The 72,089-nt window shown below is 39.9% G+C and overlaps 4 protein-coding genes and 1 pseudogene across 4 annotated transcripts; all 5 read left to right on the forward strand.

Annotated features, from left to right (window-relative positions):
• The first annotated feature begins 11,979 nt into the window (after positions 1 to 11,979).
• On the forward strand, positions 11,980 to 13,778 carry LOC139626361 (granzyme B(G,H)). Its single transcript, XM_071486683.1, has 5 exons — positions 11,980 to 12,101; positions 12,244 to 12,403; positions 12,641 to 12,773; positions 12,972 to 13,199; positions 13,306 to 13,778. The coding sequence occupies exons 1-5, from the start codon at positions 12,050 to 12,052 to the stop codon at positions 13,471 to 13,473; spliced, it is 741 nt and encodes a 246-aa protein (XP_071342784.1). The 5' UTR covers positions 11,980 to 12,049; the 3' UTR covers positions 13,474 to 13,778.
• A 1,834-nt stretch (positions 13,779 to 15,612) lies between these two features.
• On the forward strand, positions 15,613 to 17,415 carry LOC139626385 (granzyme B(G,H)-like). The gene is made up of 5 exons (XM_071486701.1): positions 15,613 to 15,670; positions 15,769 to 15,925; positions 16,164 to 16,267; positions 16,397 to 16,665; positions 16,767 to 17,415. The coding sequence occupies exons 1-5, from the start codon at positions 15,613 to 15,615 to the stop codon at positions 16,944 to 16,946; spliced, it is 768 nt and encodes a 255-aa protein (XP_071342802.1). The 3' UTR covers positions 16,947 to 17,415.
• Positions 17,416 to 24,428: 7,013 nt separating this feature from the next.
• LOC139626368 (granzyme B(G,H)-like) lies at positions 24,429 to 26,189 on the forward strand. The gene is made up of 5 exons (XM_071486690.1): positions 24,429 to 24,555; positions 24,662 to 24,797; positions 25,035 to 25,167; positions 25,370 to 25,597; positions 25,698 to 26,189. The coding sequence occupies exons 1-5, from the start codon at positions 24,498 to 24,500 to the stop codon at positions 25,878 to 25,880; spliced, it is 738 nt and encodes a 245-aa protein (XP_071342791.1). The 5' UTR covers positions 24,429 to 24,497; the 3' UTR covers positions 25,881 to 26,189.
• Positions 26,190 to 39,596: 13,407 nt separating this feature from the next.
• LOC139626927 (granzyme B(G,H)-like) lies at positions 39,597 to 41,672 on the forward strand (annotated as a pseudogene).
• Positions 41,673 to 46,304: 4,632 nt separating this feature from the next.
• On the forward strand, positions 46,305 to 48,079 carry LOC139626925 (granzyme E-like). The gene is made up of 5 exons (XM_071487483.1): positions 46,305 to 46,443; positions 46,595 to 46,754; positions 46,999 to 47,140; positions 47,315 to 47,542; positions 47,649 to 48,079. The coding sequence occupies exons 1-5, from the start codon at positions 46,386 to 46,388 to the stop codon at positions 47,835 to 47,837; spliced, it is 777 nt and encodes a 258-aa protein (XP_071343584.1). The 5' UTR covers positions 46,305 to 46,385; the 3' UTR covers positions 47,838 to 48,079.
• The last annotated feature ends 24,010 nt before the right edge of the window (positions 48,080 to 72,089 follow it).

Raw genomic sequence — 72,089 nt, forward strand, 5'->3', positions numbered from 1 at the left:
AATCACTTATTGATCACTTGTTTCAGTTACAGACAACACAAGCGGTTCATCCATATTTGGCATTAAACTGTAATTTTTCAAGAGTCATACATATACCTGCCACCCTCTAATCAAGGCTAATCTGCAGCTTTGGTGCCTTATTCATATTTATTTGCATGCTAAATGGTGAGCAATTTCAGAGGGGTCAAAACACCTTGTCACGAATGGAAAAGTAAGATTTTCTACATTAATGTGTGAAAACTAGCAGTATTATGTCATAGTATTGTTCTAGTTCTGTTATAGCTCTGTGCAACCTCAACAGCTCTGTAGTTCACCTTACATGCTTTAACACGTGCTTTGTGTTCCACAACAAAATGCCTCTGCATCTCTCCAAACACAAACCTGTTTGCAAGATATGCTGTTTTTGCAAAAATGCACGAGTCACTAATCCACTTCCTAAAGTGGCTATCACCCACATCATGGTGTGGTAGTGTTGAAATGAGATGTTGTGTGTGAGTGCGGAGATCATAGAGATGCATTTCAAGTAACTGTGGGGTCTTACTGAAAGCATTGCACCAGTGATATCTACGACAAATCTTCTTTCCATTGGCCTTGTTCACCAGTGTAATATTTTTAGTATAAATTCCAATTACTACAAAGTCATTTCTAGAGGAGAATAGAAAGTGTGATGTGGGAAATGAAATGCACTTTTTGTTCTTTTGTCCATTATGCCTTTGACTTATTCATTCTAAAGTACATGTTTTATGTCAAGATGTTGTATTGTTCTACAGAGCATTTACAGAACACTTGTGTATGCTACAAAGCTAATAGAAATGGCTATAGAGACACAATTGAATCAACAAAAAGGAGCCATTGTCACTTTCTTATTTCTTTAAAGATCTTTTAAAAAATATTATTATTATTATTATTTTATGTATTATTTTTTTTTCAGTAATGAAGTTTGGTCATAAACACAGCAAACATTTATTGAAATGGATCCTTCTTTATTTCTTAAACTTCACACACGGACTTAAGATAAGGCCATGTGTTCTCTGCCTTATCTTTATCTAATGTAGCCATTGTTAGGCCACTACCAAGTTAAAATTGCACAACACGACTGATGGCTGTGATTGGTTTTTCTCCAGTGATACAACACAGTGTGTGGTCACATTTTAGAAAATAAAGGAAAATAAATTCTGCTTACTAAAAGCTCTGCTTCAAAGGTCAAAGTAAAACATTTGTCTTTTAAGTGTAGAGCAGTAAAAGTTTTAAAAAATTACTCGAGTAAACATGCTCAAAAAATATACTTAAGTAAAGTACTTAAGTAAATGTACTCTGTTACTGTCCACCCCTGTGTCTGTGAGCAATGTTTTTATATCTGTAATGTCCAAACAGCAGGATTGTGTTCACATTTTGCTTGACGTTGAGTCACGTGCATGGAGGTGTATGGTATTTGTTCTTTCGCTCTCTTCATGTTGTTGCTTTTGCTTGTTATGTTTATAGTTGCAGTCCTGGAACCTTTTTGTGTATGACACTTTGAAATAAAATTACCTACCTGCCTAATACCACATGTATTTTGAACATGGCTGGAATAACCTACTAGATGGAATTCCACTGCAAATAGGATTTTTTGCCTCAAAGCCCAGATGCCAACCAGTACCAGTTTTTACTAATTAGACCAATATGTACTTTATGAAAACATAATGTTCACTGAAAAAATGAGTGTTGTTGTTTTAACTACATTTGACACAGTGCTGCATGCCTCTACACCCTCCTTCAAACATGTGGTAAGAATTTAATTATTATTAACTTCATTTCAATTTAGGCAGCAAAAACAATGGCTGGTCACACTGGTGCAAAATCATCTCAGTAAACATACCTGATTCAGGTCTTTTATGCACTGCTGTGTAAGTACATCATGAATACAACTGAGTTTACAGACATCGAATGAGGGGTCTACTCTGAATGACTTGTTCAGTTAGCCCTTATTGGTTGCATAAAACAATAAAGATTTGCTGTTTTGTTTTACTACACTTTACTCAACATCTGGAGTGTCATAATCTGCCCCAACCTCAGACACCTCTTGTCTTCCACATGTTCCTACATTTCATTTCAGATCTGGCAACTATAATAAGCTGCACTTGCTAAAAAACTAGGTCAGGGCAGGAGGTACCTGGCTGGAATAACCCGCATATTGCCCAGGGAATCCTCCATGTCTTCCTGACTTTCCTTTGAGTGTGAGCTAGGAGCACTGAAGTCACAGTGGAACACTTTAATGAGGTGCTGAGTGTCTTTCCAGTCTGATACCTAGAGGGCCAAAGGTCCAGCGATTGTCCGGTTCAATACATCCAAAAGTAAATGAAGGGAATAATATCCAGTCATTCTCGCCCATGTTGAAAAAAAGATCTCAAAGATTGAGAGAGATCAAAAGGGGGGACATTCTGCTTCTCAACGACTCAGGCGCAGGAAGTGGTTCATGATACAAATCTGTCCTTCCTGTAAGCTACATAGTAGATGCAAGAGCAGTTCAAACTGATGTCAGGTTTTTATGTACTAGTTTTGTTTGTTGCTACAGCTTCAGATCAAATGATAGATTACTGCAGCAGCTGCTCTGACGCTTGACCTTGATGCATTGCATTATGCATGCTCATCTTTGACTTTCTCAGTTTTACTTGTCTGAAGTGTTTGAAAGGGTAAAATGTGGAAGAATGAAAAAGAAGAAAAAATGAGCAAAACACTGAAATGACTTCAGCAAATGTGGATAATATGAAATTTCCATTTCCTCCAAGTTAAAAATGAATTTGTGTATGGATTTGCTGAATCTGTACTTATTGTTAGAAATTGCTGTTATGCATATTTTTAAAGAGGTGAATTCAAGCTGTCTCCTTCGCTCCAAATACCATCCCTCAGTCCTGACTGCTTACGATTCTTTTCCACAGATTATAGTGCTCCTGCAGCTAAAACACTCCTGCATAAATGGTACCAACTTAACTTCTTTAGTCAACATTTTGAACTGTGGAGCAGCATTCAACAGTATGAACAGTGATTCAAAATTGTATAGGGTTGCAGTTGTGTGTGTGAGTTGTAAAGATGATACTCTTTCATTTTGACACATTATCACCACTTCAAATTTTCTCCAAAGAGGTTACAGAATGATAAATTCACAGTCATTCATGATTCTTACCTCACTGCTGACCCCAGCTATAACCTGTTTTATTTCACAATTTGTTTTGCCAGATCATGAGTAGTCTGTAATATGAAGTCTGAGAGACCTTGGAAGGAATATCTTACTGGGACTGCTTCTAAAGGCCAGACGTTTGAGACATGAATCACTGTGGCAAAACAAGTTGTTGTTGATCCTGTAAGCATGTGAAACCAAAGAAGCACAAGACGACACAATGTTTCTTTCCGGAGGTTGTAGCTCTCTTACCTTGTGGATCAGTCTTCTCTGCATCGAAATAAAGGGCATGTGCAGCAGTATGTGCATTAGAACATACTCGTTTGCATGAGTCTGAATTCTTACAGTATATCTCACCCCAAAAACAAAGTGTCATGATACTGTATTCACATTTTCTTCATATTTGTGTTAGTTCATTGAGTATTTTTATTGCATACTGCACCCTGAATTTGCTCTACCCTCGTTTCCTGTTCGCCACTACACTATCAGCTATTGAATTAGGCAAAAACAAAAAAACAAAAATTCACGTAAAAGGAAATTTATCACCACAAAAGCTGAGCAGAATACTAGTTGTGACTGTCTACTACATTTTGCAAGATAACATATACAGACAGTCAATGATGATTGCTCTTATCTGCAGACTAGATCAGTAATCAGTTGTTGCAGCAAAATGTGTTCTAGAATTGTAGAAAAGTGTTTTCAGATTTCAGAGGAAGAAATTGAAAACATAGAGGCCAGAATTTAATTCCAATGGAAGTACAAGACTGAGAAGAAGTGATCTACAATCACACCTATGTATGTTTAAATGTATACTGTGAGAAAAGACAAACAGCTTCCCTTTCTTGGAAATAACTGGAAAGAGATACTTGCTGGAGCAGTGATCCTCATCACCTAAGGTGTCCCATCCCATTATCTGTCTCTCCATCAGCTGAAGGTTCTTCTTCACCATCATCAGCGTGCTCCCTCCTGTTTAGTCCTCTGTCTTTCCTCATTACTATTTGAACAGTTGTTCTAAATGGCTTTGAGTTACCAAGCCACATGGTCTCAGAGCTAGGTCAGTAAACAGCAGGTGTGACAGTGATATATAGCAGCCATTAGTGAGTGACTGAAATGTTGATGTGATGCTAATCAACTACTAAATCATAAAGGAAACGATCACCCTGGCTTTGGTGTAGAACAGTACAAAAAAGGAAAAACAAAAAACAAAAAGTTGTTCTGGCATGAAGCCAAAAAAAAAAAATTCACCGCTCAGGCATTAAATAGCTTTGACTGTCATAGGTTTCAGCAGTAGGTTATGAGGGTGAAGGTCTGGCAACATACAGAGAGTCTCATTGTAGTGTTATTGTTGTAACTCTGTTGACTATAGCGGAGACATTAGAGCACATTTGTGGGAGCACGGGTGGTCTTTGGGTGAAAATAAGCCATGTTGCATTTTCATGATCAAAACAAAGCATAAAAGAACTTGCAGAGCATGTCCTCACACAGACTCATAAAGTATAGGCACAAATGAACACACAAACACACTGATCCCCCCTCCTGTCTGATCACAGCTGTCAGGAATCATCAGATAAGATGTGCTCATCTGTTTTCTCCATTGAAAAAAAAAAAAAATCCCATTTAATGACAAACACAGACTGTCTGACTCTTCTTCCACCCCAAGGCAGGCTTCTCTAAAGATACACACTCTATTGTTCTCACTCTCATCCTCTTTATCCACCTCCCGTCTGTCCACTATATATCGAAATACCTCCAAATACCTGTCTTTTCTTCTCCTCACTGACTGCCAAATACCCAGAATACCAGTGTCCTTTTCCATCTGGTGGGACCAATCTATTCAAGGTTTCCTGTATAAAAGTGAACCTTGGGGAATTGGGCACTGAAAAGCTTGGCCTCTGTGCCTTCCGCACAGGTATTCCTGCCTTGTACAAATAGATAAAAGTAGATATTCATCACAAGTAATAAATATCTCTATAAAACTTCCCCACTTTGCAGACTATAATGAAGACGATTTAAGTAGAGTGAGTGACAGTTCAAGAGCGTGGCCTGATTCATATCTTAACTACAGATACGAAAGACACGTCTAATATGGTGCGAACCTCTAATCTCGAGTTTAACACACTACTACTTGAATTCATTCACACACATCAAATCGAAGCAGCCATGTAAGAACGAATGCAAAATGACATCTTGTGAATTTCACCTAAGCTGCTGAGAACAGAGAAGGCAGGGAGATTTATGGTTTAGAGGATGATGCAAAACATCAAAGGAGGCACCTGTCACCCAGTTCCTCTGCACACCAGTCTTTACAGTAATGATAACTTTTCCAATTCTTTTCACACTTCACTGCTAAAGAAAAAAAAACTGCTCACAACCTAACACAGTAATAGAAATGGATACTGAATTGAAATATTGTGAATACCCAATGTGACACTGTCAGACCAAACTAATTCTAACTTCCACATCTGGCACTTCAATCATTTCCCTCAGCTATAGCATACTAAAGGGGCCGTCTAAATATCGGCTTACAATTCCTATTAATTACATCTGACCCTTAGTTTGCCCTGAGTGAAAAGGGCTGATGTATTAGTCTTATGTTGTCTGCTTACAGATCTCTTCTGCACCACAGTGAAAACCTATACAGCACCATTTCAAAGGTCTGTTTTTGTTTCCACGCTGTTCGACCGATGCGTATTTCTTTCAGAGGCACTCTCTGTGGTCAGAACACGGGATCTGAGTCAAACGAACTGATGAGGAGACAAGGGTTTTCTGTATGTGTGTATGCATAACTATCTATGTGTGTGTGTATGTGTGTGAGGGTCAGTTGTCACCCTCTGTTATATCTCTCGATACCCTGAGGGGTTTTATGTCTCTGACTTTACGGACTGTAAAAAAAAAAAAAAAAATCTTTTACATATCTGTATTTTTTGATGAGGGAAAAAAATTGACGTTTTGAAACTTTTTGAACTTAATAATTGACCTCTCACTAATCTCTTCCCGTGAACAGTGAATGTCCAATCATAGCTTAGAAACTGTAATCAGGCATGGAAATGAATTACAGAATTACGAGAGCAAAAATGTAGAGAATGGATGCTCTGGTGTGCTCTGACATAAGAAATGTTAACATAACATTAGCATATCCTGCTTACTGTTTACTTACACTGGTAGCCTATAGCATTACTTCCAAGGCCAACAACTTTTAATACATTTTATATGGTCAGATTAGAGGTTATGTCAAACAAAAGCCCTGTTCATGGCCAGCTCATCCAAGCTGTGTAGTATTTCATGACTGTGTGGGAGTGGCCCTCGATGCTACTACATAGACTAACGTTAGCAGCTCTGTGCTGCTCAGTGACTGTATATAATGATCGACGACACGACAATTCCCCAAAAGTGAAGCCGGAACATTTTGATCCCCCCCTGGAGGCTGGCTGGAATATAAGTCATAAACCCCACCCTCTCCACGTTAGCAGATGGGACATGGGCCAAACTAATAAAATCAAAGAGGTCATTTTGTGTAGTTATTTTTATCTTGACATATATTCAAGTGATAAGTTTGGTTTCAGTTAGTTATTATATATTATTATACTTTTATGAAAAGGCGGTGTGACATCATGATTGACAGCTGTGTGTGTGCTTGCAATTGAGTAGTACGAGTGTTTGGGTGGGACCTTGATACCGCAGCTCGACCCACTACTGCACAGACTCTGGCTCCAAATGACATCACCAGTGCAAGATGGCACTGGCCATATCCGGGATATTTTGGCATCGTTTTTGTACAGTGGGAGGAAGTGAAGACACATCTGGACACATCGTCCAACTTTATATAGTCACTGAATGTTTTTTTTTATTTTCATGTCTTCCACATTGATCATAAACTAGTGGGGATACGGACATTTTGCCTGGGACTATTTGAAGGTGAAAGTATGTAACTATGTTGCCAAGTCAAGTGTTTGTTCTTGTTTAAAATGAATCAGCTTGAAAACAGTGCTTTTCAAGCAGCCTATGGAGTTCATATTAGCTTAATTGCTCGCTGATAAAATCTGCAAAAACAGCTGTCATTTCAGCCAATACTGATGGTCGGCAAAGAGAATTCAGAAGACTGCTTTTGTCAACCTCCGTCTGAAAACATTGACCTGCTTATTCTGTTTAAGAGTTTTGAGTGGAAACTGCCACTGTTATCACTGTAAACTGTCTATGTGCCTTGCAAAATGGAAAAGCAAAACAACACTAACTACTGGGGAGCAGGGCTTAGCGAAAAATCAGTCATCTTGTGGGGAAGGGAAATTCACTTCTTCAACTGTAGATTCTTACTCTGACTTGACTAAAATAGACCAAACATCTTCTGAGAACATGCTATTTACTATAGTAATCACAACTGGGTTCATACCATTTCCTCTTTTCCTCATGACATGAAAGCTTTTAGCTACTGGTGTCACTTTTCATGCAAAGAAATAAGGCCTAACTATTTTGTTGGAAAATCTTCATTCTTCACCAATATGAAAAAGCTGGAGAAGAAGAAAATTCCCATCCTTTTATTATACTGGTTTAAATCTGATACATCTAAATATGAATCCCATGTCTAAAGCGGATAGTCACCATATGCTTTTTGGATTGAAATGGGTCAAGCAGACCAGAAAAACACCCGTCAGGCTGACATAATTTATGTCATTCAAGGCTGAGGGAAACGATTTGTCTCTTTTTTCTCTCCGTTTTGCCGTCCACGTTACTTGTGGAGAAGCTCAGTTTTGGTGAGATGAACACGTGGCTTGCTTTGGTAATTACATATAGTCATTAACTGTCTGCCTGTTCATATTTTCATTGTTTAGGTCAATATTGTGACTGGGTGCTTACACAGCCGCACTGGCCAGCTGTGATATATGAACAAAACTGCAGTCGGGAAAGAGGTATGGACCCCTGATCTCATTTGTTTGTGGTTGAGACCCACAAGAAACCTCGAAAACCCAAGAAATGAATGGCTTCATAGTAGTGGAGCAAAGTAACAGTGAATGTGTTGGAGAAATGTTGCCTGAGAATTACAACATACTTTACAGAAAGCTGTCACACAAGATGAAGCAAGATAAATCAACTCAGGATTATAAAGGTCTGAATCATCAAGCTTTGGTGATTGCGGTAGGATCGACTATCAGATCAGAAGCCAAAGTGTGCATCACAAGTCTTTTCAGAGAAATTTATGCATGTGATTGTGACGGGAAAGTGAACTTTCTTTCTCATACGGACAAACACGGCTTACCTTCAAAGTTATATAGTCAGCTATATATGTATGAATATTTATAGTAAACTGACATCTCAATATCACAATATCAGATTGTGCCATTTAAGTCAAATATTTTTATTTTATCATATAATTTTTATTATTTATTAACATATTGAACATTATTGAAGGTAGCACTGAAACCCACACATTAGAAACCACAGTTTTGCACAGTTTCATTAAGATTAGATGAAAGTGGAGAGTGAAACAAGGCTTTGTCAGTGTGATGGAAGCTGCACTACACACAAAATACATTTACAGACAGTATGTCGAGTCATTTGAGCTCCTGGCAAAATAAAAATGACCACTCAATTCTACATCCTCCTCCAGTTTGCTGGATGTTTTCATTATGCAATGTCTGTTCCAGTTAATTTCAACAGCATATATCTAACTTTAAATGAATATAAACACTCAAAGTTTTGGAAGAAAAAAAATTCATTGAAATTGCAGGTGCACCCAAGAATGTTTCTGATCTCTGTTTGCAGAATCTCTCCAGGCTTCAACAGCCAGCTCTGTCTATCCATGTAATATAACCTTTCCAGCTGTGAAAATACTGCTTAGAAAACTTGAATGGTTTTTTTTTTTTTTTTTTTTTTTCTTACAGAGATCTGATTACAAAGCTTTAGAAGAGGTTCTTGCCTGTTACTCCAAAACTGTAATATGGCTGATAGAGGTTGGCCTTGATAAGGCATCAGCATTGAGTCAGAAAGTCATTGTATTGAACACTTTAATGGGATCAAGTATCTATTAGTTTGCACTTATTTGAACAGATTTTTAGTACTCAGTTCTGATATGACATTTCCTGATTTTATTCACAGTTACTCGGTAACAAATGAAGAAAATCATATTCATTAAGCAAAGACACAAAACAAAGTCTTATTTTCATTTAGTGCAGTAGAGTACATAAAAAAAGTTAATTTAGTGACAAAAAATATCAAAAATCTTTCTTCTGAATCAAAATGAAAATAGCAAAAGACACAGAGAAAGACATTTATGGACTTCATACGCCAAATTCTGACCTCTAACTGCATGCAGCAAAAATGTTCAAAGATGTAATTCTGCTTTCAAATGACAGTGCTGTGGTCAGCAACTTGAGTTATGGTGTAATAGCTAAACTGATAAAAGTACTAGATGAGGTCATGCATCATCAGTCTTCTCGAGGCATCATTAGGCAAGTGAAGAGCAATAGTGTCAGTGAACAAATAAAATGTGGCTTTTGGAAGTAGATCATAACCATCTCGGGAGGTCAGTGGTACTTGAGCTTTGCTGTCTGAGCAGTTCAGCTAAACTAAGAGTGAGTGTGTGTGGAGCCCATTAGGGAATGCTGTCTTACTTATGTCTGGGAATGGTCTTATTTCTCTTGACAGTAGTGACGTCTTCCCATCACAGAGGCTGAGCTACAGTCTTGGAATTCAGACTTTTCCTGTCCTTTCTTGTGGGCAGGATGTGCTCCTGTTTGGCCGCTCACACTCATTGAGCCCTAATCCTGCAGAAAGAGCATATAAACAGTACATGCTAATTGGAAAACACACACATCCACATGTGCACGAACACTGCAAACACTTTAAATATATAGTTCCCTCACCGGTTTCTACAGTTAGAGTTGTTTGAGATGGGATGTCTCATTTCTTGGTTTTATGAAAGCATTGATATATTCTCCTACTACACAATACTAGTCTCTTTTATTAAGTCAGTGGGGATATTAGTGGTCATTGAAGTGGATGGCACCACCTAAATGAAAACCTTGAGGGGACAATCTTTGTGAGAAAGTGTGATGTGAGTCCATCCATTGACCATATTTGTGCAAAAAAATATATGATTTGTAAGACAGCTCATATCAGGATAACTGTTGAGCACAGTCACTATCAGATATCATCATGTCTCAAGGGCCACAAACCTCTGTTCCCATGTGACTTTAGTAAAACCCCCAGTTCTCTCTATTGACGACAGTAATAGTAATATCAGTTTCTGTGCCTGTTGTCTTTTATTTGTAGTCATTTCCTTTCTTCGTAATAAATGTATCATTTCCACCATGATCATTTTTTTCTGTTATTACATCCTCTCTTTCCTTGTTGCTATGTCCAGTGGCTAAACCAATCAGTCCTCTCAGCCAGGTCCCCATATAAGTGACAGGCCAAGGGTGAAGACCGTGTTCTTCCCAGGGTCAAGTTCTTCTCTGCATATCCTGCTGTAATTCCCATTACTGCCCTGGACTCCAGAAGCTCACGTCCCAGAAACCTGTTTGCGCTTTCCCTTCTCATCCTCCCCCACCTCCTGTTCTTCCCTTCTTTAGCACATGAAAACTGTATTGTGCATCATTCAAAACAATTACAATAACATTTGTGCCTAAGATGTAAGAGGGACATACTTGAGTCTAGACTGAGGAAGTGATGCAACAGACATATTTGTGCTCTGGTCAGTAAGCTGCATACTTTTAGCCTCGACTACTCTGTGAAAAAAAGGGGGAACAGGTTATGGCCACTACTATTTTCAGTATGTCTTCAAAGCTTTTCATTGCAGAGCTTCAGTCACATGTTTGATCTACTGTCATTGTTCTAAGCGAACCTCCAGATTCCCTTTTCATCTCTCATTGGTTGCTAGAATGATACAGCAGTCAGTACCTCACAGGTGTATTTTCCTTTATTTTTGCCAAACTGAAACAAATAGGTCTGCAGAACCGACATACCATGAACTGACATTATGAACTGCATTTGATTCATTTTACATTTACATTTTTCTAATAAAGAAATTCTCATAGTTTGGCTTGCCACTTAAAAGAAGAAGACTGACTGGAATATTATTTTTACTGTAATACTGGTTTATGGAAATGCAGCGTGCCGACTGATCTCCTACTCCTTTTGAAGAAACGTGATGACATCGTTATTCTTTGAGTAGCAGAGGGTTCACATTTCAGTGTTCCATGAACCACACTTTCACAAATATCTTTTTTTTTTTTTTTATGCACCATCTTATGATGTGATAACATCATAATAATGTCACTTTTGGGGCTGTGTGACAGACAGGGAGGCTCCACTGAGAAAATCATGGCTTTGAACATGAAATACTAATAGAGATCTTCAAAGCTGTGAGTGTTACCACGGAGGCATCATTATTACGACCAATTTTATCTACATTGGTTGGATTTATGCTCAAGCTTGAACCATTTGACATTAAATTTGCAGAAATGTAAATCCAGGTCAGACATCTGTGCTAGAAAAGAGCGTTCAACGAACAGAAGTCTTGACATGAAAAATCAGAAAAACACAGTCACAGATCTGTTCAATGAGTAGGCTATTTGTGTCATTGTTGCATATTTTTATTTTTTACATGTTTTCATCAAAGCTCAACTATAATGTTACATTATATATTAGGTTTTTAAACCACACACACACCATATCTACTTAATAAAAAAATCTAAAATCTTGTTTGGAAATCTAACTATTGTCATACTCTGGAGGTGACAGAGGCCCCTCCTTATGAAAGTGGTTCAAAGTTATTTGCGTATGCAGATTACGCAAACACTTCCTTCTCTCTCTGACACTAGGAAGCATTTAAAGACTGAACTCGTCAGTGATGTGCACCACTGTTCTTCAGTAGCTCAGCTGGACTGTGATCTCGCCATGTTTTTCAACTTGGTCATACTGATACTTGCACTGACTCTTGGGGGTCAAGGTAAGCAGTGTTTTTAAATATACTTTTTCATCCAGGTTGTCATAGAACACACATTAGTATGCAGTACATGAGGAACTACATTTGTAAGATATATATTAACTTCATCAGGAAGATCAATGGTCATCGATTCTTTTTTTTCCAGTTCATGCAGGAGAAATCTATGGAGGCCACAAGGCTGCGCCACATAGCAGACCATACATGGTGCTTTTGGAGCGGTACATGAAGGATGGTAGTAAAGAACACTGTGGTGGTTTCCTTCTGAATGAGGATTTTGTGATGACTGCAGCCCACTGTCAAGCTGAGTAAGTTCAACACACTTTTATGTTCATGTACTGGTAATTCTGATGCCCATGATGATATTTCTTAACCCAATAACATAGATTCATGTATTGACACTGGCAGATGCATTTCATGACAGCTTTGTGAATTGTGACATAAATTAAAGTCTCTAAATATTTTTATTTTTGTGAACACAATAGTTTGACCAAGTAACTAATCTATTTACTCACATATCACTTCTTGACAATATATTTTGTCAGGTCCTACAACATCTTACTAGGACTTCATGACGTCCGTAACAGTGAAGAAATACAGCGTGTATCTGTCAAAGAAGCTTTTCCACATAAAGACTACGATGAAAATGGTTTCAAAAATGACATGATGCTTCTTAAGGTAAGAAAATCCTTAGAGATCTCAGAAGCAAAGACTGGCTTTTGTATATTTTTGTTATTTCAAGTTTTTGTTTTTTATTATCTTATTTGCAAATGCTCAGTTGAATGAACAATAGCTAAGCAGGTGAGCACTGGACAAATGTGAATTGATATTTCAGCTTCATATCTGTATTTTTTGAATCTCTCTCTGTTCCTCAAGTTGAAGACCAAGGCACAGTTCAACAAAAATGTTAGACCCATTGCTCTCGCAGCCCGAGATGATGGCTCTCTGCCAAAATCATGTATAATCTCTGGCTGGGGAAGAAGCGAGAAATATGGTGTATATATGACTCCAGTACTCATGGAAGTCAATGTAACGCTCATTGACAATGAGAAGTGTGTCAAGGATAAGTTGTACTGCTCTGAGGGAGAGACTGGACCGGGTAAGGTACGTACATTTATGAAACATAGTAAGTATAAACACACTTTGGTAACACTGATAATTACATTACTGTTGTTTAAGCAATCACAGAAAACTGTGTATGTATTTCCAGGGAGACTCTGGTGGTGCATTGGTCTGCGAGGATGGAAAGGCGTACGGGGTGGTGTCCTTCAACTACAAACCAGCATCAGGTGGACCGGTTCTACACTGCTATACTAAGATACCCGAAAACAAAAGCTGGATCAATTTAGCTATGAAAACTGCATTAAAAAATCCCTAATGTATGTAACACTTGACTGATCAGAAGTCAACATTTGAATTCATTTGCGTTTCAGATTTTTTGTCTAACACTGCAGAACTGAAGTGTTGATCATTGAAATGCTCTTAATGCCACTGATTCCAGGTCCGGACCTGCTTGCTGTACACAGACTTAATCAAAATATGCTTAACTTTGATGATACCAAGCGACTCAAGTATTAATTTGGGAAATTCAGTCAACAGAGTGAAAATATATGATACATATATTGTAGACTGTATACTGTATGTACTTCTCTCAAACATTAATTAAACCAGCAAGAAAGACAACACTGCCTCCTTGTGAACAATCTGTGTTAACGCAACAACAAATGGTTCACTGTTCACTGTTCATGAGAACAACTCAGGCTGGACACTACCAGCGTATGCTGTCACTTTCCAATTATTAAAGCACATTTTCAGATTGTTGAAGCATTAAATAAAATTCAGCATTAAATAAGGCAATTTGACTTCAGTTGACACTCCTAACGTAGACTACATTTGTTCTACATGGAGAAGGGATGGAAAAATGATCTATTCATATATGAATTGTGATTCTAATCCTATAAGAATTGGCATCAATTCACACATTTCAAAAAGCCTGAAACCTAATCAAGTCTCTGTTGTTTAAGAGACCCTGTCACTGTGTGTTTAGTGCAGGAGTGTCATTTTGTACACTGGGACAAGTTGTTGGCTGGATGAGCACAAAACTACAAATGCGCTGGGGAGTCAAGAGAGTGTCCTGGCCTGAAAAGGCAATGTCTTATAGGGTGGAAACACTGTGCCCAGGTGTTTTCAGACAAGGTGATTAAAAAGGACTGTACACTGTACTGACACTGTGACAGGCCTCTCTTCCAGATCTGATCTGCAGTAAATTAGCTGCAGCATCGTGATTGCTGTCTGTTGTAGTGAGTCCTGGTACTGACTCTGCAGAGGTGCCAGTCAAGTTTTCATGTGATTTTTTTTCTCTGGCAAAGAGCATCATTGTTGTAAACAGCAGTTTTCTGTTGGCTCCAAAGCACCTGCCATAAACTCATATTGCCATAAGATGTCTCAGTCATCAACTTTGGTTAGAGAGTTATCATGCTGAGATCTGACAGAATCAACACATCTACTGAAATCTTTCTGACTGTGGCCCATTCAAAAATTTATAATTTATTTGGTGAATAGAGGAATCAATTTAGTTTGGCTTAAAAAAAGACAGACCAAACAATTATTTTACTATAATGTGGGTTTATAACAATACAGTCTGTCAGTTCGACTTCTTTTCTCTTCAACAGAACCCTGATGACTTTTTTGTTTCTTTATTAGGTCACTGGTCACATTTCAAGGTCTAATTTTACGCGAATGATAATGAGTGAATGATTTTAGAATGATGTTTCTTTCGCAGCTGTGTGACTTCAGAGAACCAAGGCATTGAGCATGAAATGCCAAAAGAGATGTTCAAGGATGTGTGTGTAAAATAATCTTCACAAATGAACACCACCTTCATAGATTTTAAACATAAAAACATTCACCATCACAAAGCTTCCAACTTGTAATTATATTTAGCGCTCTTTTCTCCTCTGAGAAAGTTATTAATAGTTTAGTTTAAACACAGGATATCTGGAACACAACCAGAGTGACCACTGCGCTCTGATCAAGGTGTAGAAACATCTGAAAGATGATCAAGAGAAATAGGAGGCACTGGAGCTAAATTTCATGTCATAGGAAAGGGTTTAAATTCTTATGTCATTATGATATTTACTTTTTTTTTTCTTTTTAATTAATTTGAAAAACTTCAAAAAATTGTGTTTTTGCTTTGTCATTATAGGGTATTATGTGTAGGTAAATGTTTTTCTATCTTAGCATAAAGGTACAAAAATGAAAAATTTGAAAACATTTAAAGGGTCTTAAGACTTTCTTAAACCCTGTGTGAAGAATTTTGACTAGTATGAAAATATCACTTTTGTCATACTGGGGAGACAGATGCCCGTCCTCATGAAAGTGATTCAAAGCCATTCAGCACATTCAAGCTAAGCAAACACTTCCTTCTCTCTCTAATGCAAGGAAGCATTTAAAGACTGAACTTGTCAGTGATGTGTACCACTGCTCTTCAGTAGCTCAGCTGGACTGTGATCTCACCATGTTTTCCCACTGTAAACTGGTCATACTGATACTTGCACTGACTCTTGGGGGTCAAGGTAAGTTTAGGTATATATATATATATATATATATATATATGTGTGTGTGTGTGTGTGTGTGGGTGTACTTTTTAAAACATTTATATTTATTTATTTAGTTACAAGAGAAATCTATGGAGGCCACGAGGCTGTGCCACATAGCAGGCCATACATGGTGCTTTTGGAGCAGCACATGAAGGATGGCAGAACAAAACACTGTGGTGGTTTCCTTCTGAATAAGGATTTTGTGATGACTGCAGCCCACTGTCAAGCTGAGTCAGTTTAACACACTTTATGTTTATGCAATAGTTATTCTGATGCCCATGATGAGATTTCTTAACCCAACAACAACATAGACTCATGTCTTGGGACTAGCAAATATTATTCGGGACAGCTTTGTAAACAGTGAAATTAACAATACAGTCTTTTAATGTCTTTATTTTTGTGAACACAGTGCTCTGTCCAATCTATCTACTCCCATATAATGTTTTTACATTAGATTTTGTCATTTCAGTCTGTACACAGTCTTTCTAGGAGCCCACCATGGCCCTAACAGTGAAGAAATACAGCGTGTGTCTGCTGAAGAAGCATTTCCACATAAAGACTACGATCACAATGGTTACAAAATGACATAAAGCTTCTTAAGGTAAAAAAAAAATCTGCTGTTAAAAGCCAAAATTTGGATGCATGCACAAAGTAAGTGAACAGGAAATGTGAACACCGGACAAATGTGAATTGATATTTCAGCACCATATCTTTATTTTTTATTATCTCTCCCAGTTGTAAAGTTGAAGTCCAAGGCACATTTCAACAGTTATGTGAGGCCCATTGCTCTCGCAGACCAAGGTGACGGCTCTATGCCAAAATCATGTACAGTCTCCGGCTGGGGAAGAAGCAACAGAGGGAGTGGTTATATGACTCCAACACTTATGGAAGCCAATGTAACACAGATTTACCATGGGCAGTGTCCCAGGGATAAATTGTACTGCTCTGATGGAGAGACTGGACCAGCTGAGGTATGAACATTTATGAAACATAAGAAGTAAAACATACTTTGGTCAACACTGATAATTAAATTACTGTTGTTTAAATGATCAAACCGTGTATGTACTTCCAGGGAGATGGGGGTGGTCCATTGGTCTGCGAGGATGGAAAAGCGTATGGGGTGGTGTCCGTCAAGTACAGATTAGCAAATGGATCGCCTCTACAATTCTATACCAAAATACCTGAGTATAGAAACTGGATCTATTGGATTATGGAAGCCTATGTTTGTATTTCTAATATTCGAGAACTTTAGAGGTGATAATTGAAGTGCTAATATTACAACTGATCCCATATCAGTGAGACTGCCACACCAAAGTGTCAACTTAAGAAATTCACATAAAAGAATACAAATATATGAACATGATTTAGTAGTAATAAGAAAGTAAGTTGTGTTTTTACCACAGCAGCCGGTACTCTACATTTACTGTCAATAAACTTTAGGTTATTTGAAGCAAATTAGATACTGAAACCAAGCAGGCTGGATTTATACAAACCAATCATGACACACAAATTATGGTGTAAAATCAAACAGTAGACTCAATCCTGTTTAATAGGTGTATTATATATCAATGTTAGAGAGAATATGTCCTCTGCCGTTAAACACAATAAACAACACACTAAATACATTACTGCTTTGCACGTCTTTTTTTAGACCAGATCGAGAACACGGGACCCTGTTTGTTTTGGACCATCTTTTGGAACAATAAACTGTTGCTCTGTCACCAAGTTCTCTCAGTGCGTCTGTACACTTCTCTGTTTGAAGAGTAATTAGATTAACAAAAGACAACACTGCCTCCTTGTGAACAAAGTGTAGTGATGCAACAACAAGAGGTTCACTGATCACTTCACGAGTCAGAGCTGAAAGTCTCTTCTTATTTATAAGCTCGAAACATGTACAGGTCAGAGAAAAAAAAACTGATTCACATAAGAACCACAATTCTTTCCTTTTAAGAATCTGAATAAATTCATAAATTATCCTCCAAACTTGGATCATCAAATTTATAGGTTACACAATAATGAAAGAAACAACAGCAAGGCCTGCTGTCAACACTGAGTGGAGCGGATCAGATGGGACATGTGGTTGTTGGATAACAGGGGTCCACCACACCAGGCTCATACTGCAACATATGGAGAGGGAATCAGGGAAAAATAAATTACTCACTAATAGCCATGCACACTGCACTGACCCACCTGTAACACAGAGAGATCTATTCACAGGGGTAGCTCTTCATAGACAGTTTAGCATTCAACATAATCATCCCACACATACTACATACAGAAAACTTTTGGGTCTGGGCCTCTCCTTCCCCATCTCCTCTGAGACTTCCTCACAAACAGCCAACAGACTGTTAAACTTGGCACCCACTTCTCCACCACCACCACCACCACCCTCAGCACCGGCTCTTCACAATCATCTCAGGAGGAGGTCAGTCGGCCTATTGGGATGAGATCCACAAACAGACAGTGTGGACAAAGGAACTCATCCTGGACCTACATTAACAGGTGCATTAACAAAATTTGTGACAAGAGAGGCCTTTTAAAGGTTTTTGATCAAATCAAAGATGGCGGAAATCCAATATGGCAGAAAAAGACATTAAGGATGCGTTTACCTCGGCTTGGCCCTAGGGCTCCAGTGATACATCGTTTGTGAAAACGGATGAACGGGTCAAAGTTAACCATTCATGCATGTCCAACTTTGACCTGTTGGTGGCGCTCTGGAGCTTGTGTTGCTTACACAGAAATATAACCTTGAACACATCACTTGAAACCAAGTAATGGGTGATCTCCTGTTAAATTATTACATTATTGGAGTATTATTACATTATCAGGGCCCTTGAAATGAAGGCTAACCTGATAATGTAATAACCTCCCGTTAATGTAATACTTTATTACATTATTGGTTAAGAGTGTATTACATTATTGGGAAGTTATTACATTATCAGGTTTTATTACATTTTCAATCCACTCAAGTGAATTTTTTTATTACATTATTGGAGTCATTACATTATCGGGGATTTATTACATTATTGGGTTCTACACATGCACCTTAAGACTCAGAGACAGTTTCTTCCCCAGTTGCACAGTGATCTCAAATAAGCACTGAGAGACTACTTTTTTGTGCAGTTCTGCCACACTGTAATTATAACTCAGACTGCTATTCGTTCCATACAGACATTTACTCATGTGCAAAACTATATATCCATGTTGTTCATTATTTTGCAATATCACATTTCATAGTGCTAATTAATATTCTTATGAACTGTTTTACATCCCACTGGTATTCATACTATTACACTCTGGTGCAATATTACAGTTAAATTGGCAATTACATTCTGTTGATCTGTTCTGCGCAATATTTTACATTTTCATATTCAGCACTCCTTCATTGTATGCAGCGCTCAAAATGAAAATAAAGTTAACACTTCTTCAAACTGCCACTTGTTTTTGGAAGCCTATTATCTCATATTATACATGTGGATCAGTTATAGGCATTTAAGTCCACTCATAGGTTTAAACCTGTTATAACAGACACCACCTCTCAGTTATTATAGGTGTTTCACATGAATTACTTAGTCAATCACCTGTACCTACAACATGAGATTTCCATGTCCCTCACTGTCCTGATACATGCAAAATTATCATCAAGGTAAAATGATTAAACCCATTATCTGGTTACAATATTAACCATAAATCTTCTAGTTAAATACATTCTACCCCATGTTTTCCCATTTGTTTATCTGTGACCAGAATACATTAAACAATGGTGACTAGCTTACAAGTAGAAGAAGCCTTCTGATTGATTTTTAATTAGTCTGATTTAGCAGCAGCACATCACATGACCACATTAGTGACTACATTATTAAATATGTGCATACATTTTTAGTGGGGGCACATATTTAAACACATACTCACTAATGCACATAAAGTAAAACTCTTTTGGAAAGTTTTGCAAGTTAATTTTTTTAAATGTATATTAGCATCCACTAAATGCTGGCTTCACTGTTCTTTAGTGATTAGTCACACTCAGTCTTTCAATTAACTGTGTGAACCTTTGTTTAACGGGAAGACTTTGTATGATCACATGTCTGCAACAGAGACAAATTTCCAATCATCACAAAGCAACAAACAAACTATAAATGTAGCCACTAAAGGTCAGAGACCTCAAGGCAGACTCCTGCTTTGCTTGATTGGTAGTTTTGCTTCATTTCAATGGGCATATCTTCCCTTTTTGTGACACACTGGTATAGGTGCTGCATCTCAGCTCCCTCAGATGCCAGTTGCTTTCTAGAGCTTCTCTCATTTAATGAAACAGGTCATTTGACTCTCAGCAATATAAGAACATAATTATAGTTGTTATTGCTGATTTTGCTTCTTACTATGTTTGTTTGAATGATCCCATTTTCATTGGAAGTAAAGCTGGTGAAATAGCGAGGACCTTTGACAGTTTTGTGTTTTACCACACTTCACTGGCAAAATCTGGTCCAAATTGAAAAACATTTTGTCCCCCACAGCTTGAAGTCTGGTAAATATAATAACATGCACTTGGTAGTCAGGGCAAAAAATAGCAGGTTGGCATAAGTTGTGCATTACTTTGAAAATCATCCATGTTGTCCTGATTTTCTTCGTGAAGAACATTAGAGTCACAGTGCTTCAATAAATCAGGTGCTGAGTGTCTTTCCAGTTTAAGATCTAGATAACCAAAGGTCCAATTAAAAATGACAGACCACTAAAGGTTAATATTCTGCTGCTTCACAGCTAAGGCAGAGGATGTGGTTATTGATATAAATCTATACTTCTTGTAAATTAGAAACAAGATGAACCATGTGTGAGCAAACTGGGTCAAGCCCACAGTCTGCTTCAAACCCGCTGATTTAAAGAAAAAAAAAAAGGGTTAAAAATGAATTTGCAATTAATTTCATCATTCTCACAAGCTACAGCAATTGACAGACTAAAGCAGTGTTTTCTGATAGGAGTATACCCTGATATCTGGTTTTAATTGCAGAAATAGGCAAAAGTGGTATCGAGGAACTTTCACTTTAAATATTTTGCCGACAACATTTAGCCAAACTTAACAAGTTTCCAGTACAGCAGCTGTGAGGTGGCAGTGCTAACCCAGCACCTACTGGGAATTTCTGAGCATCACCCTGGATTCGACTTTCAAACCTCCTTGCCAAGAGAGACATCTCAGCACATCTCTCTTTATATGTATATGTATACCTCATTGTCCACTGCCTCTCCTTGCTTGGCTAACTTAATTACGCTTTCCACATCATCTCACATGGCTGTTACTAGAATGGCATTTTCTTTTTCTACAATGAACACATATAATTGAAAGGAAGCTTATGCCTCACCTCAGAAAATTAAAGATAACCAAGGGGTTCTATACTGCTGTTTCACAACTCTGATGCAGGAAATGGTTTGTGATATTATCTGTGCTTCCTGTGCTGTTAATTACAAACAAGATAAGCGGAGCAGTTGAGACTGATGTGAACAAAATAAGAAGATTTTATCTACAATCAAAATCAAAAAAACAAAAACATTGTTGGGCTTGACTGGAACCTCAGGGTGAAGTTTTGTCAAAAGGTTATTTGTCAGAAATATGTCTACAAATAATGAATATGGCTTAGCAAACATAATTTGAGTAGCCCTGTAAAACTCTCAGTTTATATGGTGAAATAGTGTACATAGGAGCAATACTGAAGTTTGTGAGGTATATGTCAAGTAGGAGTTGGAAGTTTGGTGTCCCTTTTCATCCTCTTTTGCTTTATTGACTCTGATATAATTGCTGACATCACGATTAAGCGCCCAAAATGTTATCATGCAATGACCTATAGCCAGTGACTTAACACCAATCATTTTTGAGATAGGATGTTAAAAAAACAAAGTCATTAAAAAAATGTACGTACAGTGTGAACAGGATAACAGCTGCCTGCGCCACTGCTCAGATTCGGACACTGGCTCAAACCAATAAGGCAGAACTGAAGCATAACGGCTTCAACTGTTTGTTTACGACAGCACATGGATAGAAGTGTTTTTGCCGTGGTCTTAAAGAGCCCTGAGCTCAAACAGATCGTTTCACATAGAGGGTGAACAGAGTACAGTATGTACAGAAGAAGAAAAATAATGTCTTTTTGGAACATTGAATCATGTAAATCTATTTAAGTAGATACCAAGAATAAAATGATGAACAGTAAAAATGGCTATAATAGGTCCTGTTTAAATTGTTGCTGTAAGCAAGGACTTGTGGGAGGGCATTTTCTCCTTTCCTTTCGTAAAGCTTAAGGAGATAAGATAGGAAGCACTGATGCTCCTTTCCTCATCAATTAAAGAATTTGAACAGCTCTCATCATGGCTGCCACTTAGGTAATTCTGGGTCATTTCACTCTGTTGCAAAAGTGACTTTTCGATCACAGCCCGGATTTTGTGTTTGGCTGTATGACGTTTAATGTACCTGACGACTCCTGCAATGTCATTTGAGCCACCAGTTAGTAATGTCCTTTTTAAAGCATTTAATAGCTTAAAAAACCTTGAGTAGGATATGTAAACACTGTCTGAAAAATGTAGAACTTCAGAATATCTAACATTTTGCCGGAGGTGATAGAGACCCCCCCTTATGAATGTGGCTCACATTGTTCGCACATTCAATTCAATTCAATTTCAATTAAATTTTATTTGTATAGCGCCAAATCATAATATACATTATCTCAAGGCACTTTACAGGGTAAGGTCAAGACCTTACTTTGTTACAGAATAAACCCAACAGTTCCCACAACGAGCAAGCGCTTGGCGACAGGGGGGAGGAAAAACTCCCTTTTAACAGGAAGAAACCTCCAACAGAACTGGGCTCAGGGTGGGCGGCCGTCTGCCTCGACCGGTTGGGTTTAGGAGAAGATAGAAAGAGGGGGAGGGGGAGGAGAGGGGAGAGAAGAGAGAGAGAGAGAGACCAGGAACAGCTGTGTCGGTAATGGTGTTATCAATAGTAATGACAGGTAACAGTGGTTAATAGTAAAGATGAGTAGTGGTGGATCTGGGTCCTGCTGCTCCCGGGGCAGAGACACCTGCAGAATGAGGACAGAGAGAGGGAGAGAGAGGAGAAGCACAAACTACGGGAGAGAAAAAATACAAAGTTAATGGCATGAAGTTATCGAGAGAGAGAGGGGGAGAGAGACAGAAATAGAGAGAGAGCGCCCAGTGAATCATGGGAATCCCCCAGCAGTCTAGCTCTATAGCAGCATAACGAAGGGATGGGTCAGGACATACCCGAGCCAGCCCTAACTATAAGCTTTACTAAACATTGTGTCTGCCTCCGGAACCCACACTGGGAGCTGGTTCCACAGGAGAGGAGCCTGATAGCTGAAGGCTCTGCCCCCCATTCTACTCTTACAAACTCTGGGAACCACAAGTTGACCTGCATTTAGAGAGCGAAGTGTCCTATTGGGAAAATAGGGAACTATAAGCTCTCCAAGGTACGATGGTGCCTGACCATGAATGGCTTTGTAGGTGAGGAGGAGGATTTTAAATTTGATTCTGGAGTTTACAGGGAGCCAATGCAGAGAGGCTAACACAGGAGAGATGTGATCTCGTTTCCTAGTTCCTGTCAGTACTCGTGCTGCCGCATTCTGGATCAGTTGGAGGCTTTTTAATGAATTTTTGGGACATCCTGACAATAAAGAGTTACAGTAGTCCAGTCTTGAGGTAACAAATGCATGAACTAGTTTTTCAGCATCCTTTAGACATAGAATGGGTCTGATTTTAGCAATATTGCGCAGGTGGAAGAAGGCTGTCCTAGAGACTTGCTTTATATGTGAAGTAAAGGACAGGTCCTGATCAAAAATGACACCAAGGTTTCTGACTGTAGCACTGGAGGCCAAGGTGATGTCATCCAGAGTCAGTATATTATCACATAGTGTATCTCTGAGGTGTTTTGGGCCAATTACAATAACTTCAGTTTTGTCTGAATTTAAGAGTAAGAAATTACTGGTCATCCAGGTTTTTATGTCCTTAAGACAGACCTGAAGCTTGGCTACCTGGTTAGTCTCACCTGGCTTCATGGATAAGTACAGCTGGGTGTCATCTGCGTAACAATGGAAATTCATCTGGTGCCTCCTAATAATGTTTCCCAGAGGGAGCATATATAGACTGAAGAGCATTGGTCCTAGCACAGAACCTTGTGGAACTCCATGACTGACTTCTGTGATGATAGAGGAGTCATTATTAACATGAACAAACTGGAGTCTATCTGACAGATATGACTTAAACCAGCTTAGTGTGGTTCCTTTGATGCCGACCATATGTTCTAGTCTCTGTAATAAAATCTTATGATCAATGGTGTCAAATGCGGCACTAAGATCTAGTAGGACAAGTACAGAGACAAGTCCATTGTCTGAAGCTATGAGGAGATCATTGGTAACCTTAACCAGAGCTGTTTCTGTGCTATGATGGACTCTAAAACCTGACTGAAAATCTTCAAACAAACCATTCCTGTGCAAATAATCACATAACTGGTTTGCAACAACCTTCTCAAGGATTTAGGAAATAAAGGGGAGGTTGGATATAGGTCTATAATTGGCTAAAACATCAGGATCAAGAGTAGACTTTTTAAGTAGAGGTTTAATTACTGCAACTTTAAAAGCCTGCGGTACATAACCAGTTGATAAAGATAAGTTAATCAGACTTAATGCAGCACATGCAGATTATAAAAACACTTCCTTCTCTCTCTGATACAAAGAAGCATTTAAAGACTGAACTTGTCAGTGATGTGTACCACTGTTCTTCAGTAGCTCAGCTGGACTGTGATCTCACCATGTTTTCCTACTGTAAACTGGTCATACTGATACTTGCACTGACTCTTGGGGGTCAAGGTAAGTTTAGGTATATATATATATATATATATATATATATATATATACACATATATATATATATATATATGTGTGTGTGTGTTTGTCTGTGTCTGTGTCTTTGGAGGCCACGAGGCTGTGCCACATAGCAGGCCATACATGGTGCTTTTGGAGCGGTACATGAAGGATGGCAAAACAGCATACTGTGGTGGTTTCCTTCTGAATGAGGATTTTGTGATGACTGCAGCCCACTGTAAAACTGAGTAAGTTCAACACACTGTTATGTTCATGTACTGGTAATTCTGATGCCCATGATTATATTTCTTAACTCAATAACATAGATTCATGTATTGACACTGGCAGATGCATTTCATGACAGGTCTGTGAATTGTGATATAAATTAAAGTCTCTAAATATTTTTATTTTTGTGAACACAATGGTTTGACCAAGTAACTAATCTATTTACTCCCATATCACTTCTTTACAATATATGTTGTCAGGTCCTACAACATCTTACTAGGACTTCATGACGTCCGTAACAGTGAAGAAATACAGCGTGTATCTGTCAAAGAAGCTTTTCCACATAAAGACTACGATGAAAATGGTTTCAAAAATGACATAATGCTTCTTAAGGTAAGCAAATCCTTAGAGATCTCAGAAGCAATTATTTGATATTGTTGTTGTTGTTTTTTTATTTCAAGTTTTTGTTACTTATTATCTTATTTGCAAATGCTCAGTTGAATGAACAATAGCTAAGCAGGTGAGCACTGGACAAATGTGAATTGATATTTCAGCTTCATATCCGTATTTTTTGAATCTCTCTCTGTTCCTCAAGTTGAAGACCAAGGCACAGTTCAATAAAAATGTTAGACCCATTGCTCTCGCAGACCGAGATGATGGCTCTCTGCCAAAATCATGTACAGTGTCCGGCTGGGGAAGAAGCAACAGACACAGTAAATATATGACTCCAGTACTCATGGAAGCCAATGTAACACTCATCTACAATGAGAAGTATGTCAAGGATAAGTTGTACTGCTCTGAGGGAGAGACTGGACCGGCTGAGGTATGTTCATTTATGAAACATAACAAGGAGAAACACACTTTGGTAACACTGATAATTAAATTACTGTTGTTGAGCAATCAAACTGTGTATGTACTTTCAGGGAGACGCTGGTGGTGCATTGGTCTGCGAGGATGGAAAGGCATACGGGGTGATGTCCTTCAACTACAAACCAACATCAGGTGGACCGGTTCTACACTGCTATACTAAGATACCTGACAATGGAAACTGGATTGACTGGATTATGGATCCCTACACTTGTATTTCTAATGTTCGAGAACTTTAGAGGTGATAAATGAAATACTGATATTACCACTGATCTCATATCAAGGAGAGTGCCACACCAAAGTCTTGACTTTCATCTAGACAGCTTTAATAAAAAATATGCTTTGCTTTGATGATACCAAATGATACATGTTCCCTGCTACATTTTATTTACATATTGTATCTTTGATATGTTGTTTTCTTTGATATGTAATTCTTTGAGTAAATGCTGCTCTGTAGTAATTTTTGCATTAACATAGAGGAATGTATAGCTTGTTAAGGTAATGTAATGTGCGCTGCTTTGAGTAGCCATAAAACCTCTCAGGTCTTTTTTCCCCTTCTGTTTATTAGGGTAACCATGTGTCAGGTGTTTGTTGGTCAGTGCACCAAGTCACTAAAACTAGCAGCCACGGGAAGGGTGGGTAATGTTAATACTCAGGCAAAATGGCATTTCTAGAGTGCAGTAATATAAAAACAAAACCATTAAATCTTCTGTTCAGTTTTCTGAAAGACACATAAGGTAGCCAACCAGCCTGTTCAATCAATGTTGTCAGCAACAGAGATGCAGACTGCATGATTCCTAATTTCCCATGACAACGACAGTAATGTGAAAGTAACCTGAGTGCTGTAGTAGCTAGAACTAGCTCATGTGAACTGCTTGTTCACCTACCTACACAAAGGCTGAAATTACAACTTTGTTTGTCAAAAACGTGTAGCCCCTTGACTTTGAGTTAGCAACTGGCGACACAAAACAAATGTAACTATTATATATTTTTGTTAGACTCAGGATGCATGCATAGTTTGATTGAACATGAAAGTGCATCATGAATGTTTGTGAATGTGAAACATGATAAAAACATGACTATGACAAAACAAAGAACTATAAACACTGGGTTTCATTAGTCCAGGTCTGTTGCATGAATTGTTTTGATGCTGTGATGCTAAAACATTAGAATACAATGTTGAGTGGTAGTTTCACATTGACAACAAAAGTTATTTGATCTTTTTACGATAATAAATTAATTTTGTGGTTAAATTAACACCATAGCTTTTTTTGCATTATGCAGGGCACGTTATTTTTCATCCACATGTTAGTGTACTGAAGGAAAATTGAATAGATTCATATGCACTGAGTTTGAACTGGAAGTGTATTGTTCGATAGCTTTATTATGTTCATGCAGTCAAACCAAATCAGAATATATTATTTTGAGCTTCATGTAAGACAATTTAATGGTTGTAGGAGGACAGCAAAGACAAGGAGGAGGATGAGTTACAGATGGAGGAGGGAGAAAAGATAGGAACAGACAGAGGGGGTAGTTCAAACACTACACTGCATCAACTATGTCTTAAGATTTGAAAATATTTAAAAATATTCAAATATTTGTGTAGGGTGTATGGTATAATTATGTGTTATACTGGTGAGAGAGTGTGAGACAGAATGATGGAAAGTCCCTCTCCCCCTTCACTACCAGGGCCAAACCATAGAGAGAGAGAAGGAGACACAAAAGAGACACAACAGCAACAGAGAAGCGATGACAAGCAAGAATAGAGGGGTAGCATAGAAAAGACTCTAAAAAGGCAAGCAGTGCATAAAGAGTCGGTCAGCTAAATCTTAACATATTTTATCTCAACAACTATTTATTCTTTTTTTGTGAACAATGAAAGAAATGTTTGGGTACTTCAAATGGAACTGTGTGTGTGTGTGTGTATGATTGAGAAAGAGAGAAATGTAGTTGGAAATAAGGAAAATGTAACAATTCATATATTTGCTACGGGAACCTTCTGGAACCCTCTCGAGGACCTGGTCCCTGGACCCTACTTTGAGAACCTAGGCTTTCAGCATTCATCTCAGTTGCATGAAAATTAAAAAAGAAAAATCTCCATGGGAGGATTTCAAGGATCCCCTACAAGGGTCTGGGCTAAGCACCCAAATCTTGAAATAGCATACAGCAAAGCCCCTGATCTGGACAAATATTTTCACCAATTCACCTCCCAAGTGAATGGATCATCAAATGTAAAGTACATAACAAGACAATCTTGTAAAAAAAAATCGAACTGAGTGGGTAGGCTATATTTGTTTGAAAGAGAGAAATAGAGAAAATATATGACCATGATTTGTATGTAATAAGAAAGTAAAGTGTGTTTTTTTTCTGCAGCAGTAGGTACTCCGCATTTTCTCTTATCATTCACAGCAAATTAGAAATTGAAACCAATCACGCTAGATTTAAAGAAAGTATGTTGTAAAATCAAAACTTTAACTGTAGACTCACTGCATTATTTGTTAATTTTAGAAAAAATATACCCTATGCTCTTAAACTCAACATTATATATATTAAAAATGCATTACTACCTTGTGCATCTTCTTTTAGTCTAGATCCAATGAGAGCACAGGCCTCTGTAAATTTGTTCTGTACTATTTGAAACAATAAACTGTTTCTCCCTCGTGTTCTCTCAGTGTTTCTGTACACTTCTCTTTTGAACATGAATTAAATCATTACATTACATTTACTCATTTGGCAGATACTTTCATCCAAAGCAACTTAAAAGTGATCAATAAAATCAATAAAAAAATTCACCACTGCCACCTTGTGAATGAAGTGTATTAATGCTCCAATAGGCATTAAATAAATTTAGGCACCTAATAAGGTAATCTGGCTTTATTATCACTCCAAATATAGATTCAATTCTACATGACCAGGCAGAAAAAACAAACTGGTTCACATAAGAGTTGTGATTTCCTTTCTTTAAGAATCTGAATCAATTCATAAATTGTCCTCAAAAATTTGAATAATATTTTAAAACATAATATCACAGTACATGAAGTATACAAACAAAAATGGAGATGGACATTTGTAAAGGCATTTTATGTTTAAACCATGCAAGATAAAGCATGCTTACATCATTCAAACTGAAAATGATGATATAATAATAAAAGAGAGAAAAATAGATTATTCAGACGATGGACAAATGTGGGAGTTTTCACAGAGAGAAACTTAACACTTCTGGAAAATGCCAATTGATTGTGGAAACAAGTCACCTTGACCTCATTTTATACATATGGATCAGTTATAGCCATCTATATTCACTGGCAGGTATAAACCTGTTATTACAGAGTAATTACATTATTTGGTTAGAATAGTATCAGTAAGTCATAGTTAAATATATTCATCCCATTGTTTGCCCATTTGTTTATCTGTGAGAAGAACACATTGAATAGTGATGATTTAAGGAGCTCACAAGTGGAAGAAGCCTTCTGATTTTTGTTATTGTCTAATTTAGCAGCAGCACATCATGTGGTTTCCATTTTTAACTTGGGACCATATTAGTGACAACAATGGAAATGTTCTCAGGGGACACAAAAAAGTGATGACACTGTACCATCAGAAGCCACAGGTGCTGGTCATCACAAGTCTATGGCTTGATCCACAGTTATCTCAAGGACATTGAGAGGAGGTCGTTCTCACCTCATAGCATATGAATCACTTTTGGGCACAAACAAGCCATAAGATTTTCAATCAGATTTTAGACTTCATCATAGCACAGAAACAGCTCTGGTCAAGGTTACGAATTTATTTAGTTATGAATTCCTCATAGCCTCAGATGAGTGGACTTGTCTCTGTACTTGTCCTACTAGATTTTAATGCTGCATTTGACACCATTGGCCACAAGATCCTGTTATGGAGACTAGAACATGTGATTGGCATTAAAGGAACTGCACTAGGCTGGTATAAGTCATACTTATCAGATAGGTTCCAGTTTGTTCCTGTTAATAATGACTCTTCAATGCACACAAAAGTTAGTCATGGAGTTCCACAAGGTTCTGTGCTTGGACCAATACTTTTCACCTTATATATGCTTCCTTTAGGCAATATTATCAGGAAGCACCAGATAAATTTCCACTGTTGCACAGATGACACCCAGCTGTACTTATCTATGAAGCCAGGTGAGACTAAGTGTAGAGGGCGGAAAAAAGAGCCTCCTTGAGCAATCTCAAGGATGAAGTACCTGTACAGAAATGTTACAATGCCATCCCAAAACCCTTATACAGAGAAGTAAAAGAGTATGTACAGAATCTGCTAAATCAAGGATGGATAAGGAAGTCCACATCGCCATATTCGTCACCTGTCGTCTGCGTGCGGAAAAAAGATGGCGGCTTACGGTTGTGTGTCAACTTCAGAGAGCTCAATTGGAAAACCATACCTGATAGACACCCCTTGCCACGTATCCAACACCTGCTGGAAAATCTTGGAGGTTACACCTAGTTTTCAAAATTGACCAAGGGAGTGCCTACCACCAGGGCTTGGTAGATAAAAGTTCACAGCATGTCACAGCATTCAACACTCCATGGGGGTTATACGAGTGGGTGCGACTCCCATTCGGCCTCACCAATGCTCCTGCAGTGTTTCAAAGGTGCATGGAGGGAGTTCTGGAGGGCCTGAGGGACGAGTGTTGCTTTCCATATTTAGATGATGTGCTGTGTTATTCAACAACTTTTGATGGTCACATACAAGCACTACGTCAGGTGTTTGGTAGAATGCGAGAGCATGGCATTAAGCTGCAGCCAAAGAAATGTGAACTTTTTAAACAGCAGGTGAGGTACATAGGCCGGGTTGTGTCAAGTGAAGGGGTGCAAATAGACCCCAAGGACTTGGAGGCAGTTTCCCAGTTGAAAGTGAGGGAGCCCAAAACAGTGGGGGAAGTTAGAGCTTTATTAGGTTTCTTAAGCTACTATCGCTCTTATATTCAGGACTTTGCCAGACTTGCCAGGCCCCTCTTTGAGCTTGTACAGGGTCAGAAGGAATCAAACCGGACAGTACTGTCCAAACCTGCTAAAGGCAGAGCCGAAGTCTAAACAGTGGTCAGCTGTCATCTAAGACACCGGTGCAATGGACTTCTGAGCACAGCACTATTGTTCCTAGGTTTGTAGAACCAGTTCCCCCATATTAGGCTATCCTGACTGTGATTTGCCATTTATCCTCCACACCGACGCCTCAAATGAAGGTTTAGGGGCGGTACTTTACCAACAGCAGGGAGGCAAACTACGTGTCATAGGATATGGCTCCAGAGCACTCACTCCAGCAGAAAAAAATTATCATTTGCACTCAGGAAAGCTGGAGTTTGTTGCTCTGAAATGGGCAATTTGTGATAAATTCAGGGACTATCTGTACTACGCTCCTACTTTTACAGTATATACAGATAACAACCCACTGACATATATACTTAGCACAGCAAAGCTCAACGCAGTAGGTCCCCGTTGGGTTGGTGAACTGGCCGAATTTCATTTTGATATTAAGTATAGGCCAGGGAAGATGAATGCCAACGCGGACACACTGTCGCGTTACCTGATCAATCTCCAGGAGCGCATTGGGGAATACACAGAAACAGTGCCCACAGAAGTAGTGGCAGCCATCTGGCAAGGAGACAAAGTGGAGGAAAAAGAGGGGGTACCCTGGGCTGCTGCACTGGTCCTCAACACATCACCTGATGACTCACTACCTAGCATTACACCTGTTTTCACCCCAGAGGACATCCAAACAGCACAAAAAAATGACCCTCCAATTAGTGAGGTAATAACACTGAAAAAAAGAGGATGGATCCCAAATGACAATGACAAAAATCAAATGTCACCTGAAACAAGAAGGCTTGTACATGAGTGGAACAAACTGAAATTAGACAAGGGAATTCTGTACAAGTGTGCTAGTCAGAGAAAACAGCTAGTTCTTCCTGCTGAACTGAAACAAATGGTGATGGAGAATTTGCATGACAACATGGGGCATATTGGTGCAGACAAAGTAACTCAACTGGCAAGGGAGAGTTTTTTTTGGCCTTTCATGCAGAAAGAAATTGAAGATTATGTGATCAGAAAGTGTGTTTGTATTAAACAAAAGCGGCCCTATGTCCCGAACAAAGCAACCATGGGCTCCATAACCTCCGGTGCCCCATTTGAGTTTGTCTCTGTTGATTACCTCCATCTTGAGCCAAGTAAAGGGGGCTATGAATATATACTTGTCCTGGTAGACCACTTTACCCGCTTTGCGCAAGCGTATCCCACCAAGAACAAGTCAGGGAAGACGGCGGCAGAGAAAATATTCCAGGACTTCATCCCCAGATTTGGTTACCCTGAAAAATTGCACCATGATCAGGGGCGGGAATTTGAGAATGCCCCATTTCAGAGACTCCAACAGATGCTTCGGACACTGCAGGAAGAAAAAACAGTCTGATTGGAAAGATCATCTACCTCATATTGTGCATGCATATCATTGCACCACACATGAAGCTACTCACCATTCTTTCTCTTATATGGAAGAGCCCCACGGTTGCCAATCGACTTACTCTTTGACCTCAAACCTGAACAAGGAACACCAGACAAACAGATGTTTGCACAAAAATGGGAAAATAGGATGCGGGAGGCATATAAAATAGCCTCAGAAAATAGTAAAAAATCATCAGCAAAAGGAAAGAGGCAGTATGACAAAGGTGTAAAAGGTGCCACACTCCAACCAGCTGACCGGGTGCTTGTGAGAGGTGAATTCCATGCCTACTGGGAGGGGAAAGTCCACCGTGTGATTGAGAGACTTGGTGAAGGGCCTGTGTACAAAGTGCAAGCAGAGGCTGGAAACAAAACCTTCCGTGTACTTCATCGAAATCTTTTACTGCCAGTGACTGCCTTGCCTCTGGAAGAGACTGAAATGAGACCTAAAAGGAAGGAACAGACAAAACGGAGAACTAATAACAGTGGGATGTCAGAACAGGACTCAAATGAGTCGAGTGAGGAAGAAGATTCATACAACCCCCGCCCCATATCAGTGTATAGGATGACTCCTATCAGACCTCATGTCACTCACTCAGAGCCACAGCTCCATCTTAATCCCTCTGCTCATGAGTTCCAACCAGTGAGAAGTTCATCAGCTGACAAAGACTCAGTTACAGAGCGAGAAGCGGCTCACATGCAAAAACAGCCACAAATTTTACCAGATTCACACTGTGTGACGGGGGACAGAAGTACCTCTGGAAGTCAATGATGACGGTCAAAATGAACCAGGAGGAGCAGAGCAGGAGCCTGACCTGGAGTCACTGAGTGAACAAACGGTGAGGAGATCCTCACATGTGCCACGACCCAGGGGAATGTTCACTTACAACTGTTTAGGTCAACCCTCATATCAGCCATGGATTCCTGGAGCCAACTCTGTTTTTCATTGTGTACCCTATCTTATGTCAAGCACTGGGATGCCAAGTCCCGTTTTCCCAGATATCAACTATGGGCCAAGGCCAGTAGTCTGGACTTATTAGACTGAGGACTGGACTGATTAGACCTTGCACCTTGATGTATTATAACTGAGATTTCATTTATTTCACCTATATCCTAAGTTAGACTCCCATACACCTCATTTTGTTGTCATTCCACTTTGTGACCATAGGTGACACTGTGATACCAGGTACAGTGAGAAACGCCTGACTCAAGCCCATCCTACTCCCATAGGAGGCAGAATAAAATGGTGCTTGAGACAGTCGCACGCTGCTGAAACCGTGTTTGTTTCTTACTGTTCCACAGTCATCCATTGCTGTGTAACAAAATCGTTACTGGCCTGAGTACCCCTAGGCTTGAGGCCGGTAACATAAGCAGGTGTTTAAACTTCAGGCATGTCTAAAGGACATAAAGACGTGGATGACCAGCAAGTTTTTACTTCTAAATTCAGACAAAACTGAAGTTATTGTACTTGTCCCCAAACACCTAAGAAATACGTTATCTGATTGACCAGGACATGTCCTTTAGTTCACTCATGTGTTAGCTTCTCTGCATTGGTTCCCTATAAAGTCCAGAATAGAATTTAAAATCCTCAAGATCAGGCTTAAAACTGTCCTCTTTGATAAAGCTTATAGTTAGGGCTGGCTCAGGTATGTCCTGAACCATCCCGTAATTATGCAGCTATGGAGCTAGACTGCTGGGGGATTCCCATCATGCATTGGGCAGTGTCTCTCTCCTTCTCTCTCTCCCTACACATTTACATCATACTGCTGCATGTCATTAACTTTGTATTTTTTCTCTCCCGTAGTTTGTGCTTCTCCTCTCCATCTCTCTCTCTGTCCTAATTCTGCAGGTATCTCTGTTTCTGGAGCAGCAGGATACAGATCTACCACTACAACACTCATGATTACAATTATTACAACTGTTATTATTATTATTATTGATGACACCATTACCTATAGTATATACAGCTGTTCCTAGTCTCTCTCTCTCTTTTTTCCCCTCTCTCCTCCCCCCACCCCTGTTAAACTGTTATAATAAAGTAAGATATATCTGAGTGCTCATCATCTCTTGCTGCCAAACCACCAAGGATCTACAACCCTTATTTATCTCTCCATTCCCAATACATATTAATTTCTCCTCACCTTGTGTGCCATTGCATTAAGCTAATTGTCCTAATTCAGTGGTGAGGTCTCTGTTAGCGAAGAAAGTGAGGACCACGGGGTCCATTCTGGTCCTCGAACATACAAAACTGGAAATAAAATCTCAAAGAATGAAAGATAACCAAGATGTAATATACTGCAGTTTCTCAACGCAGGCAGAGGAAATAGTTTGTGATATTATCTGTGCTTCCTGCTAATTACAAACATGATAAATGGTGCAAGAGCAGTTCACATGGATGTGAACAAGCTATATCCACATTCACAAGTCACAAGTCTCAGAGTGAACTATCTGTTTATTTATTGTATCTCTTTGTCCCGTAGAAGTCATCAGCTGGTGTCTGAAGTCTGGCTGGGACATGTGCTTGTCTTATGCTATGAATATAAATATTGTGTTTATGTTTTCATAAACTGTGACATAAATAATAGTCTTTTAACATCTTTATTTTTGGAACCCAATGCTCTGACCAGAAATCTGTTTACTCCCATATAACTTTCTACATTAAATGTTGTCATTTCAGGTCCTACACAGTCTTACTAGGACTTCACAATGTCAGTAGCAGTAATGACAAATGGCGTGTATCTGTGGAAAACAAATTTCCACATGGAGACTACGATCCAGCTACATTTGAAAATGACATAATGCTTCTTAAGGTAGGAAAATCACTGCAGTGAACTGTAAAAACTCACTTTTGTCTATTTTTGTCATTTCTTTTTTTTTCTCATCACATTATTTACATTCAATTCTTTGTTGAATGCATTAAACCAAACCCCACATGCATGCATGTTACTCAACAACATGTTAGCAGGAAATGTCTTAGACAACAAGCAAATGTGAACACTGGACAAATGTGAATATATATGTTAATTGATATTTCAGCTTCATATCTTTATTTTTTGAATCTCTCTCTTTTTTCCTCAAGTTGTTTTGTTTCATATTTTGAAACAATAAACTGTTGCTCTGTCACTATGTTCTCTCAGTGCCTCTGTACACTTCTCTGTTTGAACATCAATTAAACCAAAAACAAAGACAACACTGCCTCCTTGTGAACAAAGTGTACTAATGCAACAACAAGCGGTTCACTGTTCACTTGTTGAAGTCAGAGCTGGAGGTCTCTTCATATTTATTAGTCCTAAATCTAATAAAGTCTCTGCCTGTTGTTTAAATACATTTTTAGAAAAACCAGACAGAACAGCTCAGTGTGGGCAATAACAGTGTGTGCTGACACTTTCCAATTATTAAAGCAGTTTTTGTTTCCAGTTATTAGAGTGTTTAGGCATCATGTAATTTTGGAAATTAATAAAGAAATGAGCCTCTTTTATTACCATTTCAAATGATGGCTAAATGTATTCTACATGACCAGGCAGTTCATTTATGTGAAATGTTATTTGATATTCCAGTAACTTCTCAAACTATCACATCTCAAAGTTATACCTAACGGGGGGACCAGAGTGATATTGTGGTGAAACAGTGAGGAGTTGCAGTTTTGTGTTTTACCACACTTCACTGATAAAATCTAGTCCAAAATCAAAAACCTTTCGTATTCCATATTTTCATTTCTACTAAATATAACAACTTGCACTTGGTAGTCAGGGCATGAGCAACAAGGTTGGAATAAATTGTGTATTATATAATTGTGTATATCTTCCTGACTTTCCTTTGAGTTGCAAAATCAGAGTCACCATGCCCCACTAAATCAGGTGCTAAGTGTCTTTCTAGTCAAACATCTAGACGATCAAAGATCCAGTGGTTGTCCAATTCAATACTTCCATAAGAAACTGTAGGGAAGTTGCACACAAATGACAGACGAGCAAGGGTTGATATTCTGCTGAGTCACAGCTATGGCAGAGGATGTGGTTCATGATATAAATCTATACTTCTTGTAAATTTGAAACAAGATGAAGCATATGTGAGCAAATCAGGCCCAGCCCAGACTGGATGATAAAAAAGGGTTACAAGTTAATTTGGATTACCTTTAAAATACACCATCTCATTAGAACATAACAACACCAATAAAAGCACACATATGAGCACACATATGGTTCAATACAAACAGTATAAAAGAATGCAAAAATGGAGTGAAAAGTTTGTTTTCTAGCCCAGTAGGTGTTGCAACCAGGATGTACTCTTGCAAGAAGACAGATTTTTCTTCACTCTAGGGCCCCTCAAAATCCCATATCAACAGCCAAATCCCTAGTCCAGATTTCTCATTGCATTAGATAAATCATGCAATTAACCTCATCTGTCTTTGAAGCTACAGCACTTGACTGGCTAAAACCAATATCAGTGTCTTCTGATAAGTGTAATCCCTGATTTCTGAAGGTTTTTATTGCTAAAATATTCAGGTCCCTTTTTGATGCACTGTGCTAGGTCTTCAGCATCCACTCAGCTGTCACTTAGCTGGAGCAAACCCCATTCTACCTTGGGCAAGAGGCGGGGTACACCCTCGATAGGTTGCCAATCTATCATGGGACTGACAAATAGAGACAAACAACCATTCCCACTCACATTCACACCAAATTTGAGTCACAAATTGACCTATTCTGCACAGGCATAGGGAGAACACGCTATATCCACACAGGGCCATCTCAGCCGAGGTTCATGCCCAGAACCTTCTTGCTGTGACGTGACATTGCTAATCACTGCACCACCATGATGCTCCAGGACCCAGAACCTCTCTGGAATTTCTTAGCATCGACCTCGATTCCACTTCCAAGCCTCCTTGCCAAGAGAGAAATCTTAGCGGGTCTCTCTTTAAAATTACTTATACCTCCTTGTCCACCAATACGTCTCCTTGCTCAGCCGACTTAATTATGCATTTCTACATCATTTAATCCCTTTCCTTTTTCTGCAATGACCACATCACACAGTATTAAGACAGAAGTGCTACTGAAGTAGATGGTGATTCAGGTGTGCATGGCCACTTGAATTCCAAAAGTGTTCAAAAAGGGCAAAAGGGGTAAAAAGGGTTTTTCTCAAACATTCAGTAAATAACATGTTTGGTTATATAATAAATAGCTTAGCTTAACAATTTATCAGAAGAGCCAACCTTATTCCAGCTTACAATAATGAAATTATTGTATAAATTCAAATCCTAAGCACCATATGCAGCATCCTATTCCACACTGATCCCACTGTTGTCAGCCACCATCCCCAACTGAACTCATGCCAGATTTCTCTTCAGCCAAAATTTGTATCTTAGTCCTTTTGAACCCGTGATAAATTATGTGAACTAAAGACTGGCACACAATGCTTATCGGCAGTACCATGTTTTTTTCACAGAGTTGCGAAAAGTCATGATACACTTTTATTTTCCTCAACATTTTGATTTGGCTCTCTCTAGATGTGGAATGTCCCCATAACAGTTCTCTGGTCAGTCTTTACATATCCAGACTGCTTCCCCCGCATCCCAGCAAAGAATCACTGACTATACTGTTGGAGGAGGGTGTTTTCACCTCAGGAGCATGGGGTCCATTCTGTCCCTTGAACATATAAAATTTAAAATATAATCTCAATGAATTATAGATAACCATGGGGTAATATACTGAAGTTTCTCAACTTGGGTAGAGGAAATAGTTTTTGATATTATCTGTGCTTCCTGCTTATTACAAACATGATAAACGGTGCAAGAGCAGTTCACATGGATGTGAAGAAGCAATACCCACATACACAAAACCCAGAGTGAACCCTGGTGGTCACTGTTACTAAGTGGGAAACTGAGTGGACAACATGGATCAAGGTCATCTCTTTACAAGTTTTAATGGTCTCTAACAGTTGTTGATGTCATGATACATACTGTTATAGATGCTTTTTCATGATGGCTTCTAGTGAGACATACTAACCCCTCCATTAATCGTTCTAAGATTACACACCTTCCTGTTTTTTCTGTTATCATCTACGTTGGAGGATCTGTGAACAACAGAAATCTCACAACATCTCTGTTCCTTCATGAGGGTGTCTGCACGAATGCTTTCTAAAGATCAGCCATGTTAGCAGTTTCGTGCAACCTACTAACTTTTTAATAATGCAGATCAAATCTGGGTTCAGGTTGGGTCTGTTAGTAAATAATCATTAAGAGAGCAACTGCAGTATGTGTGAGATTATGCATCAAACACAAACACAGGTGAGGGGCCAGCTTGTCAGGTCTCCCTTCACAAGTTGTACATAACACAAGTGTGGTTTCAAGAACATTGCAACATATTTGGGTTCCAAACCAGTGACGTGTGGTGACTTTTACAGGACAGTGCCAAAGAACCAAGGAAAGATGTAGGGGAAAGATATCTAAGAAATCACTTCTATGGTAATCTTCAAAATAATTACCAGTAACTCACAATGACACACTTCTGTAACATATAGAATATAGAATCCTGCCTCAATATGTTGTCTCAGTGACTTCAGAGAACCCTACACCTTGAAAAGAGATTACTACAAGGCACAACAGCATTTTAAGGCTTGGATGCTGTGTTACACAGTTCGCTGTAAATTGAATAAATGTGAAACATCAAGGTGGTGTAATTAAAAAAAAGTCTAGACATGCCAGGTTGTCTAATAAATGTGAGGTGGACCAGGGCAACTTGTAACAATTTGAGATGTTAATAATCTAATGTGCATTGTTGCTTGTTTACTTGCTACTGCCACCTTAATACCTGCTTAATGCTTTTTCGAATGCACTAGAGCAGTTTCCACACACATCTGTGCATGCGTATTATAATATGCATGCAATATCATTGTCATTAGCAGATTTGTGTCGGTGTCCGATCAGCGTTGTGCATGTGCACAGGGGTCAACACAAACTTAGCTTGATCAACAAGAATGATGACACTGTAAACTCATGTTGGGTTAGTGGTGTGGTCCAAGAGCCAAACTTTTTTCCTCAGGAGACTGAGACGGTTTGATGTGGACAGGATACTCTGCAACTTTTTAAACATTCACAATTGAGAGTGTCCTGCTGCATGAAATGGGAACAGCTCTAAGCAGGACAGTAGAGCCCTGCAGAGAGTCATCAGAGCCGCCCAACACATCACCACACCTGATCTGCCATCCATGCAGAACCTCTACATTCAGAGGAGCATGAGGAAAGTTGGAAAATCATCAAAGACCCCAAACCACATGAAGAATATCTACTTAAATCAATATTGTCTAAAGAATTTAGACTTTTAGTATTAATATGTAACATTTCTCATATTCTGGAGGTGACCCCTCCTTATGAATGTGGTTCAAAGCCACATTATTTGCATATGAAAGCTACACAAACACTTCCTTCTCTCTCTGACACATTTAAAGACTGAACTTGTCAGTGATGTGTACCACTGTTCTTCAGTAGCTCAGCTGGACTGTGATCTCGTCATGTTTTTTCACTGTAAGCTGGTCATATTGATGCTTGCACTGACTCTTGATGGTCAAGGTAAGTTTAAATATATTGTGCATATACTTAGACATGTGTATGTGTGTGTGTGTTAAAATTATATGGTAAAAACAATAATAATATGTGACAAACTATTCAATTATGAAGGATGTTTAGGCTACCAGACATACATGCAGACATGTAAGTCATCAAACCCAGTCAGGCACTTTGCAGCCTGTGCATATGGCTGATAATTACAACAACATGGCTGGTGTCCTGAAATGTGTAGCAATGTTAAGCTATATAAATCAAATAGCTGTCACTTCTAATAGAATTGACAGCAGAAAAAAGCAGCAGAAAAGGTGAAGATTTCTAAACAACATAAACTGCAGAGCAGCTGCAGCTGACAGCCGAGTTAAAAAATACTGATGTGTGCATGAAATGACTGATTTTTAGAAATACTCCAAAATTGACAAGTACACAAAAAACTACTTTGTAACAGTAACAAGAGTAAATGAGAATAATGTAGAATCCAAACCTCTCAAAAGCAGTTTCAGCATTAACTGTTTTCCCCAGTGTACGCAGGAGAAATCTATGGAGGCCACAAGGCTGTGCCACATAGCAGGCCGTACATGGTGCTTTTGGAGCAGCACATGAAGGATGGCAAAAAAAACATACTGTGGTGGCTTCCTTCTGAATAAGGATTTTGTGATGACTGCAGCCCACTGTGAAGCTGAGTAAGTTTAACACACTTTATGTTTATGTATTAGTTATTTTGGTGCCTATGATGAGATTTATTAACCCAACAACAGCCTAGACTCATGTATTGACGCTGGCAGATGTGCTTCATGATGTTTTCATAAACTGTGACATAAATAATAGTCTTTTAACATCTTTATTTTTGGAACCCAATGCTCTTACCAGAAATCTGTTTACTCCCATATAACTCTCTACATTAAATGTTGTCATTTCAGGTCCTACACAGTCTTACTAGGACTTCACAATTTCAGTAACAGTAATGACATACAGCGTGTATCTGTGGAAAACAAATTTCCGCATGGAGACTACGATCCAGCTACATTTAAAAATGACATAATGCTTCTTAAGGTAGGAAAATCCCTGCAGTGAACTGTAAAAACTTACTTTTGTCTATTTTTGTCCTATTTTTTTTTCTCATAACATTATTTACATTCAATTCTTTGTTGAAATACAACATGTGAGCAGGAAATGTCTTAGACAACAAGCAAATGTGAACACTGGACAAATGTGAATATATATGTGAATTGATATTTTAGTTTCATATCTGTATTTTTTGAATCTCTCTCTTTTTTCCTCAAGTTGAAGACCAAGGCACATCTCAACCATAATGTGAGTCCCATTGCTCTCGCAGACCAAGATGATGACTCTCTGCCAAAATCATGTACAGTGTCTGGCTGGGGAAGCAGCAACAGACACAGTAAATATATGACTTCAACACTCATGGAAGTCAACATAACACTCATTTGCAATGAGGAGTGTGCCAAGGATAAGTTGTACTGCTCTGAGGGAGAGACTGGACCAGGTAAGGTATGTATTATTTATGAAACATAATAAATAAAAACACATTCTCATCAACAATGATAATTAAATAACTGTTGCTGAAGCAATCACTGCAAAATGTGTATATACTTCCAGGGAGACTCTGGTGGTCCGTTGGTCTGTGAAGATGGAAAGGCGTATGGTGTGGTGGCCGCCGCAAAAAATGGACCGTCAAAAAAAATCTATTCCTATACCAAAATTCCTGAGTACAGGAAGTGGATCAATAACATTATGAAACGAAATGTTTAACATTTGATAATTTAAACCTTCAAACAAACCACTCATGAGGTATGGCTTGAAATCAGAAATGTAATCATAGACTCAATGCTGTCTCAATAGGTGTAATCCATTGATGTTAGAGACAATCTGTCCTATGCTCCTAAATACAGCATTGCATATATTAAACATGTTACTGCTTTGTGCATCCTCCTTTAGACAAGTTTGTTTTGTTTCATATTTTGAAACAATAAACTGTTGCTCTGTCACTATGTTCTCTCAGTGCCTCTGTACACTTCTCTGTTTGAACATCAATTAAACCAAAAACAAAGACAACACAGCCTCCTTGTGAACAAAGTGTACTAATGCAACAACAAGAGGTTCACTGTTCACTTGTTGAAGTCAGAGCTGGAGGTCTCTTCATATTTATTAGTCCTAAATCTAATAAAGTCTGTGCCTGTTGTTTAAATGCATTTTTAGAAAAATCAGACAGAACAGCTCAGTGTGGGCAATAACAGTTTTTTATTAAAGCAGTTTTTGTTCATGTTTAGGCATCATGTAATTTTGGAAATTAATAAAGAAATCAGCCTTCTTTTAGGCCAGACCAGGCAGTTCATTTATGTGAAATGCTTTTTGATATTCCAGTAACTTCTCAAACTATCACATCTGTGAAAAAGTTGAAGTTATAACTTAGAGGGGGACAAGAGTGATATTGCTGAGGAGTTGCAGTTTTGTGTTTTACCACACTTCACTGATAAAATCTAGTCCAAAATCAAAAACCTTTTGTATTCCATATGTTCATTTATTTCAATTTTTATGTAATATAATAACTAGCTAAGGCAGAGGATGTGGTTCATGATATAAATCTATACGTCTTGTAAATTTGAAACAAGATGCATGAAGCATGTGTGAGAAAACCAGGTCAAGCCCAGATTGGATGATAAAAACCTCAGCCGAGGTTCATGCCCAGAACCTTCTTGCTGTGATGTGACATTGCTAATCGCTGCACCACCATGAGCATCATGGTGGTGCAGCGATTAGCAGCGACCCAGAACCTCTCTGGAATTTCTTAGCATCACCCTCGATTCCACTTCCAAGCCTCCTTGCCAAGACAGAAATCTCAGCACATCTCTCTTTAAATTTATTTATACCTCCACACATACTATCCACTGATACCTCTCCTTGCTCAAATTTATTATGCCTTCCACATCATCCAATGATCCTAGAATGAAATTTCCTTTTTCTGCAATGACCACAACGCCCACTTGTGGTTACTAAAGTAGATGGTGATTCAGATGTGCATGGCCACCTGCATTCCCACCTACCTCTCCTCTTTACAAGTTGTATAACATCTTCATTGCAACATTTCTTTGGGGGCAGAATGGCCAAAAGGTTTTTTGTTTTTTTTTTAACATTCAGTAAATAACATCCTTGATGATAAATTAAATAGCTTAGATTAACAGCTATTTATGAAAAGAAATTAAAATACAAAAATGAAATTCCAGAAATTCATATCCTTTGTGCCAGATTCAGCATCCTCTTCCACACTGATCCCACTGTTGTCAGCCGTCATCCCCAACTGAACTCACTCCATATTTCTTGTCATATCTTAGTCCTTTTGAACATATGAGAAATTATGCAAACTCCAGAAGGGCACACAATGCCTGGCACACAATGCCTCTAGGACCATCTTTTTCAGGAAAAATCATGATACGTTTTCATTTTCATCAACATTTTGATCAGACTCTTTCTAGATCTGGAATATCCCTATAACAATTCTGTTGTCTGTCTTTCCATATGCAAACTATCTGCATCCAGGCCTGAAATCTCTGACTACACTTTTGGTGGAGGGTGTTCTCACCTCAGTATAAGAAGCACTTTTGGTGGGCAACAAAGCATTTAAGCCTCCCTGGGTTGTGCCCCCCACCATGACTTAATTTACAAATTTAAATGTTGTGGCGCTTGTTAGTGAAGAAACTAAAGGACATGAGGTTCATCCTGTTCCTGGAATATATATAACTGAAAACAAGATCTCAGCAAATAAGAGAGCCATGGGGTGATATACTGCAGTTTCACAACTCAGACAGAGGAAATAGTTTGTGATAATATCTGTGCTTCCTGTTAATAACAAACATGATAAATGGTGCAATAGCAGTTCAAACAGATGTGAACACCCACATACACAAGACATAGACTTAAAAGGATCTTAAGACTGCTTTATTGAATATAAAGGTTTTATTTACAATTAATTCAAATTGAGATTTTGATTTGATAAGTATAAGTATAAGTATAAGTATATGTAGGCCAAAGAAAGGGGATGTAGTAAAAAAAAAAAAAACAATTATTAAATAAATGAATCAATTACAAAAAAATTTATAAATAATGTGGGCTATTCTGTTAAAAAGTATAAATGAAGATTAATGAATATACTGCCGCAACACTCCATCCAATTTAGTCTTTTACTACACTCCAGGGTGTAACATTTGTTTTGAATATCTGGACATAGAAGCAGACACAGAAACTCAACAGCAGTATTATCTATTTTAATAGTGAAAAGGTTGTGGGAAGATGAATGGAGAGGATGAGGCTGAGGCAGAAGAAGACAGGCTGGAGAGGGAGGGGCTGAGGCAGGTAAAGACAGGTTGGACAGGTGGAGGGGTTGCTGAGGCCCAGATAACAGGGGAGAGGGTGGAGACTGAAGACTGCAGGAGGTGAACAGTGGTTCACGGGTAGCGGCTGGAGGGATATGGAGGTTTGGCACTGGAGTCCTCGAGCATAGAAGAAGCAAGGTTAACAAAGCACACAAGTACAAGTACAGGGGAAAACTCAGGTAAATAATACTGAGCAGCCAAGACTGTTGCTACCACTTTGACTGGCTGAACAATCTGGCGATGAGTGCGAGAGGAACCAGTGTACTTGAACTGTAGGTGATGAGTAGTTTGCAAACAGGTGTGGAGAGCTGGCAGAGCCAAGGAGAGGTAACACATGCACACACACACAGATAAACCAGAGGCCTGTACTACGAAGCAAGTTCAACATACCCAGGATACCTTTTTGTTATCTAGCTTAACTGCTCACATTACTCTCCAACATGGGCATCTTGGACAAAGCTGTTTCTTGGTGTGAATCCTATCTCACTGGGTGTTCCTTCATTGTGTCATGGCAAGGGAAAATGTCCTTAGCCCATCCCCTCCCAATTGGAGTGCCCCAAGGATCAGTTCTGGGACCCCTCCTCTTTGCTATATACACCGCCTGCTTTGGTCCAATTATCTGCTCATATGACTTCTCGTACCACTGCTACATTCACGGTCTCTGCATGGATCTCAGCTTGTCACTCTGACATTTCTGCATGGATGAAGGAACACCACCTCCAACTAAACCTGATTAAACTTCTAGTCATCCCGGCCAGTCATCTCTTCATCTGACCAGTTATGCTTTCTGACCACGTTGCATCCGTCTCTAGGTCGTGCTGCTTTGCTCTATACAACATCAGGAAAATCAGGTTTTACCTGACTCAGTGCACCAACCAGCTCTTGGTCCAGGCTATGGTTATCTCTCGCTTCGTCTACTGCAATGTGGGTCTTCCTCAGTACACAGTGAAGCCATTACAGATGGTCCAGAACACGATAGCCCTACTGGTGTTCAGTCAGTCCAAAAGGGCACATGTCACTCCACTATTCATTAACCTACACTGGCTACCCATGGCCACCTGAATCAAATTCAAGTCACTAATGCTTGCCTTCAGAGTGACCTCCAAGAGCACCTCCAACATCCAAATGTAACATTCAACAAGGTGAAATCTCAACAATGTGATCATATGACTAGAATAAAAAAGAAACACTAGAAATATTTTCCAATTGTTGGTCAGACTAAGGATAAGTGCATGAATTATTCTTACTGATGAGGTCAGTCAAAGCGAAATGCTCATTTATAATCATGAAATATTTATCAGTCTGTGGATCACTATTCTAATTGGAGACATCAAGGGTTTCCAGCTCTGGTCATAGTCTCCTCATGTTATTCTGAGCTGTAGTGATGAAGAAGAGAGTAAAAGCTTCATCACTGTCAGGAATCCTGTCAGATTAAATAATCTGTGTTCAATTCAAATGAAGCTATAATAGTTATTATGCATTTATTCACCGTGATAAACTATCCTCTGTTTGTTAGAAGTTCTGTTTTTAAACCAGAGTGGACACATGGAAAGACTCAAACAGCATAGCTCCATTATCTGAGTCAAATAGAGTAGTAGATACTATATAGATATATAGATATAGAAATATAGTATAAACATTCCTGGTCAAATATTACTACAATACAAGTGAAAGTTGTACATCCAAATTTTTATTTGAGGTAAAGTACTTGAATACTTCCTTTTAAAACACACAAGTATTCAAAGTAAATTTTTTTATGTCAACACATTGTTGTATTGTTCCACAGAGTATTTACAGAACCTAATGACTATGAATAAAAAGCTTGCACATGCTGCAAAGCTGATAGATGTGACCATAAAAACACAATTCAATCAATAAAAGGAGCCATTGCCATATTCTTATTTCTTTTTTTTAGGCAGTGATGAAGATTGGTCTGGTAAACACAGAAAATATTTAAAATGAAAGGACTCTTTCTTCATTTCTAAAATTTAAAACATTGACTTTAGATAAGGCCGTGGTGCTCTTGTGTAGAACTTTCTAACTCAGCTTAATCTAACAGAGCCATCTACAAAAATGGAGACAGTCGATTAATCTTTTCCCTTCAACAGAATCCTAATGACTTGATAATTTCTTTGATAGCTCAAGAGTCATATTTCGCAAGTACTCTGGAGGTGATAGACGCTCCTCCTTATGAATATGGTTCAAAGCCACATTATTTGCATATGAAAGCTACACAAACACTTCCTTCTCTCTCCATCACATTTAAAGACTGAACTCGTCAGTGATGTGTACCACTGTTCTTCAGTAGCTCAGCTGCACTGTGAGCTCGTCATGTTTTTCCAATGTAAACTGGTCATACTGATGCTCGCACTGACTCTTGATGGTCAAGGTAAGTCTTAGTGTTTATATTTGTTTTATATTTATATTTTTAAATTTATTATTTATTTAAATCACAGTACATAAGGAACCACATTCCAGTCACATTACATAGAGCACACATAAAGCACACATAAATATAGATACATACATTTTTTTTCCAGTGTATGCGGAAAAAATCTTTGGAGGCCATGAGGCTGTGCCACATAGCAGGCCATACATGGTGCTTTTGGAGCAGCACATGAATGATGGCAGAACAAAACACTGTGGTGGTTTCCTTCTGAAGGAGGATTTTGTGATGACTGCAGCCCACTGTCAAGCTGAGTAAGTGTAACACACTTTGTGTTGAAGTATTGGGAAGTCTGATTCCCAAGTTGAGATTTTTTTTTGGTTAAAAAAAAACAACAATCTAGACTGGCACTGGAAGATACATTTCAGGACATCTTCATGAACTGTGATATAAATCGATGTCTTTTTTAATGTCTTTATTTTTGTGAACACAATGCTCTGTCCAAGAAGCTAAGCTGTTTATTCCCATATATATATATATATTTTTTTTACTTTAAAGTTATTTCAGGTCCGACACAGTCTTGCTGGGAGTTCATGATGTCCATAAGATTAAAGAAATACGACGTGTATCTGTGGAACAAACATTTCCACATAAAGACTACAATGCAACTGACTTCAAAAATGACATAATGCTTCTTAAGGTAACAAAAAATATAATTGCATTTTGGTTTTATCAGTTTTTTCATCTCTTCCCACACATGTTTCATATTATGTTAGTAACAAATGGTTTATTGAATCAATAGTACCAGTTCAATATTGTAAATATAAATGTTTACAGTTTCTAAATATATTTTTATCTCTCCCTGTTCCTCAAGTTGAAGTCCAAGGTTCAGTTCAACAAAAATGTGAGTCCCATTGCTCTCGCAGACCAAGGTGATGGCTCTCTGCCAAAATCATGTATAGTTTCTGGCTGGGGAAGAAGCAACAGAAATAATAGTTATATGACTCCAACACTCATGGAAGTCAATATCACACTCACTGACAATGAGTGGTGTGCTAAGGAAAAGTTGTACTGCTCTGAGGGACTGAATGGACCTGGTGAGGTATGTACATTTATGAAACATAACATGGGCAAACACACTTTGGTCAACACTGATAATAAATCATTGTTGCTGAAGCAATCACTGCAAAATGTGTATATACTTCCAGGGAGACTCTGGTGGTCCACTGGTCTGTGAAGATGGAAAGGCGTACGGTGTGGTGTCTTTCTCTGGCAAACCAAACTCAGATGGATCACAAATGTATTGTTTCACTAAGATACCTGAGTATAAAAAGTGGATCGATTGGATCATTGGACATAAGGGGAGTAGCTCTAATGCATCAAATCACAACATTTGAATTTACAGTTTTTCAGGTTATTGTATAACATTGGTCAGTTATAGAGTAGATGATTGAGATGCTATTATTACCTGCCAGACCAAATGCTTTTAATCAAAATGTGCTTTAGTTTGATGGTACCAAAGGTCCTATGCTCTGAAATGCATTACATATATTAATACATTTCTGCTTTCTGCATCTAGATGAAATGAGAACAAGTTAGTTTTGTATCATCTTTTGAAACAATAAACTGTTACTCTCTCTCCATGTTCTCTCAGTGCCTCTGTACACTTCTCTGTTTGAACATGAATTAAACAATAAAAAAGACAATACTGCCTGCTTGTGAACAAAGTGTATTGAACAACATCACTCAAAGTGTAGGTTTGATCTCAGCACTGGTGGGGACAAAATAACCCTGCCAAGTAGCTCCTAGCTAAAACTAGCACCTTGACCAGCAGTAAAATGCTGCCAATCCAGTGATGCATCAGCATTAACTATCTAATAATGTAAGGCTGGTGGCAATAGCAAGTGATTTCTTCATTTTATGGACAGGATTATAACACAAATTACATGGAAATAATAGATTTGTACTTTTTAACACAGATAAAAAGGATTTTAAGATGCAGTCTGTTATCATGTATCAATTAAGATGCATCATGTTATCATTTATCAATTTACCAGAGCCTATAAATATGTAAATACATTTAATTGCAGAGAAACTTATCACTGACAGTCTTCAAGTGTCAAACTCACATAAATCATTTTGCACAGTAAAGTTCAGATGCAATTCAGTGGCCGACCAGTTAAAACTAAAAATACAACTGATGTGGAAGTGACAGCTCTCCTTCTGTGAGAACAGCTCTCTGTCCCATAAAGGATCTGATGTTTGTGTGCATTCATCATGTTATTTACCGCCCTCCTGTGGTGAGGGCAAGGTATTGTCTCTAAAAGCCATTTGAAACTATAGTTTCTGTCATTTTTGTGGGTGTGACCATGTCCCATTGATAAGGACTGGGGCCTGTCATTGCTCACAAGTGGAAGAAATCTTTTGAATTTGGTGACTGTATCAGTTTGACTTTAGCGCCATCATCAGACTTTCATGACAACTTCAGTGATTGCCTTTGTTAATGCACATACTGGCAGTAAGTACATTCACACTGTATATATATTTATATACAAGATAACTCAAACTGAAGACCCCTTGTTAAGTTTTGCTGACAAATATCTCATTTACATACACAGATGAGGAAGCAAGTACTGCAACACTGACTCAATAGTGAAGGCAGTTTTTAATTTCCTCAAGATACAGTTTTTCAAATTGCTACTGATGGCTCCAGTGCTTCATGCCCTGAATAATTAAGGGACCCAGAGCTGGATAGAAACCAGGCCACTGACATAATGTTTAGTTAATGTCAGAGCTGTTGTCAAGCTGTTGATCTAAAAAAATGGGCCAATAATAATTGTTTGTCAACTATCAAGTCACCAAATGGACAGTGGTCCATATTATCACTTAAGACTTAAACATAAAGCAAAATGCAAAATGTTTCAACATAACACAGCTGTAATGTACTTTGTAATTTTTCCACTTTGGAGTGATAGAACGTTATGTTGATGGGGAATATAAGCATGTTTCTGACTCTATTAAGGGTCATTTAGATGTTTTACCACTAAATGAGAATGAAGACTGCAAAATCCTATTCTACTTTATACTGTGAGAGGTAGATGGACTGTTTAAAGGAGTGCTGAGCATTTATCATACTAATAATTGAGGGTAAGAGCTTTTAGAGTATTCAGAAACATTCATAACAAGGCATGATGAGGACTTTCACATTTCAGCATAGCTGCACATTACTGTAATAGTGGAAACACTACATGACAACCTACTTTAGTTACATCGCAGTGATACTCACTAGGTGGTTAGTGGATCTCCATCTCATCCCTCACTCCTGAAATGTAAAAATATATAACACAGCTTTATAGAAAATATTACATATTGCTAGGTTTTCCTTGTATCCTCTCCTCAAGAGTATCCATCACAACTCTTGTGTCCTCTTCTGCAGAGCTACTTTCATATCCTTTGCCCCATTTTTATCACCACTGAAGTTTTATATACTTTGCGTTGTGTACCTAGAAGAAAAGGGAGGCACAGAGATGTGAGGGATAAAGCTTTCTTAATATTTCACCTCTATTTATGCTTTCTTAAAAGTACCAAATATGGGCTTTTTAAGTAATATTAGACAAATATAAGCATCTTAAGCTGCTGCATACTATATATGCATTTAGATTTAACTGCACAGTAAGACCAACTCTCACATGAATAACATCCACAACTTCTTCTCTTAGCTTTTGATACTTTAAACTAATTTACTTTTGCTGCTAATTCTAATGTACTTTTATTTGAGTAATATATTAAATACATGACTTAAACTGAAGTATCGCTACTCGTAAACCTGTGAAAGAGCGTAGTACTTCTCCCACCACTGTGCATGACATACATTATATTGCCAAAAGTATTCACTCACCCATCCAAATATTTTAAATCAGGTGTTCCAATCACCTCCATGGCCACAGGTGTATAAAATCAAGCTCTTAGGCGTGACTGTTTCTACAAACATTTGTGAAAGAATGGGTCGCTCTCAGGAGCACAGTGAGTTCCAGCGTGGTACTGTGATAGGATGCCACCTGTGCAACAAGTCCAGTTGTGAAATTTCCTCGCTCCTAAATATTCCACAGTCAGCTGTCAGTGGTATCATAACAAAGTGGAAGAAATTGTGAACGACAGCAACTCAGCCATGAAGTGGTAGGCCACATAAACTGACGGAGCAGGGTCAGTGGATGCTGAGGCGCATAGTGCGCAGAGGTCGCCAACTTTCTGCAGAGTCAATCGCTAGAGACCTCCAAACTTCATGTGGCCTTCAGATTAGCTCAAGAACAGTGCGTAGAGAGCTTCGTGGAATGGGTTTCCATGGCCGACCAGCTGCATCCAAGCCATACATCACCAAGTGCAAAGCAAAGCGTCGGATGCAGTGGTTTTAAACACACTGCCACTGGACTCTGGAGCAGTGGAGACACATTCTCTGGAGTGACGAATCGCGCCTCCATCTGGCAATCTGATGGACGAGTCTGGGTTTGGCAGTTGCCAGGAGAACGGTACTTGTCTGACTACATTGTGCCAAGTGTAAAGTTTGGTGCAGGGGGGATTATGGTGTGGGGTTGTTTTTCAGGAGCTGGGCTTGGCCCCTTAATTCCAGTGAAAGGAACTCTGAATGCTTCAGCATACCAAGAGATTTTGGACAATTCCATGCTCCCAACTTTGTGGGAACAGTTTGGAGATGGCCCCTTCCTCTTCCAACATGACTGTGCACCAGTGCACAAAGCAAGGTTCATAAAGACATGGATGAGAGAGTTTAGTGTGAATGAACTTGACTGGCCTGCACAGAGTCTTGACCTCAACCCGATAGAACACCTTTGGGATGAATTAGAGTGGAGACTGAGAGCCAGGCCTTCTCGTCCAACATCAGTGTGTGACCTCACACATGCGCTTCTGGAAGAATGGTCACAAATTCTCATAAACACACTCCTGAACCTTGTGGACAGCCTTCCCAGAGGAGTTGAAGCTGTTATAGCTGCAAAGGGTGGACCGACGTCATATTAAACCCTATGCATTAAGAATGGGATGTCACTTAAGTTCATATGTGAGTCAAGGCAGGTGAGCAATGTAGTGTATTTATTTAACTCTCTTCCTTAAATGTCTGCTAGAAGCATGTAGGTCGATTGTAGAATTAAAGAATTAACTTTTTTTTTTTCTCCAATTGTCTTGAACAATTGTATACATATCTACTTGAGGTTTGGTGTCAGCATGAAAATCCTGCTTAACTGCCTCTGCTAAAGACCTGTATCTTCAAATAGTTTATGTTATTTTTTAGTTTATATACTGCATAAACTATGGCCTACACTTGGTTGAAGCTGGTTGATGGATGACCATTTCATTTTTAGCAGTTGTCTTTTTCTAAAGTAAGTATGGTTTTTATTGAGATATCAAAACATTTGATGTCTAAGTCTAAAAGTACTGGGGAAAATGTTTTATTCCTCGGTGACAATGTTGAAATGACTGACTGCATGTTTTGACCCATGTGAACAAGGTTTTGATTGGTTTAATGGTTTTTGCACAGGTGAGTTAGTGTTGCGAGAAATGCCTTAAATGTTTTGTGAACTGCATTAAGAGTTGTGAGAATGACATTTCTGATGTGTGAATTACATCAAAGCAATTGAGAAGAACTCCTGAAGAGGCTTGAACAAACTGATGCAACTGTGGTCCACTAGGTGGTAGCACTGATTCTTGACATAATCCCTCACTGGAACCTCTGCCGTGACATGCAATTTACAGCATAGTTTGGGTCAAATTTAGGGTTTAGACCAAAAGACACTGGACCCTTTACCTATTTGGTAGTACCTAAACCAGATGCAGCAAAAATATCATTCACATTCAGAGTGGAATATGGCAGGGCAGGACAATGAGTAAATATATAGGATGAGTTAGAATGAGTAAAAGGTTATAATCCTTGGCCTGAAAGTCTGAAAGGCAGAGTATCAAGAGATTAAAGCTATTAAAAAGGAGAAATTCACTAAACAGTAGGAACACAATGAACTATAATTACAACTGCAGACCACTGAGTAAAAATGCAGCCGCATATACGTGCAATAAGCTCTTTTGAAACTGCAACTCTGGACCATCTCTAAACCAAATGTGCTAGCTGTAGGCGATTATGATTAGAAAGTTACTACTGTCAGGATAAAAATAGACAGAGATGCTGCAGTAAGCACTTTAACTTCTGAACTACCCTTTTTCTACCTCAGCACCTCCTACACACAAGTGCACCTCCTGGCTTCCTGTGCAACACCACCGTTTTCCATTGTGGTTAGCTTCACTGACAACTTTAGTCAGGTGAGAACCTGCAAAACAGACCTGCAAAGATAATTGAAAGGAATGTATACAGGGGAACTGTGTTTAAGCTACATAGGAAAAATTGTTTTAATTGTTTTTCTGGTGCAGACTTATTCATTTAAAATTTTGCATATCTGTCAATCAACCTGACTAGAAAAAAACAATCAATCAATCAATTACACAATCAGCCAATTAATGACATAATAATAGTGCTATGTGTAGCACCATTTCTTCTCTAAGTGTCCAGACAGTGAATGTTTTTTTTGTTGTATTTTTGCTTTGTCATTTATGTGATTTTAATTGATAGAAGACAAGGGACAGAATACAGAAGGGGGCACTCTAAGCAAACCTATAGCAGGCGTCCTCATGCACGTTAGAGTCTGGACCAGCACCTCCTCTGAGAGGTTCATTGACTGCAGCCTACAAGTGCTGTGTCCTGCACTTGACTCTCTGTTTGATGTTGATTGCTATTCCGGAGCCGCAGCTTTGCAGAGGCTCAGTGCTTCAGTGCTTCACGGGTTGAATGTGACTGTGACACCTGCCGAGATAAATAATCTCAGATTATTATTCATTTATAATTATTTATTTCACTGCACAATACCAATCAATGCACATTTGAATACAATACACCAATATACTACAGAGATAACAATTATATGCACAGGAGATAAATGTATGAGTGGCTGGTTTTTACTCATTCTACCCAACATCAGTGTTGCAAGTATCACATACATGAAGTTACTCGTGCTGAACTGAAAGATAATGATGCAAAAAGCGGCCTGTGTGCCTTTAAGAGGCAAGATCACATTGTTATTCTAGGTTTGTCCACAAGCCGACTGTGGAGGTGGACAGATAGTGGTGTGTGGGGGAGAGAGAAGGTGTGGGAGGAGCGTGTGTAGGAGTCTCCTAATATGAGTCTCCAGGGGCCAGTATGGATTGAAAAAGAGAGAGAGAGAGAGAGAAAGCTAGAGACACTGCAATGTGGATGAGATGTCCTTTGGATGCATCCCGTGTTTTACGGCAAGTCCAAGGAGGCAGCGATTGATCCTGTGTTCCCCTCTTCTCCAGAATGGTGTTGCAGGCTGAACACTCAAGGATAAGCTGCCCATTAACGAGCCAATAATTTGTGTCATTATGTGAAGACTGCAGCTGGTGCCACTGATGCACTGCTTCTCACATGTCAGAGCTGAAGACTGAAAGGAGTCTTAGCACTGCTCATTATAAAGCTAGCCTCTCATCCCTGCTTCCATCCTTTGTCTTGCAAGCATGCATGGCAGACAAGGCCTGGCCTTGAGAGCTTATTTATTTCCTCCCCAGCTCCCTTTTTGAAACCCAGCATGCTCAATATAAAATCGATGTATTAAGTGTTCTCAAGTATGCAGAGTGACGTGCTGCCATTCCCACTCTATGCCTTTGGCTGTGATTACAGCTAATTTGAATGATTGAAATGCTTCCATAGTGGAGCTGGAGTGAGTGAAGTGAAGGGCTCACACAGATGAAGGGGGAGGAGGCGAGAAAGGCTTGGCTCTACTCCAGGTGGAGGAGGTGACTCATTCCCCACAAAGATAGACAGTCTATCAGTGTGCATGCATGTATGTGTGCATGTGTACGTTGCCCAAATTGTTGCTGAGAGAATAAAATAGTGCTGTGAGCAGAGAGCAGAATGATAAAGAATGAATGCCACTGTATTGTGCACCTCAGTCTGTTTGTGTTTTGTGTGCCGATTACAGTGGATATCTCTGGTTTATCTGTATATTCTAGAGATGAATAGTGACTGTATCTGTGGTCTTTAGGTCACCTGACTCCAATTCCTAATGTGGGTGTAAGATTCACATGGCACACCATCAAACAACCTGAGGGCAAACAAAGGAGTTTCTGTGCAATAAAAGGATTATTTGATAGTTGAAATAAATTACTAAGTAATCAAGTACATGTGTTTCAGTACATCTTACATCTGTGTTGTTCATTAGAAAAAAAGGACATGTCTTTGCAAAATAGCAACACATTTAATTCTTAAGCGTTGATTCATGTTCTATACCTGCACACTTTTCATTGTGTGCATCTGTGTACATTTATTTGTGAAAAACTATGTGTGTGTCACCAGTTCATTTGTGTTTGTTGCAGATGCATAGCGACTGTATTTTTAGGCCACCTGATTCTGCTGTCAAGGGTGGGCGTCAGATTCATGTGGTCTCGGCGTCAAACTAAATGAGGGCAGCGAAAGGTTTCAGTAGCGGGTCCTGTAATGCTCTCCTGATCTGGAAACCAGATAATTTGGTTAACGACTGTGTGTGTCTTATGCTTACTTCTATTTCTTCTCAGGAGAGTCTCTTGAGGTTGAGACTGCTTTTTTTTTTTTTTTTAAGAGTCATGGACAAAGTGGCAGATCATTTAGATCTCAAGCATGCAATCACACAAACACCCACCCACGGTGCTTGTTTAGGCATGCATGCGTTTCCTGTTGTTCCATTTGCTCTTGAGACTTTTATCAGATAGTATAGACAGATCTCACTATAGTCTCTCTCCTCAGACTCTGGTCACCTCAGCATTCTCATCTTCCCCAACCTAACTGCAGCATTTGACACCAACCACACCAACCTTCTCTCCCGTCTCGAATCCTCCTCCAGCATCACTGCTACCACCGTCTCCTTACTAAGATCGTATCTCACAAACAGTCAACATTTTGTCAGCACCAACAACTGTACCTCCTCCATTGCTCCTCTGTTCCAAAGCGCCCCCCCCCCCCCCCCCCCCCCCCCCCCCAGGGTACGGTGCTTGGTTCTCTTCTATTCATCTTCTAGATCCTCCCCTCTTGTTAACATCGTATGCTGTCATGGTCCCCATTTCCACTGCTGTGCTGTCCACCATCTCCACCAAGTCCATCACAACTGCAACTCACTCCGTTCTGACCAATTACATCACTCAAATTAAACTGTGATATCAGACATGATCGTTATTTGTCCCAAATCCCTCACCAAAACCACACACAAATTCTGCCTTACCATCGATAACTCCACTCTGTCTCCCTCACCACACATCCGCAGTCGTTGTCATTTTTGACAACAACATCTCCATCTAACACCACGCCAATCAAATCACCGGAGCTGCCTTTTTCCACCTAAGAAACATCGCTTACCTCTGTCTGTCACTCTCTTTCTCTGCAGCTGAAACTTTATTGCTTGCCTTCATCGCACCCAGAACTGACTTCTGCAACAACAATCTTTATGATACATCATCCAAAGTCCTAAACAAACTCTGGTACTCTGCTGCACGCCTGCTCACTTATTCCTGCTCCTGTGATCACATCATCCCTGTAAAGCGTGAAAAGCGTCTCTGAGTACCCTGAGAAGAGCATCATAAATAAAATGAATTATTATTCATAAAGTGTTTCTGGATGACTGCAAGCAAGTTGTTGGTTACTTGTCATCCAGCAAGGGAGAGGTGTATACAACGAGGACATTCTGTTCTAGACAAAGCAAGCAAGCAGACATACGACTCTAATGCCTTCTTCCACCCCCGTCTACCCATGCATCCCAGCCCACTAGCCTTTCTCTTCCTAATCTTCCTAATATGTATCTATCTATCTATCTATCTATCTATCTATCTATCTATCTATCTATCTATCTATCTATCTATCTATCTATCTATCTATCTGTCTGTCTCCTCCACCAACGCCATTGAGGAAGTGAAAATAAAAAGCTGTTGTCATGGAAACCTGCCATGCCTTTCCTCCTCTCCCTTCATCATCGCCTCAGCACACTCAAACTTGAAGACAGACGTGCGTGCGCACACACACACACACACACACACACACACACACACACACACACACACACACACACTCATAAGCTATCTTGAATCTTTTGTATAAACACTCAAGAGACATGGGCAACTTCAAGAGGCAATGAAAAAGACGTCCAACTCTTACGGAGACAGAGTGAGAATACTGGGACTGGGATATATACAAGATACTATAAAAAATGCAAACCCCTACAGTTTAGCCTGTACAAACAGCAAGTTTTCATTTCAAATCTCAAATTCACCATCTGATCAGTGGTGATATGTTGAGGTAAATAAAACAAACAGACAGAAAAATATGCATTTTATGTTTTTGTATGTTTGATATTATATACACATATAAATGAATAATACTGTAAGTTGAACTTTTTCCAAAAAATGACTTACACAGCTCCAATAAAGATGGCTTTATCGTGTAAATGACTTGTTTGTTCATGTCAAAAACCTGATACATGATCGATATACAAAACCACGCTGTCACAGAAAAGCAGTACAGACAACAAGATTCTTCGACAGCTAGATATTGGCATTTTTCAGTTATTTTTTGATGGACATTTTCTTATATTTTCCCTCACAGATTCTCATAGACAATCTCTTTTTGGCTGCTACATTGAACATATTGCATCGAGGTTGTATATACTGATTCCAGCTACAAATTTACACACTGATCAGTTGTGCTAGCTTACAGGTTAAAATGTACAACAACATTTAACCAAACACTGAAAGGGCTCTTTGATAAGAGGAATAACAGAAATGGAAGTTTTCAGATGAAGGAGCAGCTGCTCGACTGCTGCTGCTACTGCTGTTGTTGTTGTCCCTGTGGTGACAACGTGGTCTAGAGGAGGCAAGCCTTGCTTGCCATCTCCATAGGAAAGCAGGCACATACACATTACACACACACACACACGCACACACATATGCACACAAACAGTCAAGTAGGTTGCTGTGGGTGTGTCCCCAGCTGCTCGTAAGGCTGACGCACTTCCACTACGCCCCCCCCATGCGTGCATGCTCCTGGGGGAGGGCACGTGTCCCGCAGGTCTCCATTCATTCAAGGTGAGACGCAGATGACACGACAAGTTGCTACCATGACAACTGTTAGTTGGGTAAAGCCGCGTGGCATGAGCCTACATGTTGGCTGATAATGAAATTGCACCTCCTTTCGTCTCCTCTCCTGCTTCCACTGAAGAATACTCTCATACTTTGTCTTTGTGTTCTTGGGGGTTGAGGATCTGCAGATTCTTCTCAGGTGTCTGCCTACTCTCAGTCAATATCTAATCAGTTCACTTGATAAAATTGTTCAGGTGCTGATCGCTTCCGGAACCTGTTTCACCTGAGCTGTGGTTACTACCCTGCTAGTTGGCAATTCTGGGAGCAGAGTTCAGTGCATTGTTGCTGTCAGATTGTGCAATGCAGACACAGTCTAATTTGAATGTTAGCTTGCCACAGATTCATGAGCCTGCACTTCCCAACTGTGTCCTGATGTGATGCATTGAGCATGATTGGCATGTGGGGAGAGAAAATAAGCCAAAAGAAAACAGAAGAACAAAGTGTTTGTCAAATTAATCTATCATCCCCCCAACAGCTAATGTATTTGATATGATAATTATGTTTATTTATTTTCAGGCTACTTGTTACACTAATTAGACTTTAACAAGCTTATTAGGCACAGGTCTACATGGGAAAGGCTCTTCGTTGTCATGTTTTTCAATCCAAATCCAATCACTGATGAAAAAAAAATGTATATTTGCCATAAACAATCTATAGTCAGAGTTTAAATCAGTGAGGTTGGTTGTAATCAGATTAGTTGACTTGACTCTAAGCAGGTGCTTGAATCTGGAAAAATCAATATTCCTATGTGGTGATAGAGTGTCTGTGTCCCCTCATCTGCAAATCATTGTGTCTCATAAAAGATCTTTTCTCCCCTTCCATTCCAGTTCATTCACCCTGCTCTAAATATTGTATTCAAACAGACTGCCACCGCATGTAGATAAGAAGATACATTGCTGGTGACATTTAGAAAGAGTCACTACCCCCTCATCTGCCTGACCATTGTCAGCATCCTCCGTGGCCTATAATGAGAACGTGCACGCCCAGGCCATAATAAATAGCCTGTGTCCTGGTTAAATGCAACACCTCTCTTTGGGTGCTATTTGGGCTGCATGATTCACTGTGATTCACGCCAGTGTGTGTTCTCTCTGTTCTCACAGATGAGCTGGATGACCGGGGGGAGAAGATAAGGACTGCAATGGGAACATGGATCATGGGTATGCATGTGTGTGTGTGTGTGTGTGTGTGTGTGTGTGTGTGTGTTTGTGTGTGGGTGTGTGTGTGTGTGTGGGTGTGTGTAGGCTGTGCAACATGTGTGAGTGGTAAATTGAACAAAGAGAGAAAGAGATGGAGAGATTGAAAGTGCACAGGTAAAGTGCCAAATTTGTCAGCTTACTTTTGAGCCCACTTTCAGAAAAACCAGGCCTACTTGAAGGAGGGGAGGGGGGGGTGGGGGCTGTGAATGAATGTGTGTGTTTTGTACACGTGCCTGTTTGTGTGCAAGGGCAGTTGCAGCAACTTAAAAAATGGCCAACCTTGTTATCACGCGGCTGATATTTTCCCACTGTACATCACTTCCTCCTTGGCTGCAATAGACATCATGATTAAGTGATGGACACCTATTTAATTGCACCCTGCTGTCTGTTGTCTATGTAGCAGCCAGGTAGGGGGGAGAGGCAAGAACTAATGTTGTAAATGAGAGCCGGAATGAGGACACATACTGTACTGTACACTTTGTGTGGCTCTCTGTGCAACCAAATATGCTGCCTGCTTGTTTAACTACTAATTATTTACACTGATATCACTTGGCACCTGCTGCTAGGACTGTATACACCTTTGTTTTTTGTGCACGCATGTGTGTGTCCATGTATGTCTGTGATTTCTTGTGCACAACAGCTCCCAGTGGCCATGTGGGTGTGTGGTGGGTAGCTCAGAGTTACATTAATAGCCAAAGGGCAGGCAGGCAGGGAGGGAGGACATAGACAGGAAGGGGAAATACAGTTTGCTGGTCGCCCACCACTTCCTGTGTGTCTCCTACACTCGCAGCCCACGGACCAGAGCTGCTTCTATAACCAGTTTGTTTGCTTGCAGCACAACAAAGATAAGACGGAACAAAAGGTAAACACGGTGACAAGAAGAGCAAGGAATGCCACCAACAAAATAGCTATGGGTTTGTCACCACTGAAAGGTTATGTAAGTTGCTGGAAGTGACTTGCCCACACTGCCCTACCTTCAGTATCTGCTTGCCAAGTGTATTAAGTGAACCAATCAAGTGTTACAATGACAAAAGCAACAGCATATAACAAACATTTTTTGAAATAAAGAGTTGTCTGTCAACTTAATCATATCTTTAAATAATCAAAGTCCAATGTAAACATTAATAGTAAAAGCCTTGATCTAGTTTTACTGTTAATCTGAGAGTGCAGCCAACTAAGCTTCCTCCTATTTAGATAACAGGAGGATTGCAGTATGGAGACATATCCAGCAGAGGTCCTTCTCTCATTAAGTGTTGTCAGCACTGTCTCTGAAGCCCATATTGAAGTGAGGAACAGCAGTGTATAGGTGATGAGGGGGAACCATAACAATTCCAGTTATTCAGCTGTAACAATATAACAGGGAGCAGATGCTTACAAAGTTTAATTTATTAATCTTAAATGCCGACAGTCTAAGTCTTTTAAATATGATTATTTGTGAGATATTCTGGACCCACTCATCAAGATCCACACCACCAAGCAGTCACTGACGCTGCTGACACTGTGTAGGAGCAAAGGGCTGCTGCTGAGTTGTGGCTATGCAGGGAGAAAGATTGGATTGGCCGATAAGAAGCCCCCTGCACACATACTGTGCTCTGGTAAGAGGCAACCCCCCCTCACCCCACCCACCCCTGCCCTTCTGGGATCCCACATCCCCATTGAACTTTCCACCCACTCACCAAGGAATGCGGAGAGAGGGAGGGGAAGGAGGGGGCTGTAAGAGGCAGAGATGGGGTATATAGAGGGAGGGGAGGGGCAGGGAGCTGCATGAAGACAGAACTAAAAAAGATGAGGAAAGACTTAGTAAAACTAAATTTCAAGTGCAGTAATAATAAATAGCCCTCTTGAGTTTTCTCATGTGTGTGGTAATGAGACAATGTGAGAGCAGGGACGGCGACGTGACGACAAAAGCCAGCAGAGATGACACATGATGGTGGCTCACGATGCAGCAGAGGCCATGTGAGGGCTGGGGGTGGGGTGGGGGGGGACTGCGTGGTGAAGAGTTTTCCACTATGTCTTTTACTGAACAGGTGGGGTCTGACATGGAATCAAGAAAGGGCATGGGAACAAAACAAGGGCAGACACACATGGACACATGCACTGACATGTGCACACACATAAAAATTCACACGTTGATGTAATCATTTAATGGCAGGGTGTCATGTGTCAGTGTCTCATTCATCTCTACACTGTGATCCAAATAATACATTGTGTGTTCGTGTGTGTGTCTTTGTGTCTGTGTGACATTGTAACATTGTTATTGTCCCGACAGTAAAAACCTGTTTGTGCCACATGACATCACAAGCCTTTAGGTGTTTGTTTCATTTCTTTTCTGTGACGCCCCGGTCTTGTCAACAAGTTGCCAATGTCTCTCTCTGCCCCTTTCCTCTCTTTCCACAGGCTTTCTCGGAGGACCTTGGCACTGATGAAAGCAGGTGCCTTGGTACACCTCTCATTGAATAAGGAATTCCACAGCGTAAAGTGGCAGCATTGTTGATGAAAGGTTAGAGCTGTTTCAGATTCTCCCCCTAAATAAAAAGGCCCTCTCTCCAGCGGTTGTACAGAAAGAGGGATGACATTTTGGTTTCATCAGCTGTATATCTAAAGTGTCTGCAGCAAAATGCCAAAACGATCAAAGCCAAATAGGGAGTATAATACACACACAGAGCACCTAGGCGCTCTTTGTGAGGTTATCTACCCACAAACCTTAGTCAGACCTCATAAAAAGTCATTACGCCCCTCAGTGATAATTTGGTGAATACCCCACATTTAATGATAAACATTTACACGGTAGCAGTGAAAGGAATTCATCAGGTCTTTACATTAGGGATTAGATTCGGTGGTTGAATTAGTGTCTGTTCAAGGGCAGAATGGAGGATTGGAAACTCAGTGGGTGGAACATGAAGAGATTTCATAAGAGGAGGCAGGTGGTGGTGACACAAGACATTAAAGCTCTCTCTCTCTCTGCCACAGGATCAATCACTGCATCTTGCTCTTTCTGTCTTGTCTCCTCCAAACCCACATTTGTGACATATTGCAGATGTGAATGGACATTGCTTTGAGGTGGAAGGGAAACGCTGCATTTTCCAAAAGTGCCACATAAGCACAGGATGTGAGAGGCTGGATCCTTGACCGTCGCTGTCCTTTCCCTCTGTTCACGTCAGCCGTGTACCCACCACTACTTCTTTGTATTGTTCATTGTTATAAAGAGCAGACATGCTATCTGCTCACCTCGCCAACTTACCGCCGTTCTGACAAGGCCGACCCTCTGTATCCTACAGTGACTCACTAGGGCTCAAGCACTTCTTATGTACTCCTCTTTTCAGCCAGTTGCACCCCACAAAGGGGGGGGGGGGGGGGGGGGGGGGTCATCAGGCTGGATGTTCAGTCATATATAAGGATTATCAAAGGAACATGATGTCGAAAGGTAAACTTCAACCCCGCGCCCGCCCAACAGGCAGACAGGGCCGGGAGACAGCGCAAACAGAATGGATGTATTTGCTTTTCATGTGAAAATCAATGGGCCCTGACAGATGGCGGTTTGTTTCCTCACTATTTACTCCCCGGCTCCATGACAAATGTACTCACCGCCCCTCCTGGGCTGACGGTGCACAGGTAAGCAGAAAGCCATCCCTTCCCTTCTCACCTCAAATGGATGACAGATGTGCCTGCTACCGCCCTATTTCTTTCTTTCGTCCTCCCTCTAAACCCCAAACCGCTCCTCAGCTGTTGACCTAGCTACGGCAAACAAGCCTTGAACTTGTTTCAAAGGAAAAGGTTTATTTCTTTAATAAGCTACTCCATCAGATTAACATCCTTATCTTCATCTTTATCAGAAACATTGGCCACCTCACACTTTAAAAAGCCAATTGGAAATGTTCTGCTATAAGAAAACACAAGGCTTTTATTCATACAGTATGGCTGGGTGACTCATATTCTGGAACAGGAGACAGACAGTGTCTATGGTCCGTTATCACCAAAGATAGATTGTGACAAATTTGTTGATGAGTACTTCATGCCAGCCATGCCTGAAGTGTCTGAACTCTGAGGGAAGGTTAACTGGACCAGGCTTGTGTGAGAGGCTGAGCTGCTAAAGGAAGCAGACAGATAAAAGATGCCGCACGACTCTTTCCTGAACCATATAGAGAAAATGTGCAACTCAGAGATATTACAACAATTTGACCATGTTTTCATGTAAGAGCGGTAACATCTCTTGTTCATTTGAAGCTAAAAAGTAATATTTTTTAGATCAGCACACCCACTCTGAAGCCATTTTCCCTGGACACAAATTTACACAAATTGCTTTTACTGGAATCTGCCCCAACTGAGACTGTGTATGAATATTTTTCCTGGTTTCAATCAATACAAACTCCAGCTCTAGAGGCAGAAATGATCCTCACTGGAATCAAACTGAGGTCTGCACTGCTGAATCTGTGGGTTTTAATAGCGCCTCGTGCGGAATCAAACTTTCCTTTTGCTGCTCTGAGAGATATTTTTAGTCAGACTGGGGAACTTCTGCTCAAGTACACCAAGACAGCACAGAAGGTAAATTTTCTTCCATTTAGATGTGTTTTTTTTCTTTTATTTTTGATACAAGTGTGATTCACGTTCACAGCAATACTGCTGGTCACACAAAGCCACATCTTGTAACAGGGTCGCCGCTTCCCCTTCATTTCTCCATTCTTTTGCAAGAGAAGGAGGGGTGAGAAACACAGAGGGTAAGTGGGTGGGGGTGAAAGACAGCATTCCAGCTAGACCAGAGTGGGGCAGAGGTTGTGCGGAAGGAGAGCATGGGTGGAGGTGTGGGTGTTGCGGTGGCGGTACTGCAGGGGCGTAGCAGAGTAAAGAGCAAAGAGCAGTTCCTGATTCCACAGTCCTGAGCTCACCACCTTTGCGCCTGCCAGCCACTCCTTTTCTCCTTCACACCATCCTCTTCCTTCTCCTCCCACTCCTCCCTCCACTATGTCTCTCCATCTGAGGTGTTAACTCCTTGTTGGGCAGTTCCAGAGCCATTGGCATCGATGTCGGTTTTTGTGGAGGCCTGGGGAAGAGGCGGGCGTGCTGCTACGGATCTTTACTGGAAGTAAAGGCGTGTGCGCCAGTAAAGTCGAAATGATTCACTACACAAATGTTTTTATCCATTTGCAACGCCTTATAATCTGCCTGGCAATTAACTGTGACCTGGCGTGACGGACGTGTCAGCACACATACACACACACACATGTAAGAGTACACACACACAGATACAGTAGACGATCAATCGGTAAGGGAAGGAACAACACAAGATGAAACAGGGTAGACTGAGGAGGGGCCGTGGATTGGTCACGCCTGTGTTTAACCCATAAACACTGGGTTTAGTCAAGCTGCACTAAATCATGAATGTTGGCTATATGAGCATAATGAACAATAGCAGATTAGTGATAAAGCCAACTGTTAATGTGTCATCCCATTGAATATCTAAGACTTGTCCACAATAGAGCATTATTTCAGCGAATAATAAGACACATTAAGCCAGATTGACAGGTGAATACAGGAACAGCACAGGACAGGAAATGGTGACACACATACAGCACAGTATGTCATGGAGGAGAAATAACATCCTAATATGGATGGGCTTAGAAGAGGAGGTGGATGGGCCAGGAGCATCTTGCATAACACAATACCTGGAACGAACTGGGTAGGGCTCGGAAAATACATGCGATCACTCTGTGCTACATAAGCATGTGTTTGCGGCTGGGTGAGCATGGCATTACACAATACAAGCAGGAGACAGTGACATTTGAATGTGCTGACTGTCCTTTGGTAGGCAATGCACAGGTGACGTGTCTGCGGCGGAAAAAGATGACCTTATGATAGATCAACTGTTAATGCTCCATCCTGTTCTCTCCCTCTTTACCTCTCCCTCACTCTCTAGGCTTGCCACTGTCCTTTGTCTTGTTGTACCCCACCCCCCTGCCCACGCTACTTGTTCTCTCTCCTACTCTGTTTAATAAAATAAACATAGCTCACATGGCTGCATATTGTCCTCTGGCTGCAGGAGCTATAAAAAGATCCACTTGGCTGCATTTATTTATCAATGAATCTGGGCTGCGCCTCCCCTGCTCTCACTCTGCAGGATCAGGTGGTATATGATTAAGGGCGCTATTACAGTTTGGCAGCTCTTGAATTTACTCTGTAACCTCTGCTGGCATAATGTACTCTAATGTGTTTGAATTCCATTTGAACTTCCAACCATGCTGTTGTCCCTATCAGGTTGATGAAAAATTTCCACTACCACATGCAAGTGTAATTAGTGGAGAAAAAGTCAAGGGGTCCCAGAATGGAAGGAAATAAAACATGGCATTTTTGTTGTCTGATATTTATTATGAAGCATTTCTTTCTATTTTTACACCTTAGATTTATTTCATCATGTTATTTACTCTTACTTTCATTTATTTTCTCTGGAGGGGGTTAATGAACTTGGTTATCATGCATCTGTGTGTGCTTCTGCGCTGTTGGGTTTGCGGTGCTGTGGTCCACACACACAGAATAGGGGATGTCAATGTAAACACAGCCAGTCAGCGCAAAGGAATGTGTGAGGCACGCAAAAAACCCTGGGGACAAAGTCCAAAGGAGGATGGGAGGGGTGAAGAAAGGAAGGAAGGGGGAGGAATATGGAATAGAGAACAAGAGAGTGGGTAAAATGAAAAGTAGGTAAAGAGCAGAAGACAGAAATACAAGACGATGTGAGAGGTTAAGGAAAAAAGTGGGAGAGGAAAAAAATTTGTGGAGAGCAGGAATGATGTGAAAATGCCAGAGGAGAACAAGAAAAGAGGGCTGGAGGACAAAAAGATGAAGATGGAGACAGGCAGAGGATTGGGAGATAACAGGAGAGGTGACTTTAGTGTCAGAGAGGCAAAGGATGAGATGCAAAGTCAGAGGGAGAGGGACAGAGGCCAGAGGAGTGGGAGGAAGTTGAGGGAGGGAGTAAAACAGGAGGGGGGGCCTCACCCTGCAGGCAGAGAGATGGAAAGAGGGACGTGGAGGAGTGGTGAGATAGCAAAATAAGAGGGTGAGAGCAGGAGACAGGGTCGGTGAAGGGCAGGGGTGGGGGTAGATAATTCATTCAGAGTTAGGTGGCGTGAGGAAGGAAAAGCCATGAGCAACATCAAAGGCCTTGGGAGGCCTTGACAGAGAGAAGGGTTAGAGTTCTGTAATCCAAAGAGAGGTTAGGGGCCTGCAGCTCTGGTTCCTGGTGCTGCTGAAACTAATTTAGCCAGCGGGCCTGAGAGCCCCCCAAGAGGGGCCAGGTCGTAACCAGAGGAGCTGTGAGTGACAAAGTGCAGGGGACTGCAGGCAGAAAAAAGCTTGGACCCACACAACAGGATAGAATACATTTACTGGCCCTCACTGGCCTCCAGTACATATACACACAGCTTTGTCATACACATCCATGCCAGTTTTTATTAACAGTTGAAAATGTGCAGGATCATACATATTAATATAAACAGATGGTCTCCTTCTCACGGGATACAGTGTCTGTTGTTAATATGAATTATGTATATTATCAGTCCTCTAAAAATGCCTTCCTCATGTGCCAACATATTAATAACTCTTACATTTGTGTTTCCAAGAAAGGAAGAATCTGGGTGTGTCTTACACTCTAATTGGCTACTGTACAGAAATCGAAATGATCAAAACAGATGCCTCTCCATCCAAACCAAGTCTAATTGACATGAGGGGGAGAAGTGGGGTGGGGTGGTGGGGGGCATGTCATGTGTCAGATCATCCAGTATTCACATTCAGGGAAAATTTGAGGTTTTATGTTCAAGCAATTATGTTTTACAATCACCCACACTGAATTCCTTCTTTGCTGACACATATGGAATTACTGTACTGGCTCCAGACCACACAAAATGACAGAAAACCGTAAAATACGGGTAGGCTTTGTGAAAGGAGACTCTCTTGTGACGAAGCTCCGGCGCCCGGTGCTAGCCTTTGAATGGACTGAATGTCAACTGCAGAGTCCAAGTGTAGTCAGATTGAATAAAAACATCAACAGCCACAGCCTACATATTAAAAGCATAAAAAGCATTTGACATCTGGCAGGAACTCTATGCATCCTGAAATGTGTGTGGGTGCACAGAATGAATACATACATGTATTCCTTTCATTCATTTAATGTGCGTGTTCGGTGCACATATACCTATATGTGTGTGTGTGATGAGTGTGTGTGTGACGGGAAGCCATGGCGAATGAGTCATCCTGCATTAATCATACAAAAATGCTTGGATCTCATTCACATCCTTGCCTGACCACCCATATGGAACTGACCGTACACAGTGTGTATGTAAACCGGCTGGATGTTGGACACACTGTGTTGAGGTAATAAAACCAAGACAAAAGGGAATGTAATGAGCTGACTCATAGGCGTAGTCACAGGGAAAGCGGCTGCATGGTGTCTTAAAGTAGAGAAAAGCGATTATTAACAAGGTAGGCAGCAAAGAGGCTGTGGGTGTCTGGAGTTTTGTGGAATAAGAAACACAGGAAGCACAATTAAAGGCTGCAGGTAAGTGCTTAGAGCTATGTGAGATCATAGGTTACCTTGTATGAGGAAGATGTTTGTATGAGTTTCTGTGTGGAGATATGTGTAATTGTGTGTGTGAGCATGTGTGTGCGTGTGTGGGCTGCTGGCCCCTTTGCTTTGTGTGGGCTTTGGGTGTTGGTTTGATTACAGTGTCTTTGAGCCAAGAACTTTAAGTACTTCTGTTCATCACAACTGTGAGCCAAAGCACAGCAGATGTGTACACACAGGTATGGAAAGTATAATTTATATGGTCACATGCATGTGTGCATACACACATTTTCTCTTTCCACCCCAGTATTGATAACACTTTTATAGTCTGTACTTTCTAACAGTGTCAGTTTGTGTACAGCTTGGTCATGTCCCTGTCCTTACAGAAAATGCAATGAATATAATGTACCAACTCTCATGCTGTTCATGATTGATACAGTTATTAAATTACATGTTTTAGATGAATTTGAAGTAGGTATTGCTATACAAATATCTGAAACACAATCCTCGAACTGTTGTATCACAGCTTTAAACAAACTGAGAATGAACTTTCGACCATATCTCGTAGTATGAGGCTGGCTCAAGGGTCATGTGACCTAAGTGTTAACTTGTGGTTATACATTGCCCAGAACCAGGACCATCCAACAGCAGACTGAGTGCAGCACCCTGCTCTGGCCTCTGATGTCAGGGCTCTCACACACCAAAGCAGTGGTTTCAGTTGCACATCAGGATAGCAGTTTTGAAATATTAGTTTATGTCACGTATTCTACACGAAAGATACAAATTGTGCAGCAGGGTTAATAGAATTAATTATTATAATTTACAATATATGTATATTAGTGTTATACAAACGTAAGTCATCTACATATAATGATACAAAATTAAATCCAAATCCAGGATAAAAATTTCTAAAAACAACCTTAAACATAAACTTAACTTAAGAGGAAAAGACTATTTTCAAAAACCCTTAATAAAAAAAAGGAAGAAAATTATTTGCAAAACCAGACCAAAATAGTCTGATACTTCTCGAGAATGGGTAAGCCGGTATAAAACAGGATATGCTATAGATCTTTAGACAGGCATTTATGACTTGTTTTTAGATTAGATTTTAGTATTGCTAAAGTAAAAGCTGGTAGAAAGATCTATTTTGTGACATAAGTTTGCCTTTGAAATCAAGATGAATAATATTTTCAACAGGGTTATGGCATAACCTGGCTTGTTCTATAAACCTGTAACTACAAACTTGCTCTGACTTGAACATTGTTCCATTTTAAATACTAATAAAATACGTCTTGTTTTGCTGTGAAACCAAAACCAAAAAAAAGGATTAAAACAATAAAGGGAACCCAGTGTTATAATATATAACAAAGAGATTATCTTCTATTCTCTAATGAGATTTTCCCTCGCTGCTGGGAAGCATTTCATCTGTCACTGGTACATTCTTTAAAATGAGGATACACCATTTCTTTAAAGCAAAAGGAAATCTATTAAATATGAATGTGCTACATTATGGCTGTGTTGGTACTCTGTTTGTTTGAGTGACGATATCATGTATATTCTCATTTACACAGGTTGCTTCCATTTAAACACAGCTCAGGAGAAACGATGTAATGAATTTTACAGAGAAGTATAGTTCTTTGAAAGGAATCAATAGGGATACGTTGACCTCATTTTAGTGATGCACACGCAGCACAAAAGAGCGGCCCGGGGTGAAAATAAGTGTTTACCTGGGGAAATGGAAATGCTAAAAAAATGATCATGGTGGTAGATAGGGCATAATGAGCATTCCCCTGGTGGAGATTAAGGTGGACATGATAGATCCCAAACTCCTCTATTCTACCTTAGTGGAGAGAAGTTGGCCTCTCTTTGAAAAGTGCAGTACTCACCCAGACACCCAAAGGTCCTAGGTGACCTAGTTAGTAAGTCCCTGTGGTGGGCTTTAGTAGTTCTTCTGACAGGCTCGCATGTGAGCTCTGTTTTTAGCTACTTCACCTCCTGTCTGACTCTCACACTGCTGTTCACTCTGCTCTACAGCTCTGGCCTCTACCTCCTACTCTCACATTATCAGTCCTGTTTCACTGTGCAGGTGACAGTGGTTGCATCTGCAATGATCAGTCCGGTTCACCTTTTGGCTGAGGCTTTGTGTGTATGTGTGGGTACATGGGTGCCTTAGCATTTATGTGTGGGCTCTTCATGCATACCAGGTTTCTGCTTAAAGGAAGCATTATTCTAAGAATTGTCTATTCAGGAAGAGCATTGAGGTCATGACTTGACAGGTGAGGTGAGTGTGTGTGTATGTGTGTGTGTGTGGGTCTATGTTTGTGTGTGTGTGTGTGTGTGTGTGTGTTTGTGTCTATGTGTGTGTCATCAATGAGATCATCAGGTGACGGTTGTGGGGGCCTGAACGTCACCGCGGGGAGAACTGTCACGAAGAAGGGAAACCATTTCTTGCAATAAAATGTGACAAGTTTATAATCCATCTCTTCTCTCTGCTCTTGTTGTGTCACTGCAGGATAATGAAGACACACACTGCTCCCACAGAAGTCACGAAATACTGTACATCTTCACAGCAAGACAGGGACTATGACTCTTTCTTTCTTTCTTTCTTTACACATCAAGAAGATCGAAAGCCTGTGCTTGTGTTCAGCACATCCTGCTTGCCCTCCTGTTGGTGCAATTAACCACAGTGAGGTTGCTAATTAAGGACTATATGTTGAATAATGGTGACTTGCCTTCTCACACACACACACACGCAAATGTGAACACAGTGATGCTGTGGTCAGGATATACCTCAGCTCTCCATTGTTTCCACATGGTTACCAAGGAGATCAACAAACAGACATAATTACCCAGTTTATACACTCTCACACTCAAGATAAATGACTGGTGTAAACATAAGTACATTGGACTCAATTTTCTTTTTATTTTCACCAGCTCCTCACACCTAGTTCATATGCATTTTAGTTTACATACTGAATTGACAATTAATCACTGTTAGTGGCTGTTAGTATCACAGAGAAACTGGCCCTGACTTCAACATTATATTATTAATGCACAAACACAACGTGTTACGGTGAGTATAGCGAGGAGTTATTACAATAGTCTTTACTGAATGGGCGTTTTGGTATATCACAGCCACATGCAACACATTGTCTTCCATGAGAAATGCAGAGGTGAAAGTGTGAGTGGGTAGAGGCAGCTGTCAATTGTGGGATGTGATGAATGACAGATAGTGGGGGGTTCATCCCGGAGCCTGTCGTGACTCCCACCCTGACCCATGCAATGACCAGGGGAGTGGGAGGAAGAGAGAGAAAGGAGGACAGATAAGCAGAGAGAGATGGCCCAATGTGGAGGAAGGAAAAAGGGATGAGAGAAAAGGGGAAAAAATAAAAAAAACGTGGGTCGACCTGCTTTAATTTTTCTCTGCAGCAAAATGAAGGACACGGCAGTAGGGGTAGGTGGGTGTCAGATTGGGAATGGAGCATCATCTATTTGTCATCTATCCTTCTCACTCTCATCCCGCTATCTTTTTTTTCCCTCCATTTCCCTCTTTCGACGCCTCTGTCCTGCTGTTTCTGGCTTCTCGTGGGAGTGTAGCGAAGGCAAATAAACAGAAGAGATTGTTTATTTCTGCCAGTGGGGAATAACAGCACATTATTAACCTTGTATTACCTTGCCTTGGGTTACCTCAACCCACTAATTTATTACAGAGAATATAGTGTAATGATTTCTTCTACTCTGGATATGTCTGCATGACACAGTGGCTGTGTCAGAGGAGCAGAACCTCCTCCATCTTTCACAACACGCCGAACACACACCTGAGAAGAATGTACACACATATGCATGCACAAACTTTCAGGGTTGTGCATGTGTAGGAACCTTCACACATGCTTCAAAGAGTATTAATACACAAAGTTATACCAAATACATATAGTGCAAATGCACACAGTTTGATGCACAGAAGTAGATACATGTCCTTATGGGCACATGCAAAAAAGACATACACACACACAGATTATTAGCTTCCAGTGCCAGATGTGCCACCCACACACAAACATGCAAGGCCGCATCGTTTGTCCTCTACAATCACAGGAAGTCAGTCCGTGCTGCTTTTTATCTCCCAGTGGAGGATGTGTTCCACCAAATAAGGACAATCAGCTCCATACAGAGTACATAAAGAAAAAAAAAAACATCTGTCACTATAGCTGTCTGTAACAACAAAAGCCTGTCTTCATTGTTCTTCATTTAAAGAAACGTGTTCATCTGAAGACAGGAAGAGTTATGTAGAGGGAGGAGCTGCTGGTTCTGGAGGTGCTTTCAGCAATATCCTTAATGTTACTTAACATAGAAACACAGGTTGATGTATATAGGTTTTAAGCTCTGTGATTGGATGTTCAGATATGAACCTTGGGCATTGTAGTCAACCCCCACCTTAAATTGTTTATGTACACAAGCTTGTACATCAATCTTTTTTTTTTTTCATCAAAGACCCACATTTTCTTCTAATACAGTTGTTCATCTTTTGTACTGGTGATTCATCCAGGAGAGTTTCATGCCTAAGATGTAGAAGTGCTCAAACTGTGAGTCACCTAACAATGCCTATAGGAAAAATGACTGGGACTTTTACTTTCAACCGGGGACACCGGATATAATATAGCCCCTCCCACTTCCCA

The sequence above is a fragment of the Trachinotus anak genome, unplaced genomic scaffold, assembly GCF_046630095.1.
Source record: "Trachinotus anak isolate AG129_WGS33_773 ecotype Australia unplaced genomic scaffold, CSIRO_AGI_Tana_v1 ptg000010l, whole genome shotgun sequence".
Lineage (NCBI taxonomy): Eukaryota > Metazoa > Chordata > Actinopteri > Carangiformes > Carangidae > Trachinotus > Trachinotus anak.

Bases quoted from the DNA above. Each gene is read 5' to 3' on its own strand.
- LOC139626361 (XM_071486683.1), top strand. From the start codon at position 12,050: ATGTTTTTCAACTTGGTCATACTGATACTTGCACTGACTCTTGGGGGT. The intron at 12,102-12,243 runs GTAAGCAGTGTT...TTTTTTTTCCAG, and splicing joins ACTGACTCTTGGGGGTCAAG to TTCATGCAGGAGAAATCTAT. The intron at 12,404-12,640 runs GTAAGTTCAACA...ATATTTTGTCAG, and splicing joins GCAGCCCACTGTCAAGCTGA to GTCCTACAACATCTTACTAG.
- LOC139626925 (XM_071487483.1), top strand. From the start codon at position 46,386: ATGTTTTTCCAATGTAAACTGGTCATACTGATGCTCGCACTGACTCTT. The intron at 46,755-46,998 runs GTAAGTGTAACA...TTTACTTTAAAG, and splicing joins GCAGCCCACTGTCAAGCTGA to TTATTTCAGGTCCGACACAG. The intron at 47,141-47,314 runs GTAACAAAAAAT...CTGTTCCTCAAG, and splicing joins ATGACATAATGCTTCTTAAG to TTGAAGTCCAAGGTTCAGTT.
- LOC139626368 (XM_071486690.1), top strand. From the start codon at position 24,498: ATGTTTTCCTACTGTAAACTGGTCATACTGATACTTGCACTGACTCTT. The intron at 24,556-24,661 runs GTAAGTTTAGGT...GTGTCTTTGGAG, and splicing joins ACTGACTCTTGGGGGTCAAG to GCCACGAGGCTGTGCCACAT. The intron at 25,168-25,369 runs GTAAGCAAATCC...CTGTTCCTCAAG, and splicing joins ATGACATAATGCTTCTTAAG to TTGAAGACCAAGGCACAGTT.
- LOC139626385 (XM_071486701.1), top strand. From the start codon at position 15,613: ATGTTTTCCCACTGTAAACTGGTCATACTGATACTTGCACTGACTCTT. The intron at 15,671-15,768 runs GTAAGTTTAGGT...TTATTTATTTAG, and splicing joins ACTGACTCTTGGGGGTCAAG to TTACAAGAGAAATCTATGGA. The intron at 16,268-16,396 runs GTTACAAAATGA...TTGATATTTCAG, and splicing joins TAAAGACTACGATCACAATG to CACCATATCTTTATTTTTTA.